The following is a 72,089-nucleotide window of genomic DNA, read 5'->3' on the forward strand; positions in this document are numbered from 1 at the left end:
GTTCTCTGTTCTCCTTTTATAGCCTGACTGTGTTAGGCTTATTTGCAACTAGTGTTCACTGCACCTTTAAAAATGTGATTACACTTAATGTGTCCAACAGACCATCATCAAAATATGTTGGATTTAGGTCTACATCAGCCCCTCCATCTGCAGCCTCAGGAAGACCTCCAGTTCAGGGCTCAACAAGTAGGCTCCACACAGGTAAACAGCACAGATGAAAACATGACATGTAAAGAAAACATACAGTGGTCAAGACTTTGGAATATCATGTACTGATTCTGTTTCTTACTGTTCTTCTCACTATTTCTCATATACAAAGACAATGGAAAGACCAAAAAAGAAATTCTGCAATAATGGAGCCAAAAGCCAGACCTTGCCAGCCATACCACCATTTCCACCATCAACACCAGAGACAGTCCCAGATCTAAGACAAGATGGTACATGAAACTATTCCAAATATTTTATAATAGTCTACTTAGTAATTACCTTTTTAGTCTATAAAAGGGATTGGAAACTCTTCAACAACTTCTTAATAATTAGCCTTAATATCTAATGTGCTTTGATTTACAACCACAATTTAGATAATAAAAAAAAGACCTTGGAACATCATGTAAAATGCAAAATAAAAACAGAATGTAATAATTTTCAAATTGAGTATGCAAAACAGTAGACACATGTTATATAAAGTTATATACTTTGTCTGTTTCAGAAAGAGTCCGACTCCGACTCTTTCAGATTCTAGAGGAGATAAAAGGCCAAGTCAGACACAATTCTCTTCTGCTTCAGGCAATTTTGAGAAGAGAGAGTGTCACTGAAGTCAGCAGTTTTCCAGATTTTGAGTTTTTTCTACAAAATATTAATGATATAAAAAAAAATGGAGGACCGGCTTTCTGACAAGGAAACACGGCGCTCTCTGGTAAGTTCTGTTGATGTTGTGTATGTAAACCTACTCTAGTTATTAGTAGTTCTCATAATCAATAAATACCATAAATAAGCCATTGAATAAATACATGAACTAGATGTACCGCATAGCGGTATAAAATATGACCGCCGCTCAGTCTTGTACATCCGTTCCGCAAAAATAAATCACACTTCAATTTGTCTCCATCTTTTACTCCATCCCCCACTCTTGAAACTTTTGTGTATGCTTGTTTGGCATGCCCGAGTGTGTGTGTGCGGCTGCACAGAAAGTAGCCTACTGGTGCTGAAAAGGTAAATAGATTGTAGAATAGCCAAAGAAGATGTAGCATTGTTATAAAACTTTTAAAATCTCTAAACAATCACAAGTAGGGCAGTTCATCACAGTTCATCCATTGCAACTGGATTGATGAAAGGTCACTTACACCTGTAGGCTACATTGTATTTGGGAAAAGCAAAAGGTATCAGCATAATGTTATTGCTTAACCAACTTTATTATAAGGGTCCCCCATACTGATAGTTATATAGGCCTATTACTAATATATTAATTAAGCTTAACCAACTTTATTATAAGGGGCTCCACACTGATAGCTATATACTACTAATATATTAATTAAGCTTAACCAACTTTATTATAAGGGTCCCCCATACTGATAGCTATATATTACTAATATATTAATTAAAAGCAACCAACTTTATTATTAGGGGCCCCAAACTTATAGCTATATACTACTAATATATTAATTAAGCAAACCAACTTTATTGCAAGCGGTTGAGGCCGACAACAGTGGCAGCATGTCAAGGTAGCTCCGTGTTTTTTCTTGAATTTCCCCTTGGGGATCAATAAAGTATCTATTTATCTATCTATCTATCTATTGTAAGGGTCCTATGGAGAGCGGTTCATATTGGGATAGGCAGAAGCACAGTTTAATAACAATTAGTTAAATAATAATAAGTAATTAACTTTTCTATTAACATATAGTTTGCAAATAAACATTTAACATTTAAATAATGCAAGAAATAACTGTTAATTAGTGCCAAAAAGACATTTAGTTAACTATTAACATATATTAATACAATATCAGTTAATAGATTTGCTAAAACATTAACATACAGATTTTATGCAAACAACTAATATTTAATTAATGATTAAAAAACGATTCACTTGTGCCAAATAGATATGTTAGTAACAATTAACAAATATTAACAAAGGGTTAGGTAATTACTAGTTTACTATTTATTATGGCACCTTATTGGAGTGGAGTGTTACCGAATATTACAAGCTGTTTTATTGGCAAAGGGAGGCTTAAGAAGGTATTACAAGCAGAGGTGCCAATAATTATGAGCGACGTGTTTTTGTTAAACATATTTAGATTTTCCTTTCTCTCAAAATAGATTTGCTTCCCTTTAAGGTTGGATTTTTCCAATTGTTTTCATTGTGAGATTACAATAAATTACCAACAGATCATTTTTTTATATCTGTTTTTAGTCAACTTTCTTTAGCAGAGGTGCCAATAATTCTGGAGGATACTGTATGTGTATGTGTGTTTGTGTGTTTGAGTTAATTTCAATGAGACATTTCAAATACATTCATCATGAATCAAATTATATGCTGTCCATTGAATCAGTTATGTGTGTGTGTGTGTTTTTTGGGGAGGGGGGGTGTACTCCTCTCTTGTCGCAGGTCTGTGCAGTCTCTCCTCCTCTGTGCCACGTCAGTTCCATGTGGTGAAGAAAGAGAAGAACTGGGCAGAAGCTCAGCAGTACTGCAGAGAGGAGTTCACTGACCTCGCCACCATAGACGACATAACAGAGAATGAGAAGGTGAAGAGCTTGATGCACGATGCAGGGGTCAGTCAAACGTGGATTGGGCTGAAGAGGGGACAGGCCTAAATGGCAATGCTCTCTGGCTGATAGGGATTTCTACAGAGAGAATGAAGCAGAGTTTCGGTACTGGGCTCTAGGCCAACCAGATGGAGATGGACAATGTGCGGATCAGACCTTGGGAGGAAATTGGTATGCTGACAACTGCAGTAAGATCATGCCCTTCGTCTGCTATGATGGTGTTGAAAACTATTCATTCACTCAGCAATACATGCAGGCAATCTTTGCAGGTCAATAAATCAGTTAGTGAGGACTTCAGGTACACTCACATTAGTTCAGTTCAGACTCACTCACTTATGGATACAGGCAGCCAAACTGTGTGTTTGTTACACTGACACTAGTTCAGACTGTAAAGCTGCACTGATTCTCAGCTAATCATGATGACCCATGTATTACCACAAGACTCAACGGAACACAAGTCAGTCTTTCAGATGTTTGTGGGTATTACTAAATACCAGATGTGTTTTGAATAGTCCTGACTATCCCGTCCCGAACAAATCCGGATGTGACTCAGCGGAAGTATCCAATCGTGTCTCGAAAATGTAGTCAGATTGTAGTTTCTAAGAAGACTGCAAAACGGACTCCGACTTGGCTTTGTTGCTGCTGAAATTGTAAGTAGCCTACCCTTAGGTGAAATTTGTTTTTGTAATGTGGTTTGATGGTCTCTTGAACAATGTGTTTGCTCGACCATTTTATTGTGAGCCCTGTATGTGTTTAGCTTGGTTTCTTGATGGCTCGCTTGCTAGCTAGTGGGGGTTTAGCGTAGCAGTCACTTGCTACCGAAGCTGCAGGGGGAGTTATGTCGTGAAAAATGCGAGCCCAAATCAGGCGTGTCGTGACTTTTATTGACATATATCCTTTAGTTTATATATCTTTTATGTAGTATCTTCATTCTGTGTAATATCACTGTTTTGTGAAACTGAACTCTGTAGTATGTTCAGTGTGGGGGAAAGGAAGACTGGTTTAAGGGAAAGAGCAGATGGCTGACAGGGTCATCAATAAGGTTTGGCGCCAGGAAATGTGATCAAAACCTAAAGAATGTAGGAATAACAGGATGAGAGGGCAAAGGTGAAGTACCATTACTTGGTCAGTTGTCTGTAAACATAGAGGGTCTTGTCTGGGATGACTTGAAGGGGTATAAAGGCTGGACAACAGCCAGAGGATGTTAGCTTACTGAGCTTACTTTGCTCACTTTGCTCACTGCTCACTTTCTTACTTTGCTTAGCTTAGCTTGCTTCACTAACTAATGCTCCGGAGTGCATTAAAGCCATCATCTGCAGTATACATCCACAGTGTGCGGACTTCTTTTGATGTTGTATTATTTAATGTGGATTTGACACCACAGGCGAAACCCCAGAACCAGCGAAGGAATAACCAGACCTGCGTAGGGCTTCTTTAATACCACGAGTAAGATCATAAGCACAAACATTGGTGGATCAGTTCAACGTTCCCACATGACCGCTTTAGTTCATGCACGAGACACACGCTCATTGAGTAACTTTGCCAGTCATCAGTTAGGGGCCAACATCTACATAAAGAGACAGAGATAATGGGCACGGTGAGCTGCAGTGACTAAAGGATAGAAAGAAAGTAAAGAAAGGAGAGAAAGACAAGATCAAAAGTGAGCATGAGAAATGGCTGTGATGAACAAGAATGAGACATATCATGAAAAAGAAGAGCAGAAAAGGTACTGTACAGCGTGAAAAAACACAGAGTGAGTGTGTGAAAGACAGCGGGAGAGAGAACAGCAGACAGGGGCAGATGAGACATGTCTGAGGGGGAAGATGAGGCCGTTTCAAGAATAGTCAAGATTCATGTTTCTCAACACTGAGACTTACAGCACAGCTTGTCCTCACAGGCATTTGGGCAGTCCCCACAGGAAGGGCCAGACTTGTAGGGCATGGTCTCCTGAGAGCTCATCATACTACGGGCCAACATAAAGAATGGGATTCAATTTATACATGGAAAGCAATAGGGAATTCATATGGATGTATAAATAGATTCTGGGTAGAACATGGATATGAAGTTGTTTTTACATGTTCTTCTGATCTGACATAACATGCGTTTCAAATACAAAACATCAATGATACCAATGAGGTGAGTGCAATCATGGTGGGCAGTGCAGTGAGGCGTACTCACGGTGGGCAGTATTGGCAGACGTAGAAGTACTTGAATTTGGAATTTGGTACTGGTCTGACCTGTACGACACAACCTGAGTGATGAGAGAAGAAGGGAGGGAAGGGAGGAGAGGGAAGACTGGAAGTGAGGTGTTGCTGTGATGGTGGCCATGCTGTCTTAGAGGATGGACTGATCCTCAGGGACTGATAGCAAAAGTAGTGATAACGTACTGTAACAATCAGCCCTTTAACGTTCTTTTTAAAGAACTGTGTTACTGTAAACGCACAAGAGGTTCTTTGGAATGAAAGTAGTCATTGATAATAAGAAAACACTGCAATACTGTCACAAATACTTTTTGCCTTCTTAACTAAACATATATGCATGAGAGCAGGTGTAAGGCCGTTAATAAAGCACACAGCAACAAACAAATATCAGACGGCGCTGAACACAAACAAGAAAAGACACACCAAACAGTTCAATTGAATGACGCACGTAGCGCGGTATATTATCAATGCACCAATTATTCCGTGCACCCACACAATACTTGAATTTCCCCCCTTGTCTCAGTCCACAAAATTAAACTAAAAGTCCAAACTAAAGGAAAACTTCAAGTCCTTCCCAGGATCGCGCTACAGTCTTTGAAATCCAACCAGGAAACAGGTAGGCCGCGAGTATAATCCTCTGTCGGAACGCAACGAAAAAATATATAATCCACAACAAAAAAAGGCAAAAAGTCAAGCGCTGATTCAGTGGTATACCACACTAAAAAATACAAAAAAACGAGATAAATCTCACCAGATCCGTAGAACGTCGGGCAACGTTAACTCACGGAGTTGATGTTTGGGGTCCGGGCACGTCCTCTTGCTGGAGACGCGCGTATTACAGTCTATGCAGTTGCAAAATGTTCTCTCTTTTCCCCCATTAAAGCAGTCTCTTACGAAGTGTTGAAGCGCTATCCAACCAAAGGGACTAACTTTAACTCTAAGTAGCTGCAGCAAACAATACTGGCGCCACGTATTCAAACACACCCGCACTTGCTGAATCTCTCCACCGACCGCCCCACACACCCGACGCACCCACCTAAGTAAGCTTGGGTGCGCGGTCATATTCTTACCAAAACCAGTGGAAAATAAATATATTACACAGGTATACATATGAATATCATTCCTCATATAAACATTATATGAAATCAAGGTAATGTTCTGTGCAATAATAAATGTTAAAGGTGCGATTTGTAGGATTGTTACCGAACGTTCTGTTGGCCAAAATCAAAACACTGGTGAACGTTCTCAAGACTACCAGACGCGAGCCTCTTCTGGGTTGCCAGATGTAATGAAGACTTAGCTAACGTTAGTTGACCTGCAGCTGCTTTAACGTTTCTCCAACCATGACCCAGCTACACATTACGGAAAACAGCGAAAACAAAAATACCTCTCTACCAACGTAACATATGTAGCTGAAGTTAGCGACGAGATGAAGTTTAGCATAGGCTACCTGTTGTGGAGAAATATGGCCAGCTCTGTCAGACTTGATATTCTTCGTTTGACGAAGACGTCCACCATCTCAGGAAGCTCCTCCGATGTCCACTTAATTTGTTTCTTGTTTTAATTTTGGAAATTTGCCTGCCTCTTGTATGCGTTCATGACTACAACTGACAGCTGTTGACAGTTGGCCTTTGCTAATTTGGCAACCCAAATAGGAGGACGCGCTAGCCCATTATTAATACGCTATTCTAGAATTAATGTTCAAAACATAAACGAAAATTCCAAGAAATTCCGCCCCATAACTGATTTTTTTTCATGGGTTTTACGGGTTTCACGGGTTAGAGTAAAGTTGTCAAATAAGCCATTACTTCAATTCATCGTGTTTCCTCACTCTCTGACAACATATGGTGATCATTTTTGGAATGGTTACAGTTTATTTTCCATTATTTCCTACATACTGGACCTTTAAGGAACATTTAAATTAATGTGACCGTGTCACAGTACTGTATTAGCCTGGGTGCCATTCCGAACTTAGTCCCGCCCACAACATTTGAGGTCGGGAAGTTCGGTCTGGCATTGCTCCATTGTGGAGCAAGTATGCTCGCCCTAGATCGGGCGGACCAATCAAATCGGGCTTTACGATGATGGACAGGTGAGCAACAGCGCCTGGTCCATAACATCATCTGAGCACGCTTAGGCTTAGCCTATGTTTGAAACAAAAACGCTGTGGCTAAGGATACATGGCTTTTAAGACCCCATATGGAAAATGCATATTATTTAATGAGGTTTTATCACTGAAAACGATTATTTCTGAAAACTTTGGCCAAAGTTTTTGATGTGGGAAAACTCGTGGTTTCACTTTCATCAAGGGAAAACAGCACTGTTGCATTGCGACATGTTCCCTCGTTCGTTTGAAATCTGATTGACCACCTGTTCGAGGGATTTGCGACAGCCTTTCCCAGCTGTTTAACATGTTTGTAGCATATCAGTGTTCAACAGAATTATTTTTAAAAACGGAGGGGATATAGGCCATCAAGTTTTTTCCTAATAGCCTACCCTACTACCTATCTCTTTGATTTTGCTAATGAGTGTTGTAGGCTAGGAGTTATTGACAGCACTAACTTTTACAAAAGACCAGAAAACAATGTTAAGGCATTTGTGGAGAAGGATGGTTCGTGTGTTTTCTTCCTACACCTCACGGTAAGCTATTTCGTTTCTCCGATTGGTTAGGTCTATCCAATTGAGTGCAGAGGCATTCCCCCCCCCCCCCGTATCGGTTGAAACACGCCCCATAATTATGTCCCAATGGAGCAGTATCAGGCTAGTACTGTATGTCAATGAGGCTAGAAGTATGGGCCAATCCCAAAGTGAGCCCTGAGGACTAAGGAGTAAAGACAGACTTATTGGATCTCAGGTGCTAAGTGAGTGAGTGTGTGAGGCCACATGGGCTCAGATTGGTATAAATGGGTTTGGGACAGCACTTCACAAGATCACATGTTACATTGGTGACGTTTCATAACAAAGATGCTACTGATACTTGCTAGTTCGGGAATTTTCATTTTAAGATTGTAGCTTTTCACATGGCCAAGGCACAGGAGATGCCTGCCTGATTCCACACTTTTTCAAACTCTTGTTATACAAGCTGGTCGTGTGTCGTGCTGTTGTTTACCTTTGTAATTTCTGTCACAACGCTTTGAACTGGGGGTAATTCCCTTTGGTGAAGTCTGCCCTGATGCAGACCCACAGAAAGGGCCCGGTAAGTGTATACTCAAACCCTCAAGCCCTTTGAAATACGACATTGGGACAGCCCTAAGCCCTGAATTTCATGAGAATGTGCAGCAAAGTCTGTGAGTCCAGACTTTGGGTTTGGGCCTATGTGTGTGTACCTGGGTGTAATATCCCACGATGCCACTGTTGATGGATCCAACACCGTACTTAAAGTCATTCACCTCATCGTACCAGGACTGGACTCCAGGAGTTTCTATAGCTGGCCATGTACAGGTTCTCACCACAACCACTGGCTGTAAGCAGAGACAGAGAGGACTCAGAGATGGAGAAGGAAAAGGACAAATGACAGACGGAGCTCAAAATCATGAGGATAAAGTGGCCCATCAACAGGCTTAGCACCAAGCAATTTCCATGATAAATAGACTCCACTTGGAATTTTACTACATAGATAGTTCAGATTGGCTTTAAAGGGCTGGATCCTTCTTGAGCAAGACAGGATAAAGAAATGTCCCCATTTTTCCATTCCCACAGTGTGCAGACAAATGGTGACTTCAAGGGTATTTTTGTTTGGGTCACAACCTTACACATGAAAGTGCTTGATATTGAGTGCTGAAAATATCTATCTAATATAGTAGCTGGTCAGTGTCCCAGGACGTCCTTGAAATCTGTGTGAATGATTTCTGCTGATAGTCCTGCGCCAAATGGTGATGTGTTGGAGGAGAATGGGGGGAATGGGGGAAAGAGGTGGGAAGCTTAACCATGATGAAGTGTGTAATGTGGTAGAGCTAAGGAGGGTTTAAATCTTCCAGAAACAGAAGAGGCTATCAATCTGGGCCTGTGGATCTTTCCAAGGGCTTCTCCCAACTTTGCTTAGACAATCATAGATCTATATGTTTGAGAACAAAAATGATGTTTACTTGTGTGAATATGACTAGCACATGTATGTGTCTGTGTATATGCATGTGCCTAAGTGTGTGCACAGAAAGGGAAAAAAAATAAAAAAAATAATTGTCAACGTAACCGATGAGTAAAAAAACAAAAATGAAAAAATGAGACAAAACACAAGTATGTAAATGAACTTAAAAACAATGAAACAAGACAACTTAAATGTCATGTTGAGTGATCTTCACTGTGTGTGTGTGTGTGTGTGTGTGTGTGTGTATATACTGATGATCTGTCTCTCGCTGGGTTCGCTGTGCGTCATGGAGCAAGTGTCAGCCCACCTCTGTGCGTTGGCAGCAGCCTCATTTTTCCACCTCTGTGACAGATAAAACACTTAAGACTTTCTACCATCTTCCTAAAATGGCTTGTCAGTCTGATGGTAGTCAAGAACTGAACAGGTGGGGATAGCAACAACAGGAGCAAAAGCAGAGTGCAGGGAAAAAAAAAAAAAAGCAACAATAACAACTAGAAAATGTAATCGAGGAAATTACCAGTGCATGAAAATATAAACATACTGTATATTAACATAAAATGCCAAACAAACTTTTATTTGGAAACAGTTGGCAGGAGTCATATTAGATAACAACTGACAGTTGAAATGGCTGAACAGTTAAATAGTTGAGTAGTTTAAATAGTTAAATTATTTAATAGTGAATTATTGTAGTGAGGACATTCATTTTGAAACAGTTGTGGGCAGAGGAAATAGTAGTCTTAAGAGAGCCAGATTGTATGCTTAAAGCCTAAGACAGAGTATATCGTTTCAAAGTTGAATATAGATAGTGTAATGGATGTTGATAGATAGAAAGTGGAATGGATGTTGATAGGCAGATTGTTTAATGGATGTTGATGGATTACACCTCAATCCAGCAGATGGTGGTAATGCACTCAGTTTGCAAATTGCCAAAAAAAAAAAATAGCTCACCGAAAAAGGGTTCGCTGGCCTGTTCTTTTTCAGTGAGTTGTTTTGGCAGTTTGCAAACGGAGTGCATTGCCACCACCATCTGCTGGACTGAGGTGTAATGGCAAATGTACCCTGTAGCCTTGTTCTGGCCGCCGGGTGAATAAGGCGAATTGTTTCAGCATACGCTCGGCAAATGCTCCGCTTCTGCTGTGGGTCCAGTGGACTGGCAATTATTTATCCAACCTCACTGGTTTAAAAAGAGACAGAAAAACTACAGGCTAATGCAATAGTTGTACCATCTTAAGCATGTTGCTTGCAGTGGGGCTCACTCCTCTCCTCACAGTGTTGTTTGTTGACGATCTCGGCGACGATTGAAAGCGATCTAACCATGGAGAGCTCGTACTCTTCTGCATCTAGTCAGTCACACACACAACAATCATACCAAACAGCCTCACAAAGTAGTAGTTTGTTAGCCATGTTAACAACTTCCCCACTAGAATTCGATTGCCTTACCAGTTACTCCACCTGTTGCAGATGCCGTTGTCAGGTTTTGGAGAATTGGAGCTGCTGTTACCATATCATCTTCACTTAACCCATCTTAGTAGTTCATAAAATAATTGCATTTCAGTGGAGTGGTGGGGTTGTATGTGGAATGGTATAGGGCAGGGGTCTCAAACACCCGGCCCGCGGGCCAAATCCGGCCCGCGTCCTGCCCAATTCCGGCCCGCGACGTATGACAAAATAATAATGTAATCCGGCCCTTGAGGCTATTTAATTCGCGACAAACAACGATACTGATTAAAATAGGCGATAGATCCAGGTATGCGGTGACAAATCTCATTTGTAGGCCTACTCTGCTCCACTATGTGCAAGACATCCAGAGCTTGATTCAAACCCAAAATAAAACTGCGCAAAGTTTTCAGGAAATACTTGTATTATCTGCGAGAAACACAAAGGCGTGCATATGTAATGACGCGAAGGCGATACAGGCCATAGTGTTGCAGAAATTGAAGCAGAAATTAAGCAGAAATAGGCCTACACCTAATGTTGAAAAAACGTTCAATGTAGTGAAGTCTTAGGTAAGCTATATTATTCACCTATTCTAATTCTGAAGAATATCCTTTTGGAGATTATGATCGATCGTCTATGACAGTGATAGTCACGGTGCGTCTGTGAATGGAGGTACTTGTACAGCGGTGTCCACTAAGCATACCATGCTTGTTTCGACCCTCTGCCCAACATAGCTTGGAGGTTGCAGTGGTAATCGTGATGATAGTGTCCGTAATGGATGTGGTACAGACAGCAGGGCTAGTAAAAAATAGGGCTCTAAAGAACTACAAAGTCACCCAAGTAATATGATCTGCGAACTTCTGGGTACTGCAGATTACCCTAAGCTAGGAACTGTTTGACCAGAATACTTTGTTGTAGGCCTATATTGTAGTAATCTATTACTAAACCACAACATCTTAGGTGTTGGTATACATCTTAAGTGTTTTCCTGTTAATTTGTTATGTGGGTAATATGAAAAAAGGAAAGTAAACCTGCTTAAATATGTTCATCCAGTATTTACTGAAAGGTGCATAATTTGAGGTGCTTGCCATCCAGTGACAAATTAGATGGGTTAATTTACCCCCTTCATAAACTTTTGTTTTACTCAAAGATTTTTACATTTACAGTAGGACTTTATCTCTGACCACTTTCAAGCCATGGCCTTTTGAAATTTTGATATAAAAATCCAATGGTGTTGCTTTCTTAACCCTGATGCCTAGTTTGCCAGATTTAAAAAAGTTATGAGAGGAAACTTTTGTATTAATATTTATTTTATCATTATTATGACCGCCGCGCAGAAAAATGATTATGATGTCAATGATTCCCGGGACACTGAAAGACCGGGGTACACGAAACTTGGTGGGCATGTAACCCCACATGGATAGCATGGAACCATCGTTTTTCGTTTTGATCTGTAGCCCCCCCGCTGGACTGGACCCCCCGAAAGGAGGGTAGGGCAGACACAGTTTTCTGTGAATATCTCGAAAACCGTAGGGTTTAGGAGGAGCATTTTTTTTGTATGTTGATCTCAAGGGGCCATGTCAACCCATTCCATAACCACTCATTTCATGTATAGCGCCACCTAGTTAAACACAAAAAAGTAAAAATGAGGTGTTGTAATTGAAGGTATCTGTGACCTAACATAGTCAAAACTGCACGAAATTGGAAGTGTAGGATCATTATGACACCCTCTGTATGCACGCCAAGTTTTGTGGAATTCCGTTCATGGGGGGCCACACAATAAATTAATTTATGTTACTATACACCAACTGGCCTGTAGGTGGCGGGAGACAGTTTTCTGTGAATATCTCGAGAACCGTGGGGGCCTAGGAGGTCCACCTTTTTTTTATGTATGTTGGTCTTAAGGGGCATGTCAACCCATACCATTACCACTTATTTCATGTATAAAGCCACCTAGTTAAAAAATTAAAAGCAAAAAATTAGGTGTTTTCATCACAATATCTCTGGCTGACAAGGTCAAACTGCAATGAAATTAAAAGTGTAGGATCATTATGACACCCTCAATGCATGCCAAGTTTTGTGTGCTTTCGCTTCATGGGGGCCTTACAATAAAATAATTTATGTGTACATTTAGTGACGATACACCAACAAGGATTCCGACACTGAAAGACCGGGGTACACAAACTTGGTGGGCATGTACCCCCACATGGATAGCATGGAACCGTCATTCTTCGTTTTGATCTGTAGCCCCCTCCCCCGCTGGACTGGACCCCCGAAGGAGGGTAGGGCAGACACAGTTCTCTGTGAATATCTTGAGAACTGTAGGGCCTAGGATGACCAATTTTTTCCGTGATGTTTGCCTCCAGGGTCATGTTAACCCATTCCATGTGCACACATGTGCATAAACAGATACACACGCACACATACATTTACAGTAATCATAATTATGACACATACTCACACAGTAGACATATGTACGCATGCATGCACATGCACAAACACACATACGCAGGCAAACACACAAGCACACACATACACACACACACACACACCAACACACATAAACATAAATTTGTACACGCACACATGCACACAATTCAAGAATTTTTCCCGTCATCTACTCCCTGAATTTTTGGTCATTGATACCCGGGACACCGAACCACCGGGGTACATGAAATTTGGTGGGTATGTAGCCCCACTAGACACTCAAATTTGATGTGTATGATTGACCTGGCATTCTCTGGTGGTATGCCAAGTTTCGTAGAATTTCATCCATGGGGGGGTCTAAAAAAATTAGGTTATGTGTACATTTAGTGACTGTACACTCATTGGCCTGTAAATGGCGGTGCACACATATACACATGCACACAGGCACCCACATACTATCGGTATTAGAACGGCCGATACATAATTACAAATTCAGTAGGATTAAAAGAAAGCCAAAATAAATATTCATCATCATCATCATGGCTGTATTTTCAGTATTGGCGATAAGTAGTCGTTTGTCCACTAGATGGCACATCGTTGCAGTGAGACGTAATTTTGTTGGAAGTTAAAAGTGGGTTGGAAAAACAATGGACGCTCCTACAAGGACTGTAATTTACCGCGAGCTTAACATCTAATAAGGATAGGACGATGTTCACATGAAGTGTAATTCCCATTTCTTCTTGAAGCGAAATAAATCTGAGGATGTTTATCGGACATGCTTGGTTTTACTGCAGGTACATTAATCTTGTAATATCAATAAGGACCTAGGTAATGTTACCAAGTAAGCGTTGGTTGAGTGATGGAGGCCCATTTGATTGATTGCATTTGTAAAAACTATAAATGCGGTTATACCAAGCAAATTGATAGCAGCACTGTTTGTATCTTTCGACTGTCATTTATTGCATGTGCTACAAAATACAAAAATGGAAGATTTACCAACGCTATACCGGGTCTGATACAGTTTTGCCTATACATGCGTGAGACTGAGACGCCTGTTTATTTTTTTTTTAAGTGCGTGCAGGGTGTGAGAGGGAATCGATGTGCTTTGATTCCAGCTTGGTAGTTGTAGTCTGTGAAATTAAAAGCATGTGTGTGTGAAGTATCCAAACAATGACACCTTCATTATGGCTGCTTTAGCAACACACCTTAAGCTACTGTGTAGTGGGTCCCATTTAGAAGTGGCTACTTCATTCAGCTTTCCTTGACTCATGGAGCTGCGTGAATGTTATTACAACTTTCACCACGATATGGCAGTTTAAGTCCGGCTTGATAGCCTACTGTAAGGCGAAGCCATTGGTTTCCAAAGGAGATTTTATTTGTGTCGCCAGCATAGCCTATTGACAATTTATGTTGTAAATAGGCCTACCTTATAATCCTACCTGTAGCTTAGGGAAGCTAACAGCTTTCTATTAGGATCTAGTTTGTTAGTTACCGTTTTGTCATAACTCCCTGATGCATTTTTGCATTTAGAATAGCCAGAGCGTGTATATCTCAATCGAAAATTAAACAATATCGGGTGCCTATGGACTAGGGCTGGGTGAACCCAGCCTGATCTGCCCGCTATTTATTTTTTGATTTCTTAAAAGATTGAGCTTGGTCTGGTGAAAGCCAGACTAGCCATGGACCTCAGTTACACAATGCAAGGGAACATGAGTCAGCCTATATTTGCACGAACAATAATGGACAACAGCTCTTCAACTTTGGGCCGTTAAAATGTGTATGAACAGTCTAGCGACGCATTTCATCAAGGCCCATTTGGACATGTCAGTTATTTGCACCACTGGTTAGATGTAAAACAGCATTTTGTTTCAAACTACTGTTACTTAATTTGTGCATTAACAATAACGTTTCAGACTACTGTTACTTAATTTGTGCATTGACAATAAAGTATTACATGAACTAAAGATGACTAAAATCTTATGTAGAAGAAGAAACATCCATCCATCCAAAAATGACCTTTGTTTTTGATAGCTGTTGAAAACGGCATGGAACTGACAGAGATGTTTTTGTTTATAAATACATAAAAAATAAATAAATAAATAAATAAATAACATTATGCTGATACCTTTTGCTTTTCCCAAATACAATGTAGCCTACAGGTGTAAGTGACCTTTCATCAATCCAGTTGCAATGGATGAACTGTGATGAACTGCCCTACTTGTGATTGTTTAGAGATTTTCAAGGTTTTATAACAATGCTACATCTTCTTTGGCTATTCTACAATCTATTCACCTTTTCAGCACCAGTAGGCTACTTTCTGTGCAGCCGCTTTTACACACTCAGGCATGCCAAACAAGCATACACAAAAGTTTCAAGAGTGGGGGATGGAGTAAAATATGGAGACAAATTGAAGTGTGATTTATTTTCGCGGAACGGATGTCCAGGACTGAGCGGCGGTCATATTTTGTACCGCTATGCGGTACATCTAGTTATATAAATAATGAAGGTAAAAATAGCAATACATAGGAGTGATTAACATCAAAATCTAGACTGGAGTAACTCAACATTTGACACCTTTGATATGTTTAGTGTTCTAAAGACATCAAATAGCCTGTTATAGTAGCCAAATGCTTGTGGGTTTGAGAGAAGGAAAACTTTTAGATACTTTCTATGTGATCTCAATGGCAATGTTTGTGTGAAAGAATAGCCCTTACCAGCATTTTTAGTTTGGGCAACAGTGTCTGGTTTTGGGGATATGGAGTTGGGATGAGAACAGCATCTTCACTTGCACCATCTTTTGGTTTCCACATAAGATGACACAGGTAAATCAAGGGTTTTTTTACACAAATATAAATCATACTGACAGAAACCTAGACAAAAAAAACCCTCTTTACCAGTAACTTCAGTTTGTGCAGCAGCGGTTTTAAAAGACACAATACAACTGCGAAAAGATTAACACTACTCACCATAACTGGCACTAGCAATGAGAAGCCACACAGACACAACTTTTGCCAGTACTGCCATAATGGATCACTAAACAACAATGGAAAGGGTGATTTCAAGCAGGCATTAATATGGAGGCTTATAAAGGCATGATGCCTCATTTTCAATTCAGTGATAATTAGATGAGTCCCAGGTGTGCATGGTTTAGTGATGCACGCCAGTGTCTTCCCCCACTTGTTAGATTTTGAGCACCGCTGCAAAATCTTCTAATGATCAGTAATATGCACGGTGTAAAACGAATGTAAAAGCACAACAACCAACATCTTGAAATTGTCATCTTGAAATTGTTTTGTGAATGGCTAAGGTAATCATCAAATTAGTACATCAAATCCTCGCGGAGCCTCTCATTATTCAGGACATGTACTGTACATAGTCTTGCCAGCCCATAGAGCCCCATTGTGGAGCCAGAAATTTTGTGTACACCCAAGTATGCGTCCCCAATGCCGGATGCTAACTTGCCTATGTTGCATAATTGACATAATTAGCATTATCTCCAATATGACAATATTTCAGACACTGTTTGGCCAATTTGTACAATATTGGAGTGGTTTTAGGGGTTCATGAGGATGCTGAATCCATTTTGGCACATTTTGAAACGGATTTTGGCATTTTCATTCATTTTAAGTCAGTTATGAGAATATGTAAATGCTTAATATAGTAGACCTGACAATATTTAAAAATCAGAAGAGCTCAAAGTCACTGGTGTGAATATTGAAACACAACATTTGGTCAAATTTCTTCGGTTTCTACCGTTATATAAAGGAGGATGAAATAAAGATTTTCATGATGATTATTGTCTCAATCCATGGTGAAAATAAATCAAAAGTACATAACCATGATTTATTATTTGCATATTTCACTGTGAGGGACCAGGCAGTATGGCAACAGGGACGCAAAAATAAAGTTTAGAAATAAGGATTTATTGTTACAAAAATAATACCATATTAACGGCCACCGTATATTAATTTCATAGCTGAAGAGATTTTGCAAAGTCAATGTATAAACTGTGGCTAATAGTTGGGAAATTACGGTAACTGGCATTCTTCCACCACGAAATCCTTTACGAAAGGAAACAACCACTCACGCCAGTAGCTGGGATTCAGGCCACTAGCCACGCCACGCCGGTAACAAACAAACTTAGATCAAAAGGAATGTAAGTAACGCAACAAACACAAAAGAAACAAACTGTGTGCACTCAGCTGTAACTAATATGTGGAACGTAACAAGCATGTGAAAATCTTAAATACAGTTGGATGTGTTTGAACGAAAATAACCTTGTGTTTTCTGTTCTTTAGTATAGATATGAAGTTATTGTTAACTGAATGGAACGAACTAAGATGCAATGAATGATGGTAATGAATAGTTAGCTTTAAATGTGCATAAACAGAAAACAACTCAAATATGCATAAATAAAGATGTGCGGGTATGCGGTGAGTGTAGGCTAGGCTACTCGCCGCCGTTAGTATTTCAATGTGCGGCTGCAGAGTCGGCCGTCACATTCATTAATGGCTCATACACACAGTTGCATGCGTTGCAGTGCTGGAGACGCATCCCATTCACTTTACATGGGCTTACGTCATCCGTTGCCAAACTGAATTGTGAGACCGTTGCGTCGCGTTGCTCCCGTCACTCGCGTTGAGAAGTTGTTGCTGCACCGACGGACGGCACCGGCCAATCAAGCCAATCGACGGACGGCACCAGCCAATCAAATTACGGTTATACTTCAAGTCATTAGCGTAGCTATCGTCGGGAACACCCACTGGCATGCGTTGACAGAACGCAACTGTGTGTAGAAGCCCTTACACATCTCTCGGGGTGGTCTGCATTGACAGAATATACTCTTGAGTAAAATGTACCTATTTGGCATCTACTTTTATCACAACTATGTTTCAGTCACTTTCGGTTGTAAAAAAAAAATGTAAAATGTAAATGTAAATCAGGTTTATAGGCCAATTATACTTGCGTATACAAGGAATTTGGTCTCTGCATTTATCCCATCCGTAAATTAGTGAACACACAGAGCACACAGTGAACACAAGTGAGGTGAAGCACACACTAACCCGGAGCAGTGAGCTGCCTTGCTACAGAGGCACTCAGGGAGCAGTGAGGGGTTTGGGTACCTTGCTCAAGGGCAAAGGCTCAGAGCTACGAGCCACACCCAGCACCTGCTTCACGCATGGGGCTGGGTGTGACTCGTATAACTGCTTAATAGTGCCCAAGCGCCCGGAGTCAAAGCAGGCTTTATGTGTACACTAATTTACGGATGGGATAAATGCAGAGACCAAATTCCTATACGCAAGTATACTTGGCCTAGAAACCTGATTTACACACACACACACACACACACACACACACCCCCTCACACAAAAGTATGCATTGTGTTTTGGTGGCAATACGTTGTTGAGTGTGTTTGAATTTCCTTCCTTGTAGAATCCACAGTAGGAAGAAGTTGATCTACAACTCTGTTTCCTTATGAGCAGCATACGATGGGATAAATGCCAAATTGCCATGCCAGAGACCAAATTCCTCATACACAAGTATACTTGGCCTAGAAACCTGATTTACACACACACACACACTCTCACACACAAGTATGCATGGTATGCATTGTTGAGTGTGTTTGGATTTCCTTCCTTGTAGAATCCCCCTGTTACCTCATTAGCAGCATATGTGATGTTGTAGCTATTTTTTTCTCACATACTGGAACTTCAAAATACATAGCCTTATGATTCTCTTGTTCAGTTCTGCACTGGACTTGAATTAAGAACCTCGGGCACAGGTAACACACATATGATTTTCACCTATTGGTTATCATGTGGTTAATTGAAAGCTCTGTCAGTCACTTTGAATAAGCTAAATGACTAAATGTAAATTGAACTTTTGATGATCAAATGATCACATGAACTTTTGCATACGGTTCTATTTGGCAGGGGCCAAATTGTATATGTTTTTAGTATTTAAATAATTTATGAGTCTGTGAAAAAATAATGACAGTTTTTTTTGTTCTACTTACAATCCCTTTTCACTTAACAAAACCCATATCTATTAAGTTTTGCTAAAAAGACCACTGGTCATGGTCAGAGTCTGTTAACGCACCTTGAATAGAGACAAGGGTTTGTAAAGTAGTGAGAGGGTAATAAGTGAACCTCTGTACAACACTAGGCACTTAATTATAAAACCATACTGAAGTGAGTGACTAACAAGTTATGCACCCTTACATCAGAAGTCTTTGAAGAGATTTGAAAGAGATTTTTGAAACAATACAGTCTCACACCAACTCATTTCTAAAGACAAGTCACAGATTTTTATAGTCACAGACTTTGATTTTGCAACAACTAGGAATCTTGCAGGGTTCTGGTTCAAATTATTTACCATCATACACTAGATATCAACAGGAACTCATATGGAAGCCTACTCATATTAAAGTCATATTTTAGTGTTTTTGCAGCCTTCTTTTCATGTGTGACATCTCTATCCGATATAGTGTTGTTCCATCATGTGGAATAGCCGACTAATAATTTATAAGAAACAAAATAACAAATAATCATATAGATACAGCTGTAACCTACTTAGATAGATAGATAGATAGATAGATAGATAGATAGATGGATACTCTAGATACTTTATTGATCCCCAAGAGGAAATTCAAGCCAAGGGGAAATTCAACTTTGCCCATACCTTTCCCTAAAGGTTCCCTAATAGTTGCACAAAACTATACCTTTAGGGAACGTTCCCTGATGGTCGTATTAAGGATAATTTGTATCCATTAGGGAACGTTCCAAGTTAAAATATTATATATTTTATATAAAATAATAATATATATTATATATAATATTTTTATCCATTAGGGAACGTTCCCAGTTAAAATATTACTATTGTACGTTTCCCTCCCAAACTCAAAATGCTTCCAACGCGTTCAATGGTCTAGTATGACGTCCACTGGAGGAGCATTGCGAATATCAGAGCTGATTTCAAGAGCATTAGCATTATTCTCGGGATTTCGCAAGACTGACAGGGGTCAAAACTCAAGGTTCAACCCCAGCAGGTGATTAGTCGTGTTGACGTTGTGCTGGAGGAAAGATTTGGTTTCAGCTCAAGGTAAGAAAAATAAATATGAGTTGAGTTGCAAAAAAATATGAGTTGCCTTATTCACTGACAATTGATGCTTGTTGGTTTCTACAATTAGGGGCAATCATGTTGTGATTACTTTCCAAAGACAAGTTTTATGATTATTTTGGTTTTGTTGCACCATCACAGTATCTGTTTTTTTATTATTATATACTGGAGCCACATGGACTATCAGCAAATGTGGCTTTGTAAATGTTGTCGATCTTCAATTTAAACAAGTAAACAGGATTTGATTGTTGCTTTTTTGTTCTCAATTTTTCTATAAGAATGGATAGATGTAATTCTTCAGACGATTGTTTGCTGTAGAATCTCCCTTCCTGTTATCTGTCATTAATGCTGGAATATTAACACACACAAAGAGTAGGACATAGGAACAACTCTGTCAGCTACATTTGTTTACCCACTAATATCTTCCTGTTTTGTTTGTTTTTAAATAGGAGAAATTTTACATCATAGAAAATGGGGGATTTAGAATTCCTTTCAAAGCTGCTGAAAAAAGTCAATGACCACTCCACAGCCATTGGAAAAGTATGGATGACCGTCCTATTTTTGTTCCGAATCATGGTTCTGGGTGCCGGGGCAGAAAAAGTGTGGGAGGATGAACATTCTAGTTTAGAGTGCAACACACAGCAACCTGGTTGCGAGCAGGTGTGCTACGACTGGCAGTTCCCCATCTCCCACATTCGGTTCTGGGTGTTGCAGATCATCTTCGTCTCCACGCCAACCCTGATGTACCTCGGCCACGCCATGCACATCATCTCCAAGGAGCAGCATAGGCAGACATCAAAGTACATCAAGGGCAAAGGCCATGTGAGAATCAAGGGCCAGCTCCTGGTCAGCTACCTGGCACAACTCTTCTTCAAGATCCTCCTGGAGATCGGCTTCATTGTGGGCCAGTACTACCTCTACGGCTTCGTCATGGTGCCCATGTTCTCCTGCTCCCAGTCGCCCTGCCCCTTCACAGTGCCCTGCTACATGTCGCGACCCACCGAGAAGACCATCTTCATCATCTTCATGCTGGGCGTGGCCTGCGTGTCCCTGCTGCTCAGTGTGCTCGAGCTCTTCTACCTCATCTACTCCAAAATGCTACGCAGCAGTGGCGGTGACAGCCAGAGTCTAGGCGGCAGCCAGAACAGGGCAACAGAGGATTCGAGGCGGCTTCAATGAAACTGATGTGACCATCACAGGTCCATGTGTTTCTGTTAAATTGCCCTGAAAAGCCACATAGGAAATATTTGCAACAAGACAATATCTGGCAATTTTTACGTGTTCACTTTCAGCAGAAATGTTATTTTTTGTCTTGGGCCACATGATATTGATGAGATAGTGGGTATGAGAGTATAACTGTTGATCTTGTGTTAACAAAACCTTGTATTGTTGATTGTTGCCTGTTGTAAATCAAATTGATCATGTAAGGTAACATTTTTGTCCAGTATTTGTATATAAATCAGACAAAGTTATATGTAATACATTATTTTTAGATAGATATTGTTTACATTTAGGTAGATAGGTATAGGTACAGTTACTGTATAAATACTGTACCGGTATGGGTCAATAACGTAACATGCAGATTTCTGTGTCCGAGTCTATTACTTTGGTTTAAAATAATTTGAAATGATAACAAGCATCATTATTATGTTATAAAATATAACATAATAATAATATTGGAATAATGCTCAAAGGAAAAGTGTACTGTACATCATCTGAATGATTTCCCTTTGAGAAATAAAAAGATATTAAAAAAATTAGATATATTTCATATTTTGTCATCTCAAGCCCTGAAAATGTCGCAACCGTCTGAGCAAATTAGCAATATGTGAAAAGTATTCATGCAGAATTTAAAAGGTAAGGAAATAAAACATAAATATGGGGTCAACTTTTGGTAACGCTTTAGAATAACATGTGCTTATTAGGTATTAAAAGTGCATAATAAGCAGTTAACAATTCATTACTAACAGATAGTTAACTGTTGTTATCCTGTAATAACATTAACTAACTGTTAACATGCAGCTTGTAAGTGTTAATAAGCAGCCTTTTAAGTTACTTACAAGCATATTTGTTAACAGTTGTAAGTGTTAACAAGCAGCTTGTTAATGCTTGTTAATGGTGTATAAGACAAAGAGGTGTATAACTAATACGCTTATAAGACCTTTCTTACCTATTTGTAGTACATTTTGCAGCCCCCCAATCTAAAGCGAGGACCATGTAGTCTATAGTTCCAACAAGCCCAACCTTCTATCTCTCTATATACGGTATCTCTCCATCTAGCTTGGTTTAGCTGTGAGAAAAACACCTTCAAAATAATAATGTGTTAAGCACTGTAGACACTCTCAGGTATACTTACCAAAAAATAAAGAAGTGTGTTTTTTTTTAGAAACTTTTGGTTGTACCGAACTTCTATAAATGTTACTCAACCGTTAAGACTTGTTTAAACACAGTCTTCCAACTTAAAAAAAAAAATGCATTTTGTCCATTTGTAAAGATCAGTGGCGTAACTATAGTAGGTGCAGCAAGTGCAGTCGCACCAGGGCCCGTGACCTCCCGGGGCCCGTGGCTACCCCCGCCCTGCCTCCTTTTTTTTTTTTAGAACTTTAGAATGTTGCACGGAGAGTGAAGCGTTGACGATCTATTTGACGATCTATCGGAAGATGAGCGCTTAACCGATGCAGAGAGATACTTCAAACTGCAGGTATTTAATGCAACATATGGACATCATAATCAGTCAGCTCTCCCAAAGATTTGCAAGTATGCGGGAAACTTGTCATGTGTTTGAGTCTTTACGTCCTATGACCCTTCAACTCGCAGGTGATGATGAACTGCTTGAAAAGGCAAGACGTTTGTCAGACCATTATAGCAGGGACATTGCACCGACATTCCCAACACAACTCCTTTCATTCAGGTCTTGCTTTAAAGCAGAGATTTCACAGAAGTCATCTATTTTTCAACTTGCCAAAATGCTGGTGGTAGATTATGACAGTGTTACATCCAAATTCGGGGAAATGTGTACTCATGTTGTTTCTGACATTGCCTGTGACTGTGGCAACAGCTAAGCGATCTTTTTCCAAACTCAAACTTATTAAGACCTATACCTAAGGAGCAGCATAGGGCAGGAGAGGCTCCGTTGGTTAGCTGTCCTGTCCATTGAAAATACGAGAGCCAGAGCATTAAATATTGGGAACATCGTTGACGATTTTGCACAACGAAAGGCTCGTAAGATGGCCTTCTTCTAATGGCCTAATTCACGCATATTGGGGATTGTATGCATATGAATGATTTTATTTGGTTTCTGGACGGTTAAATAAGTTAGGCTACATTAAGTTTTGTTTCTGCGCAGTGCGAGTTTATAAGCAAGCAATCTACGCTTGCAGTTTCAGCAGAGGGTTGAGAGGTGTGTTTTTTATTTGAAATTGTAATCTGTAACTACTAAACTACTTCGGTGCCTCAGGCCCTTTGCATAAACAATTGAAGTCACCCTTAATGTGTATTGCATGTATCAGAGCTAATTCATCCTGGGCCAAAGTTCGCCGGTGGGGGGCCCCCGTGTTGCGCTCTCGCACCTGGGCCCACCATTGGTTTGTTACGCCACTGGTAAAGATGACCCATATTAGGCAGTTTATTCCAATTATTGTATGAACATTCAGAAATGATCCTCATGCTGAACTGTGTAAGGTTGTATGTCTTGTGGATCTTTGAAAAATATTTCAAATTTGAGCTCCGTTGTGAAGCCTGGTCACCAATCCGCCTAAACATTCTTAAATAAATCAAAACCTCCAAGTGAATCAGTATTGTATATATAGAAAATATACACAATTTCCTAGCGTCATTGATACCAGACCCTTCTCAATTGAGATTATTATTATTATTATTATTATTATTATTATTATATTTTATTTTTAATTTCTGTGAGTAATCATGATTAGGTACCAGGAAGTACGTAAGGGAAAAACAACATCAATGAAAAAAGGAACAATTTCAGAATTTTATCAAAACAGAATTTCATCTCTTAAAATAACTGACAAAATGATGATACAGATGGCAAAGAAGTAAGTTTCACTAGAGAACATTTGTTTTCATACATGGCATTAAAATACAAAGCTTTGCATGAAATTGCTGAAACATTGCAGAAGCATTCAAGTTTTCGTCTAAAACCTTGCAAGCATTAACAACGGTTACTAATTGGCACTGATTGATGCTTGCTGAACAGTTAACTGTTGTCTGTTGGTAATATCTGTGATGTTGTGCTATGATGGCTTTTCTTACATTATTTGTTTGCTGGGTGTTTGTTGTAGGGCTTTCACAATATTAAGAATATGATTATAATGACAAAATATATCACAATATATGATACATGATTTATTTATATTTTACTCTGCTGTTGTAAAAAGCAAACTTCTTGTGACTTGTCCCCCCTGTACATTTTTGTTGAGAAGCTGAAGGATTAACAACTATCTCCAAACAGCTATACTGTATCTACTGATAAGGTGATGTTTCACTATTCTCGCGAGATTTGTCTGGCCACCGTTCTTGAAGTTGCATGGCTGGTTTGGTAGCGACTCGCTGCTGTAGCTATGCTGGCTGAACGATTCGCCTTTCGTTTCGTTTACCATCAAATTGGCTTTGTAAAGGTTAAATGAAGGTGAAAATCTTGCATAGTGTACCTTTAAAGTAAATATCAATTTTATTCTACAATTTATCTCTCTTCAAAACATATAATTTTTCAGTACAACTTCTAGTCAGCCAGATGAGCCAGATGTCTATTTTGGGCTGATCGGTGCTAACTGAGGGCATCAAACTTTATTGTTATTTTCTGATAGCTATGTGTGTCTAAATCAAAAATGTATGATGGACATCTAAGACTCACAGCTGAAGCTTAGTAGAGCAACTCAATATTGAGTTAATGTATGACAAAAAAAACCTAAAATGTATGCCCAATGTATTATGCATGGGCAGAAAAGTTATGATGAGGGTGGGAAATGTCAAAACCCATGTTAGTTCACATCTTGAGGGTATATGCTTTCAGACAATATACTGTATGATTTAGGTGGTTGAATAATTTTTTCCTAAATGGCACAGCCCAAAAGGTATTACACCCAATTTACCTATACCGAATGTATTATTCATGGGCAGCATACTAAGGATATGGGACATGTCTCATGTAATGTTCGATCCCATCCTTTGGGTATAAGCTTTCAGAAAATATATGGTTTATATGGATGAATCATCAAATCTTCAGCTGTGAGTTTGGAAAGAGAACGTTTTTGTCATGTGGGGGCATAGACAAACAAAATAAAACAGGTTTGGCTTGGTGCCCTCTCGTGGCACCGACTTCTGATAGATACTTTAGATAGATACTTTATTGATCCCAAATTCAAGGTCTCAGTAGCATACAGACATCACACACAACATGCACTGGCTCTGCGCTGGCTCACGGACTGTCCCACTTTGTTTGTCTATATGTGTGTGTGTGCTAGCCTGGCTAACGTCAGACCTCATCTCATTGAGATTGGGTCTGGGAAATAGACATTCATTTTCTTGTATTTGAAACCTGGTTTACGAATGCCCAGAGCCGTTGATTGGGCGCTACGAATGTCTATCAAATGCGTCTGTACATACTGTAGCTCATAACGGCTTCGATGTGTCGTTATCGTCTTGCTGCCCTCCCTCCGTTCTGTGTTTGGTTCCTTCGTTGAGGTGAAAACGAAGTCCATAGAATTCAGGCTGCCTAGCAGCGTGAATAAAATCGCGCGTAAGGCAGCATGGGAAAACCCAGGCTATGTGTGTGCAGTGGTTAAAGTGGTATTTGGCAGGTGGGGGAACCCTGAAATCCAGTGTCTGCAATGGGGGAAAATGACTCACCATTGGGCAACATATTGAGTATTGTGGTGTATCAATACTATCGTGGTGTATCAATACATGCTCCCCTATACGGAAATTCTGTATATTTTAACATTTAAATGTATCAATCTGGTGCACTTTAAAAAAATTAATTCAGAGGATATATTTGCTATTTTTTATCTATGGATGGAAATATTTGTGCTGTAGCCAAAACTGTTTTGCACACACAGGTGGAATAAGTATGATGATGATAGCCTACAGCAATGAGTTTACAATTACAAATCATATTTGCAGAGTTTCACAGTTCAGAAATGGTCAAAAGCAGGGCTTTGAACCAGAATTATTTCCCAATTGGTTCGTTCTGAACAGTATTTTAACGTTTTCGGTTAAACCCTAAAATTGACGTTCCTGAACCGGTTTGAACAAAAAATAAAGTTCCCGAACCGGTTAATAACGTTCCATGTCAGCTGCAGGACATACAAATAAGTAGGCATTAGGACATGCCTACATTTTTTTCAGTATTATAGCCTACATGAATTAAGACAAGGAAAATTTCTGCCATGTTGTTTATTGGCAAACACCTGAACACGTACCCATTATACTTTTTACATAGCTCAATTGGTGCAAATGACCAATCACCAAGCATTACAGAAGCATCACTGTAGTTCCGGGTGTAAGTGGCAAACACGCTTGCCTTTATTGGCCTACAGGCTATTGCTTGTGCTAACACACAAAGATTATATTTACCTATTGCGTCTGCCAGTGCCTATTTATCTAATCACACACTTAAGTCGCCGACATTTGCTAGGTCATTAGGTGTTAACTGTAGGCTAGGCTATATTTTGTAAAAGGTTTAATGACAATAATGTCCTAATGTAATGTTAAGACAACTTTTCATTAATGGTTCATCAAGCTTACTCATAAACACTCGTTGCGTCTAGGCAACAGGTAGAGATATTCTAATGACATGTATGACCATACAACCAGTCAAGCATTTGTTGTAAAATATTGAAATTATGGGAAGTTTACATAGCTTAGGCTGAACTGTATGTTTCTTTTGTCCCCCATGCCTGTTTTATTCGTCCCAATCAGGAGGGATAAATCAAACATTGCGCACGTTCCACTTTTGCCAATAATTCCTGAACGCAGGGCTGGACTGGCCATCTGGCATACTTTTTTTTTCTTTCGTTTTTGGCCGAGCCGGTCTTTCTAAAGTTAATTTTTCATAGTAGCGTGTGACAACAAAATCATGCCTGTGTTCTGTTCCCAGAGCTTTCTCTCTCTATGATTTGCAGCGTTTCTCAAATTATGAGCCTCCTCGACAAGTAGATTGCTGGTCTACAGAGCCATGTATTTAAAATACAAAATAGTATGTTGTCATTTGTATTTTATTTAGTTGGAAAAAAATTGGCATCATATTTTGTATCAAAATACCTTATAGGTTTGTAGTTTAAAAATACTGCCAAATATATTTTTGGTAAAACCAATAACCCTATTTGGTGATATGATTATAAAAGTGCAAAACAATGAATGCAGCACTGGTGCTGACTTGAAATTTGCCCAGAGTTGTTGTGAATATTGAGATCCAGGCAGATAAGTAACATGTAGGTTGCTCACACACACAATACACTCCCTCATACCAAACTCAAGTTTCTTGAGAACTTAAGTCAATTAATTCGAACACATGGAACCATGTGGTTGCCCTGCAACAAGTTGCCTCATGTATTGCCTAAAGCAAAATGTTGAACTTTTATTTAATTAATAATTTGCCCAGATTTGCTCACACACACAATACACTCCTTCATACCAGCCTCAAGTTTCTTGAAAATTTAATGATCAGTTTCTTGAGAACTTTAATCATTCAATCGGAACACATGGAACTAGTTATGTGGTTGCTCTGCAACAATGTTCAATCTGGGCATGCATTGACGATGTCAGAGACTTGTCTCCACTTTGTATCGCTTGACAAGTTCAGTTGTGACTTTTTGAGTGCATCTCTGTTTAGGCTATAAGATGTAACAGGCAGGTCAGCATAGTTGATCTGTTGACTGTTTGCAGGTTATGGCATGTCTCGTAGGCAGAGAAAAACCGAAAAACTCAAACACTGTCCACTTAATTAACAGAGTTAGTGTACTGATGAAGGAATAGATTAGATAGATATGGAAGGTTTGCAAAGTGATATCATGCTCCTTTTAAAGAGTATTTTTAGTATTTTCCAAATAGAAAAATATAGTTGATTTTGATACATGGTGTGGCTATGCATTTTATAGTTTAGGGATATTTTATTTTAAAATACATTGATGTGTTTTTGCTCATCCCTGCCAACAGCTAGAGAAGCCAGGCAGCTACAGTGCTACACTCTGTTGGCTGCAGTGCTACCTAGGGCTTGCCCTGATGCAGGGTACTGTCAAGTAGTGAAGTGATATGCAGGTAGCCAATGTTTAAGTCACCTAGCTGAGTTAGACAGAAGGCGAGCCCTGCTTGCTCTGTTAAGGTATTTCTGTGTCTCCCAAACTGCGTTAAAATGGTATGTTTAACAGCACCCCTGGACCCTCATAGGCCAATATGATCCTCAATATTAATCAAAATAGTAATAATAACAATAATATCAATAGAATGATAAATAATAAAGAAATAAACAAATATACAAAAAAAGCAGGTCAAATTATTTTAACAGCTACAAAAATAGATGGCCATAGATAGTATAAGTTATTGTGGGGGAAAATGTCTTGGATGAGTATATTTGCAATATACATAAGACAGAGAGAGAGAGAGAGAGAGAGAGGCAATTAAATTATGACAGATAATGTAAAAATGAAATTTGCATTTATATTGTGGAACTGTTAACCAACATACAATTGTACCAACATACAAAAAACAAGTAGGCCTAACCTACAAACATGGGGCAATGCACAAAAAAAATCAACCATGAAATATTATATCATTACCATCAATGAATTACTTAAACTAAGGCTTGAAAAAAAACTGTCAGTGGTACCCAGGTCAGCCTAAAATGTGCAACTCCCGAACTCATGAAACATTGTAGCCTAGAGTTTGGCGCGCACGCACACAGCCACATCATGATACATTGTTAACACACAGCCCTAGCCTAGTGTAAGGGTCCTGTCATGTTTTGTTTTCCCTGTTTAGTGTTTTCCTTCATGTCTTCATCTCTTGTTTATTTCCTGTGTCCTGTTCCATGTGTTTGTTTGTTTTGCCATGTGTTTCTGTTCCCTGTGCCCGTGTCTCCGCCCCTCACCTGATCCGCATTAGTCTGTTAATTATGGTTTCCACCTGTCTTGTTTTACCTTGTTCCTTGTCCACCTGTGCCCTGTTACCCCTGTGTATTTAAACAAAAACTCTCCAGTCCCAGCTCCCCAACGCCCTGGGCCTGCAGTTCTTCCGGTAGCTCCAGTCACGATTCCAGCTCCCTCTCTAGCCCCGAGTCGTACTCCTGTGCCGGCTCCCGCTCCAGTCCCTATTCCCGCTCCAGTCCCTATTCCGGCTCCAGTCCCGAGTGAGGCTCCTGCTCTGACTCCTACACCGGCTCAAGCTCCAGTCGCGAGTTCGACTCCGGCTCCTGCTCCCGCTCCGGATCAGACTCGGGCTCCAGATCCAGCTCCGACACGGGCTCCCGATCCAGCTCCGACTCAGGCTTCGGCTCTGACCGGTCATCCATCAGGCTGTCCGCCTGACCCGCCGTCTCTGACCGGCCGTCCGCCTGACCCGCAGTCTCTGATCGGCCGCCCAACGGGTCGTCCACCTGATCCTCCGTCCCTGGCCAACTGTCCGCCTGACCCTCCGTCTCTGATCGGCCGCCCGCCTGACCCCCTGTCTCTGACCGGCCGTCCACCCGGCCGTCCGCCTGACCCTCTGTCCCTGTCCGGCCGTCCACCCGGCCGCCCGCCTGACCAGACAGGCCTGACCGGGCGTCCACCGGGTCGTCCACCTGATCCTCCGTCCCTGGTCAACCATCCGCCTGACCCTCCGTCTCTAACCGGCCGTCTGCCTGACCCTCTGTCCCTGTCCGGCCGTTCCACTCGGCCGCCCGCCTGACCCTCCTGCCGTTAGCCCCCTCCGCCCACCCTGTTTGGACCTTTTTTTGTTTGGGCCGTCTGGAATCCGGCCCTTTGAGGGGGGTTAATGTAAGGGTCCTGTCGTGTTTTGTTTTCCCTGTTTGTTTTCCTTCATGTCTTCATCTCTTGTTCATTTCCTGTGTCCTGTTCCATGTGTTTCTTTGTTTGTTTTGCCATGTGTTTCTGTTCCCTGTGCCCGTGTCTCCGCCCCTCACCTGATCCGCATTAGTCTGTTAATTATGGTTTCTGTCTGTCTTGTTTTACCTTGTTCCTTGTCCACCTGTTACCCCTGTGTATTTAAACCCTCTGTCTCCCCTCAGTCTTCGTCGGTTATTAGTCTATGTTTAAAATAAAGATTCTTGCAACTCTGAAGATTGCCTTGCCGTACTTTGCCCTACGTTTGGGTCAAGCCCTTGAAACTGTGACGCCTAACCTGGCCTTGGCCTGTCTACGTACTTCCGGTCGATTTCTTTTCCCTACAGTACTCTGTCTGGAATAGGTTGATTCACGCTCGTTTACTTCGGCAGTTGGGCAGCCGACCAACCAGCGAACAGTGGGCGTCCCTGAGAGCGATTACGTAGCCTACCCAGGCATGGTGTTTCAATTACTACGTCCCCGCCCCTGAAGCAGATTGCTTGGAATACATCAACGTAGGGAGCGAAAATGACTTATACTTATGAAATCTTTGAGCAAATGTAAATAATAGTTTAGCCTATTAACAGGAGTCACGAACAAAGTCACAGTGGAGTAGGATGTTATTTCGTCAGCTAAACTTTACTCATAGATTTTGTCACTAAAGGCTGCGAACGTACCCGAGTCAAACTGTAGTTTAGTAGGCTACATGGTCGGGTCAAAATCGCTATTTTTCAAACACTAAGAAGGCTCGACATAACTTGAAACTTTGATCAAAGCATCATCAGTGTCTCTGCATATGAACTTGAGCATTAAGAACATTGTTCGTGTACACATAGTTTACTAAAAAGAAAGATTTTGGACAACTCACTCCTTGCAAGATGGCAGCGAGCAGAAAAAACAAGGTGAGTTGTTCAAAACCTCTTTTAGTAAACTTTGTGTACACCAACAATGTTCTCAATGCTCGAGTTGATACTTCGATCAAAGTCTCATGTTGTGTCGAGCCTTCATAGTATTTGAAAAATAGCGATTTTGACGCGATTGTATCAACAAAGTAGTAGCCCTATAGGAATTCCATTCAAAAGGTCATTTCACCCGAAAACGACAACGCATACAAGCTTAACAGTGGCGCTTTGGACGTACTTATGCATTTATATGAAAGTTTGACTTGGGTACATTCACAAAACACTATATGATGCATTTTGGCGAGAGTTACGCAGATGAAACGTGTGATTGTTTGCTGATAAGATGCACCCGTGCTTGTTATGGGCGTGCTGCAGAGAAACTTCTCTGTATGACGAAACGCCGGTTGTTAGTGATTGGTTTAAAGCGGTTCAAAGGAACTCCAATGATTTTAAACCTGTGCCCTCCCACCCGGAAATAAACGAACGCCTATGGATCTAGGCCAGACTCTCTGCAAAGTCATCCTCGTTTTGAAAAAAGTGGACAAGGCGTCTGCAGGAATGAATGCGATGGTACACACACACACACACCTAACTTTCAACGCTTTGATAATATTTGTCCCGGTTAGGTTCCTGCATTGGTCAGTTAAAAAGTAGTCTACATAGTAGGCTAATGACATCCACATGCAATATCTTTAGAACAACAACGCCTAACAACGACCTATTTATTTGGACAACTTGTATAGCCCTATAAAGGCTAAAGTTACCTTTAGTTTTGTTCTAGCGAAGGCCACGCTCACATATGGCTTTAAACAGCGGTAATGCTAGCCATTTTGACAAGCACAATAATCTTGCCTACCTTGTGCTTGCGGCTTGCCCATTTGAAATAACTCCTCTCGCTTTGCTGTCTCCATCCTTTCTGTTTTCGTTGTTTAAAAAACGTGTTATATCCATGATGAGTCTCGAGTTAATGAATTAGCTCATAACATTGTGTGCTGATAACCAGCATAGATAGTAATAGAAAACAACAAGCTAGCCGACAACTTTTGTAGCATGCGTATTAGTAGGCTCTCCTGCTCAAACAAAAAGGTCTTGTGGCGTGCATAGTTCTGCATTAAGTTGATTTTGATAACGTGTTTACAAACTTACTTTACAGAAAATTGTAAATAGCCTACTGTCATGCAGTTAATGGAATACTGTGCAGAGTTGGGAAGTTATGGTAGCCTAGGCCTATTTGGTGTGAACACACACACACGGGCAATTCTCTCTCGAGTAGCCTGATGATAGCCTCACGTACAGTGCGTGCCCAGATGCGGCCGTGGTTTTGGCGCCTTACTGAGAACGTCTGGCTGCCGCTGTCTCTTTTTTCGAGCTCCGCTTTCATATTTCCTAATTGTCTCATGCGAAGCCATTGTTGTCTGTGATGGCATGCATTGATAAGGGGAAAGACAGGTGATGACAAGACATTTGTTTTCTTTTTTAAATGTCCCGCGCCGGGGCCCCCTAGTGGCCGGGGCCCGGGGCAGCAGCCCCTTTGCCCAATGCACAAACGCGGCCCTGAGTACAGCATAGCCCAGTGACAGACAACTTAGATAATTAACTTTAATATGTTTGGTTATTTGTATTTGCATTTTATTCAAATACAAAGAAATTTTATGTGAGAGTAAGGTATCTGTGTTTTTTGTCCTTCAATTGATGAGTATGGTGTTTGGTGCCTGGTTTCCCTAATGCATTTGTGCTAATTTCACATCTTGAGCCTGTTTATCTGGATGTTTTGCCTCATGCCACCCTTGAATTAATCAGTGCCTCACTAGTGCCACCCTTGTTAAAAATGTCAATCGCCACTGCACAAAAGAAACTTTTAATGATGGGTAAAAGAGCTCTAACAAGACCCTCACCCTAAATTGCTGCACATCGTCTGTGCTGTTCTATCTATAGAACATCTATTTATCTATAGAACATCTATTATCTATTTATAGAACATCTATTTCCATGTAATAACATGGCCTGATACTACATAGGCCAGTCGTTACTTCTATAATCATTGGGCAATGCTTTGGGCGAATGTTTTGTAGTTCACTAACGAAACAGGCATGAGAGGGGAGATTTCAACGTTTCAACAATGAAACAGAGTTTGCCATCATTGCGAGAAGTCTCCAAATTTGTCGCTAGTCGCTTGATGCCATTTTCTGTCGCAAGGGATGGCCAAAAGTCGCTAAATTGGCAACACTTTCCCAGTCCTCTTGTCACTGTGTGTTTATCTTTTGCGCCATGTACCGTTACGGACTAGTCCATTTCATTGTGAAAGTAAGGGGTTTATGTTTAGGGAAAGATAACCATGAACTAGACATTTTAACTACTACTTCAACGTTTCAACGTATTTCTTAAGAATATTAATGCATGCTTTTGAAGCGTTCATGATGATTTATGAAGGGGCTTTTTCTTTTTTTTTGAGTTTGGTTGGGGCCCCCCCTACTACAACCGCTGGTAGGGGGCCCCAAGCAGCCGCCTACCTATGCCTCTATGTTAAGACCGCCACTGTTAGAGACAGTAGGCTACAACCAATCCTACTAATCCAACTATTCCAGGGCATTTTGGCACATGGGGTCAAAATGAGAAGCCGTCAGAACTATGTTGTCAAACCTTGGCCTCCTCCACATATCTTTATGATAGTATATATTAAAGCTATTGCCTGCAGTTACTTCCCAACTTTCTCAAGACAATATTTGTCTGTTTTACAGACAACATGGGACAATTGGGATTCCTGTCTTCCTTGCTGGAAAAGGTGCAAACCCACTCCACTGTCATCGGGAAGGTGTGGTTGACTGTTCTGTTCCTTTTTCGGATCATGGTGCTGGGAGCCGGCATTGAGAAAGTTTGGGGCGATGAGCAGTCCAAGATGATCTGTAACACCAAACAGCCGGGTTGCAAAAACGTGTGCTACGACAGGGCCTTCCCCATCTCCCACCTTCGTCTCTGGGTGATGCAAATTATCTTCATCTCCACGCCAACCCTGATATACCTGGGTCACGTCATCCACGTCACACAGAAGGAGAAAAAGCTCAGGGAGAAACAGCAGAACAATGCAGAGAAGCAAGGGCTGAAGATGCCAAAGTACACAGACAACAAGGGCAAGGTCCACATCAAGGGCAGCCTCCTGGGCAGCTACATGACCAGCCTGGTGTTCAAGATGATCCTGGAGGTTGCGTTCATCGTGGGCCAGTACTACCTCTATGGCTTTGTGTTTGTACCCAAGATAGAGTGTGAAGGGGACCCGTGCCCCTACAAGGTGGAGTGCTTCATGTCGCGGCCCACAGAGAAGACCATCTTCATCATCTTTATGCTGGCGGTGTCCTGCGTGTCCCTGCTGCTGACCGTGGTGGAGATCGTCTACCTGATGTGCAAGTGTGTCAAGAAAAGCCCGCTAGAACCCCCAATCGAAACCCCACTAGTTCGATTACAGTGCAGGGAAAATTTAACACTCAACTTCAGTGGTCAAACAAGAAAACACAGACAGACAGACACACTAGTCACATACTGAGAAGACAGTGATTTATGTTGACTGTGATTTATGGTCTTGCTGCACTTAGCCGCTATCTCACAGGCAGACTTGACTCTACACCTTTTTCTGAGTTTTTATTGTACCTATGGGATCCTGTTTTTCTCTTAATTATGCTTGTTTGTATATGGACTTGTGGGAGAAAGATTTCATACTAAGATAATCCTTTAATTGTCTCCCAAAGGAGAAATTTGCAAACTACATACTAATGCAATCCTTTCTATGAGTGTATTAAGTGGTATGGACGCTATGTATTGCTGATTTTTGATGGTTCTGAAGCTCAACTGTTGGATTGTATGTCAATGCCATTAATCCTAATATAACATTGCCAATAGATTACCAACAGAATAGAATACTACATTTTCTAGACATGACAATTTATAAGGACTTGAATAGGCAGCTACATACTACCTTATTTAGAAAGATTGCCTCTCGCAATACCATCCCATGGCCTCTATTTTCCGACATGGCGCAAAGTGGGTTATTGTTTTACGCAAGAGAGAAAAAATGTGTGGCACTTGTCTGTCCCCTGTGGTTTCAAAATAAAAGTCTCTTAAACTATGGTCACTTACAATATGTAATATCACATACGTTATTCATGCATAATGTATTTTTGTGCATCATTGTATTTGTGTATCATTAGTACACATGTAATAAGAAGTACTTGTTACAATAGCCTACTTTGCCAAAGTGACCTCTCTCTTTGGGAAGGAAAAAGTGGCTATGGGGTGAAGTTTGGTACTCTTGACCAGACGTGGACTAAGTAGTTCAGTTAAAGTTATGTGTACATTCAGTGACTACGCTTATTGGCCTGTATATGGTGGTGTTGAGCGAAGGGTTGCTGGAAGGGGATATTGTCTCACACATACTCTTTCTTACAAAACGCACATACATACATCAACACACACATGCACACACACTCACATCCACAGGCACAGACACACGTATCCACATACAGTGGGCAGTGCTTCGACTTGGCCAGCTTCCCTCGCGGTCCGCGCGGTATCACGCAACTTTAATTTGTATTTTTCCAGTGACGCTGCAACGGCGCTGCAACAACCCAAACAACCGGCAGATGTCTCAAGTGAGCAGGGTGTCTCATAAAAAGAAATGGAGCCTGGAAACCCCTACACAGACTTAACTATGGACCCTTTCAAGAGAGTTCCATTATCAGCATCATAGTTGGCCCCACAAGACTTCCTTTTTAACATTCCATATGTCATCTTAATGCAGAGGAAGTAGATTGGGGCCCAAATAGAACGTTCAAGCATTGTTTTTGTTTTTATTGATGAAAGGGTCTATAGACTTTAGCAGACTGGTTTAGAAATAATTTAATAGCCAGAAATATTAATAAAGAAATACCCTAATAAAGAAATATTTGGTTAACTGCGAGTGAATCCCGTTTGCAGCCGTAGAAGAAACGCAGGACAAATTAAACATTCTGGTTTTCTCCGAGTGCAACTATGATAGACAGACATCATTTGGACAAAATATAGAGCATGTTAACCTCCGTTGCTCAGCCAAATGCCTTCCTGTAACGTCCTGTTATCACAGAGTTACAGGCGATAAATGATTTTTGATGGTCACAAGTTTACTTCATTAGCGGTTTATATTTTTGATTATTAAAGAGTGTTTTTCACTTAAAGGTTTGACTTTGTGCTTATTCAGTAGTGCATTTAGTGCTCTCCCCAATCCCTGACGTTCACATTGCATGTTTGTTTGTAATGGAGGCAACCGCGAGATACGAGTTTGACGGCAATGAGTTGTTAACAGACATGAACCAAGAAATATAGCCCAGCAGCAATCTAGGGACTGTTTGTTATTTATTGAAGGGGCAACCAGAGGAATTTTGAGTGCTTCAGTCAAAAGTTGCATGACCCTCCCTTGCCTGCTAGAAATTGTACAATGACCCTCCGACAGAATTGTCAAAAAAGACATGACCCTCCGCTGCCAATTGTCGCTGTCTTCCGCCCGCGCTGCTTTGCGCCACGAAGACACACTGTGATAACGTTCTTAAATCAATCTTTCCCGGGAGCTTGCATGCTACCAGTCCTTCCTTTTCAAATGTGTTGCACCTGTTTGCACAATTTCACAAATAATCATATGTGGTTAATAATATGACAAATAATGCCAACTTTTTCACATATTTTAATTTTCCCCCGCTGTCTTGCCGTTTTAATGTTTTCCCGTAGAACGTTAGCCCTGCCATCGGGCCTGTCTCTGTGTTGCCCTGTTGCTACCCCCGTGCCCTTCCAACGAAACAGATGTCTTCAAATCATTGTTTTCCTTGCTTGAAGGCGAACTTAGAGTGATGTTAACCTATTTAAGTTTAACGGCGTGATTGTCGTGAGAGCACGATTCATTGGCGTGCGCGCGTTTGTATGGTTATATTGCTTGACAGGGGGGGATCCCAAGCAGCTTTTAGCCATAAGGCTACTTTGAGAACATTTCCTAATTCACCCGACACTAATATTCAAAATGTTGAAAACTATTTCGGCATAGCCTATAAGCAGTTTAATAAAATGTAATGTTAGTTGTAAACAAACAGGCTACTTGGTGAGGCTTGGCCTCACAGATGCGCTCGTGCCTTAGATGGCAAGAAAGATCTTCACGATATAGGCCTATATACTGACCACCCGATTCACGTTGGCAGGGGGGCCATCAGACATTTTTGCCCAGTTAATCCGGCCCTGCCCCCAACAAATCACACCTTCCCACCAGCTGTGACAGCTTAAAAGAAGTCAGGAGGACTCCTAACTCACAGACCTATTCACAAACCGGTTTTGTGGCATTTCGCCTGTTTTGAAATCCTATGCGGCTACAGGAGCTTCCAATCGTGAGGAAGCAATTTTGCATTGAATTAGCATAACTAACATGCAATAACGCCACCAACAACAACCAAAACTAGGCTACTCATTGTCAACATGTAAATTAATGTAACATTATTGTGAATCAAATTAAAATGTTCTCTTTTGCAAACGTAGGCATAGGCATAGTAACAGATTAATTTAATAATGTTACAAAGATCCTACATCAATCCGTATGTTTCATTAGGCTACTATAGGGTATTTGTTTTGCCTTACTCTTGATTCATTTAGGCTAGGCCTTTTTATTCAGTTATTCATCATCTTCCGTCCTTGTGTAGCGCACACATTCTCAGACCTGTCACCTGCTACTCATCGTAAGGGAGGTGTTTGGAATCATTCCCGCATTACAATCATCAGCCAATCAAGGTGGTCACTTCAGTCAAGCTCGTGCATGAGTAATAACGTCATCCTTAGTAGGCCTGTCAAACTCGATTCCTTTTAAGGATCCAGGTTATTCTGAGTCACTCACTAAACTGATCCGGGTTGAACAAGTCACTTGAGTCAGTATTACTAAATCGCAAGGAAAATTCAGTCCTACTTCAAGCAGTGCAGTGGGGTGCTTCATTTTTAAGTGCCTTCTCATGTTGGATGTGGATCCTTCATGATTTGAAATCAGGTTTTTGCAGTACTTGCATTTAGCCTTTAGAGTTTTGCTCTCCTGGTCGAAGTGCATCCACACATTGTTCATCTTTCTGATGCTCATGTTCAGAATCTTCTTGAAATTAACCTCCAAATTGTCTTGACACCAGACACACTTTTCTTGTCACTTCTCTTTGAGGTGTTTTTGGACTTGGGGGTTGGGGATAATAGGTGAGGGATGGGGACTACCCCCTTACCTCCCAATCAGATAAGCCTGTTACTGGGGTAAGGGGTCAAGGGGGCCGGTCAGGTACATTACCGCGGCAACTTCACTCATGTAGCTTTCCGTGCAGCCACAGGGCAGAGGGTCAAACAGCCAGATAGATTACAAAAGAAAAGGGGGGAAGGGCTTTATGACACTACCTGAAAACATGTTGTCAAGTAAGTCTAATAGTCTAGTCGTGATCCCCATAGGCCCAATAGTAAACCCAGAAATGTTGAGTACCCTAAAGTTTTATTGCAGAAATGTCATCTATAGGCCTAGTGGGTGGAATTCAACTTGGTTGCCTAAAGTTGAGTGAGTTGGTGAAAACCTTTAAGAAACTTGGTAAGGAGGCAGTGTTGACCTATGGACAGACAGATTAAGAAATTAAGTGTGCCATGCAAAACTAGAAAAGCACTCCGAGAGTGCAGACCTCCAGCAAGCGAAAACATAACCGCCTCCTGGATACAGACGGTGATCCGGATCATTCCCAAACTTTTTGAGTTATCTTGCGAACAACCAGATGAACAGACACACAGACAAACAAACAAACAAACAGACAAACAAACCCCGATGAAAACATAACCTCCTTGGCGGAGGTAATAACTATATAACAGCATGCACACACACAAACCCACAAGAACTATATACAATATGCAAAATAACTATATCCAGCATGCACACGTACTCAAATGCACAATAACTATATACAAGAACTATATAGAATATGCAACACGCGCGCGCGCGCGCACGCACACACACACACACACACACACACTGTAAACTATATAACTATATACAGTATGCACACACACACACACACACACACACACACACATATTTAACAACAACCACACAATCCCACTCAATAGCCTTCACCATTTGTGAATGGGTTGCAGCAGCGGACCTCACCCCTTTCACACTGGCAATAGTCAGTGCAACTGAGACTTGCAGCATGGAAGCTGCAGTTTCCTTTGCTGCAGGCTTTCAATGTGCTGCAGCTACAGCTGGTGACATCAAGCAAATTTACTGGAGCCACTGCCTGAATGGCAAGAGCGGGCATGACAGCCCCTTCACTAGCAACCTCCCACCCAAACTGTGTGATGTCTCTGGCCTCTGCAGGAGGCTCTCTCTGACCTGCAGCCTTCCACAACATGACAAGGACAACATGTTGTACTCCTAGGAAATACCACCTGGTCTCAATACAGTGCTTGGAGAACCTGATGCCACTCATAGTGACCTAAAAGATACTGGGGCCGAGTTCTTTGTTGCACTGTATGGGCAGAAGAAGGCCAAGTCGATGAACAACACTCACGTGATAATTAGCCAAAGAAATCATTGTTCACGACACGTTATGGTTAAATTATCGAAATGAGTGCGATGGTGATACAATCTGCTTTTCAATTAGTTGACATGGTATTTGACATGAAATTATAAGCAGGTCAGTTTTACGTAATAAGCAATTTGTTTCTTTGGGTCTGGGTAATTCATGTGACAAATTCTGTTATAGGCTACTACCGTTTTTCTGAAAAACAAAGCAGTACAACAACGTTTCGATCTCCAAAATAGCGCATTTCTGCAGTGTACTACGTAGTGCAATGCAGCTTTGTCCAAAGTAGCCTATACTGTATTTTCCTGCATAAGAACTACAAATACTCCTCCAAATTTCTACAGTGTTGACACTTGAAGTTGTGGAGTTATAGTTTAGTAGCCTATTCCAGTATTTGAATAAATACCCACACCAGTGTTAAGCTTGTCTCACCTATATACAATATATGTCCATGAATTGCAGTAGTGATAAAATGAGAAAGGAAGGATAAAGGAAGTGTTGTTTAGCAGTGTTGGGAGTAATGCATTAAAAAAGTAATGTAATTACAGTAATGCGTTGCTTTTTGCTGTAATGCAGTAACGTAAGACATTACCAATACAATTTCAGTAATATTTTACTCGGTACAATTCTCAGTAACTAAAGTTACTTTGCTTTTTAATCCAAAATTGAGAAATGCTCAATTGGCACCAGAGAAGATTATTCAAGAATTAAAAAAGTAATCTATGCTGGTCCTGCAATTGCCTTGTTTAGATGACTGTAGAAAGGGAATTTGAGTTATCTCTGCCATTCATGCAACAGATCTAACATGGTTAGGCTATACTTCTCATTTCAAGCAGTGAGAATAACTAAAATGTTGCTTTTACAGACAAAGATCGTAGCCATTATTCTCAAACTATTTGCATTAAGTCTACACCACTGTAAGTGGAAGGAAAGGCAACCAGCAATGATGAGAACCATTTAAAATCAACATACAATTTCACTATGGCTATATTTTACTATATTAAGTTGTGAGTGACCTTTGGCCTTTGGGGCCAACATTGTCCCATGAGCCATCCTGCAACCATTATATTGTTCTTTTGTTAGCCTTAAGCCTAGCTCAGTCATTATTCCATACCACATCACCTCCTGCCGTGTAATGAGCTGCATTGAACACATGAAGATCTATTGAGAACACCAAATCCATATTTTCTGTTATTTTGGTGAAAGTGATGTAAACATAGTGTAATGCCTTACAATTAAAAGACAGTAATATTGTAATGTAACAAATTACTGACAGTAACAAGTAATAAATAATGCATTACGCTTTTGAAGTAACTTGTCCAACGCTGTTGTTTAGGGATGGTCATGTAATGTTTTCTTGACATATCTTTATGTCTTTTTTTTTTCTCCTCTCTACTATGTTTTCACAGATCCTTGCTCCTGATATCCTGATGTATGGGTTGCATTTCATTATATGACTCCAACAGAACACTCACAGAAAGGAGAATGGTGTCAAACTACAAGGCAGCCAGCATGTAAACAAGGCCTTGTTTGTCCTTGTTTGGCTACTCATTTGTTTACTTCCTGAAGAGGCTGAAGCATGCTGGCCTTGACACCTCAGTCCTTGCTTCCATTAACAGGTGTGTTACGGAGCGCATCCTCACATCATGATCTACTGCAGCGGTGGAAACAGAGGACAATTGGCAGGTATTTTAAGTCATTTTTACATTACTTTTACTGCGATTTTGCTATGGTAGATTTGGTTGTTGCTGTGCTAAATATAGACCCATATTGTAGATTGTACAACTCATACATTTTGGCCTATACTATTAAGGGACAGCTGAATTGACCACCTACACCATATATTTCTGAAAGCCTATAGCCTCTAGATGTCAATTAATATCAATTAAGACATGTCCCACTTTCCTACTTACTCTGGCATATCATAAGGAATACATAGGCCCATACTGTAGAGCGAGAAACAAATTGTTCAGCTGATACATTTTGGCCTACACTATTAAGGGACAGCTGATTCAACCACCTAAACCAATCCATTAACATTAATTAGGCCGTGTTCCACCTCCTGAAATACTTTGGCGCACTATATTAAAGGCATAGGCCTGTGTTGTATAGGTGAACTTTAGTCATCAGTATGTTTTAACATGTCTTTCTATGTACACGTTTATTTCTAATTTCCCGGTTGTCAGCTGTTGTCAGGCTCATCACTAAAGCAGAAAGACATAGTGAGACCAGACATGCCAGGAAGGAGCAAGGCACAGGCCAGGAAGGAGCAAGACAAAGCCCAGGAATTTTTCTGCAGCTGTTCCCGCCAGCTATAGAAGGACTGCTCCTGAGAATAGATGGGTGTCTACATTGTTTTGCAAAATGGGTCTTCTACACATGATGCTTGTCAAGCACTGCTCATTGACTGGCCAGGGGTCCTCTGTATTGTGGCCACTGGTCAAAGGCGCCACATGACTGTCTCAGAGTCCTCTACATCATTCCGGTGACGGGACTTCTGGCCTAGTCTGACAGGATGGGTCTTGTGTTACTGTGACCAGATGGCTCAACAATGCATCATTCTCATCCATGCCCTCATCGCCTCAAGACTGGAGTACTACAACAGCATTCTCTATGGTCTTGAAAAATATTATTGTCTTTATTATTATTATTATTATTATTATTATTATTATTATTATTATAAGTACAGGTCTCTCTGCACCCGACCTGCAGGTTCAGAGGAAGCTTCTTTTCTGTAGCTGTCGTCCGACTGGACTGTAGCTCTGTATCCCGGTGACAACCCATCAACTAAGCCCCCAATACCCTATCCCACCCATAGTGTTATTTATTTACAAATGCACATACTGTAATTATAATTATACATAACCATATTCTACTGCTCTTCATATTATCCATCCTGAACATACACTTCTTACTACTCTTATAATGTTACTGTAGCTGTACGTACTATACATATCTGTGTATATGGTTCATATCTGAATATCATATTTATTCTGTTTCTCAAATGTTCTGTTAATATACTGCCCATATTTATATCTAATTTATATGACAAAGTATAGACAGACACCATCTGTCTATACTTTGTATATCACATTGCACTTTTGCTTTGTACAGGGTTCCCACGGGTCATAGAATTTCTGGAATATCATGGAATTTTAGAAAGTCTATTCCAGACATGGAAAGTCAGGGAATTTTGTTGTAGTAGTTTATGATCTACTAGCCAAAATGCATAACATATTTCCACACAGAATTGGTGTATATCTGGTTATTATCTTTGCAGCTTGCTTGAGTAGCCCAACTGTGTTAATTCAATGCCTATTTATTCATCTCCCGCTCTAAAAAAGTAAAAGACTCTTGACTGCTATGCGAGTGCTCTGAAATCATCGGTCGGTATATTGTACTACTCATTATATAGTAAGTAATGGAAATTCAGGTGTTTTGTCAGGGAAGAGTCATAGAATTTTACATTTGACTTACAGTGGGAACCCTGTTTGTACTTTTACTCTGCACAATGACAATAAAGTTGAATCTGATCTGATGTAAATTATTATTTAGTGCCTGTAGTGCTGCTTTGTATTAGCATACCTTTGCTGTTTGTTTTATGTGTATTGGACAACCCCCTGTTTAAAGGGGAACTTGGCAACTATTTCAACGTAATAAACCCGTTTAGAAATCATTTGGATGGTAAAATGACCTGTTCCGTTGAAAATGGTGACTTTCCCCGCTGCGCCTAGCGTCTACAGGCGGAAAACCAACCTTGCAACATTGAGACCACCGCCCCGGAAAGAGAAGTGAGAAACAAGAAACTCATTTTAAATTGTGTTTCTTACCTTGTAACATCCACATAGTTCTGCCAAATAACCGTTAGCATAACCATAGTTATGCTAACGGTTCGCTAGCTTGTAAACAAATCCATGTGCTTTATCGTTACCTTTTCCCACAGTTTGAAATAGCATAATGCACAATTTCAACAGCAGAGGGGGAAATCCTGCTAAAGTTTCCCTTTAAAGCAATCACAAACTTACATATTTTGATTGATCTTGATACACAGATGTGTGTTGTGCTGAATTAAACTGAATTTCACTTATCTTAGGTGCTGTGGGAATTTTGATACACAAGAAATCTTCAGAAATGGCCGTTCAGAGAGCATTTGTTTGACAGATGTTGACCAACAAAAGTTCTTAAATCATACAAACCATTAAAACGTCCATATTTTGATTGATTATGATACACAGAGGTGTGCTGTGCTGAAATAAACCCAATTTCACAGATCTTACCTGCCATGGCAAGTTTGATGCAGCGGACATACTCAGAAACTACATTTGAGACATATGGCCAGACAGGCCTAGATAAGTGTAACACCCATTATTTCATGAAATGTCATCATCACCTGGTATGGGAACTCCACAGTTAGAGATTGTAGTACTCTGCAGAGAGTAGTGCGCTCAGCTGAACGTACTATAAGAACTCAACTCCCTGCTCTACAAGATATCTATTCCAGAAGAGTACTCCTAAGAGCCCAAAAGATTCTGAAGGACTCTTCTCATCCTAACAATGGATTATTCCTACCGCTGAAATCAAGAAGACGCCTATGTATGGCGTATAATGTTTTTTCTAACATTATCAATAGAAGTTCAAATAACACTCTATTTTCAACTGTTGATAAATTAACAAACCCCCCCTCACAATTAGCGCCTGAACTTCTCTCAACTAATAAATGCAATGAGTTTTCATCTTTTTTTAAAGGTAAAATTGACAAAATCAGACTCAACATATCTGCTCAATTACAAATTCAACAACCTGAACTTCCAGCAACAAACAGAGGGAAACTAAACTTGATGTCAGAGTTCAGCTTGATAGACTACGAAACACTTGAAAAAACGGTACAGAATCTCAGCTCTTCCACATGTGTCTTAGACACTCAATTGGCCTACCAATTTCTTCAAAACTGTTTTTCATCTCATAGCGGCGGATGTCCTTCAAATTGTAAATGTATCACTGCTGTCTGGCACTTTTCCTAAGTCACTGAAAACAGCTGTTGTAAAGCCACTTCTCAAGAAGAATAACCTGGATGCCTCCATGCTAAACAATTACAGGCCCATATCCAATCTACCTTTTATTGGCAAAATTATTGAAAAAGTAGTCTTTAATCAATTAACCACCTTCCTAACATCAAATGGGTATTTTGATTACTTTCAGTCTGGCTTTCGGGCAAATCACAGCACTGAAACAGCTCTCATTAAAGTTTCCAATGACATACGCCTAAACACAGATTCAGGTAAAACATCAGTCCTAGTGCTACTGGACCTTAGTGCATCATTTGACACTGTTGATCACAATATTTTACTACACAGACTAGAACACTGGGTTGGATTTACAGGCATAGTTATCAGCTGGCTAAAATAATATCTACAAGAAAGGAGCTTCTTTGTTGCCATCAGAAACTGTACCTCAACACCAACGTCCTTGACCTGTTGTGTTCCCCAGGGGTCGATCTTAGGGCCACTATTATTCAACCTCTATATGCTCCCACTTGGACAAATCATCCAAAATAACTTGATTTCATATCATAGCTATGCAGATAACACAAATTTACTTAGCTCTGTCACCAAACGAAGTAATTATATTTGGTAAAAAGGAGGAAAGACTTAGGGTTGCCACTCTCCTTGACACAAAAGGGTTGAAGGCAAAGGATACAGTTAAAAATCTTGGTGTATTAATTGACAGTGATCTAAATTTCAACAGCCACATGAAAGCGACAACTAAATCAGCTTTTTACCACCTCAAAGATATTGCCAGACTCAGAGGGCTGATGTCAAAATATGACTTAGAAAAACTCATTCATGCATTTATCTCCAGCAGGGTTGATTACTGCAATGGACTGTTCACAGGCCTTCCTAAAAAGACTATTAAACAGCTTCAGATGATACAAAATGCAGCAGCTAGGATTCTAACAAAAACTAAAAGAACTGACCACATTACTCCAAGTCCTTGCACTGGCTTCCAGTAATTCACAGAATTGACTATTGCTTGTTTATAAATCAGTAAATGGAGCAGGACCTAAATACCTGTCAGACGTGCTTCAGCAGTACACACCTTCTCGTCCTCTCAGGTCCCAGGTGAAAAACCTGCTAGTAAAACCTACTGTTAGAACTAAACATGGTGAAGCAGCTTTTAGCTGCTATGCGGCTCAGCTGTGGAATCAACTTTCAGATGACATCAAAAAGGCCCCAACTGTAGCCAGTTTTAAATCTAGACTTAAGACCAAACTGTTCTCAGATGCTTTCTGCTAACTGTGCCGAGTTACAAATTCTGAATCTGCCTTGATAATTATTCTACTTTATCTTTTATTACTTTTTTTACTACTTTTGCCTTTGTTTTTTGCTTACTAATTATCCTTTATTTTTAAATTATTTTACCTTGTGTTTTATGTTTTCTTTTTATGATGATCTTTACCTTTTAACTATTCTTTGACTATATTGCCTTTCTATGCTTTTTATTTGTTATTATTGTTTGGTTTTGTTTATGTAAAGCACATTGAATGACCTCTGTGTATGAAATGCGCTATATAAATAAACTTGACTTGACTTGACAAAGCCAGAACTGAGAGACTCAGGAGAAGTTTTTATCACCAGGCCATCCGAACTCTGAACTCACACTATACTGACTTTGCACACATTCACTCCTCAGCACTCTCAAACATTTCCCAACTCTGAACTCACACTAGACTGACTTTGCACTCATTCACTCCTCAGCACTCATGACCCCCCCCCCCACACACACCTACATGACTTTTAGCACTTTTACATCCCTCTCCCTATGCTACAGACCTTTTATTTATTTTCTTATTTCATTACACGTCAAAACACACACACACACACATATCTGACTTTCTCCAACTTTTGCACATCTCCATAGAACTTTTTATTTATTATTTTTGTTTTCTCCTCCATCTATCTACCCATGTCCTATTGCCTAGCCTTTCTGCCCGCCCACCCCCACCACACACACACACAAAAAACACACACTTACATCATCACCTCACATACATACAGCACACTGCTTGCTACAGTAAGCCTCCTCTACATACTTGCTGCACACTGCCACCCCCCTCCCTACATACACAGCACATTGTTTCATCAGGAAGCTTCTCCAACACACATCCCCAACATACTTACAGCACACTGCCCCCCCCCCCATACACAGCACATTGTCGCATGAGGAAGCTCCTCCAACACACATATTGCACACTGCCCTCTCCCCACATATACAGCACACTATCCCATCTCCCTTGTCATCCCCCCCAACACACACACCAAAAGCCCTGCTGTTGGGTTAGCCCCTTGAGCCGTGGATCTGCCCAAGGTTTCTTTCTTGGTAAGGAGTTTTTCCTTGCCCCTGTTGATCTTGGGTGCTCCTTGTTGATGCCCCCCCCCCCCCCAATCCCAATCCTCCCCCACCTTTCTTATGCAGCCCTTGCCACTTAATCTATTAAACCCCTCTTCTACTGCACTTTTTTTACCCCATTAATGCACAAATAGGCTGACACCAGACATAATTTCACTGCATTTCTTACTTCCAGTAACTATATGCATGTGACAATAAACTTCCTTGTATCCTTGTATCCTTGTAACAGGTAGGATTTAAAGTGTGACGTCTGTGCTTGGAGGCTTGCAAATATTCATGTTAACAGACTAGCGTTTGCTAAGCATATGCCGATTGAAACATAGCTTATTCCATTCAGATAGCTAGGTGGCTACCATGTTCATACTGCATTTTTAATGGCAAACAAAAATGTCACGCTAGCAACAACTCATTACATGTTTCCATATCCCAACAATGAAGGCTCCTTGTAATAACTTACTATTGTGTTGTCAATGTGGCACAAGCAAACAAGGCTAGAGTTGGATCAGACTTATGTTTGTGAGTAACAGCTGGCAAAAGGACGTTATGAGAACTGTTAAGACTCTCTTAAAGTGACAATGCACCATTTATCAATACTTCATCAAGTTAAACATCAAATTGGCAGCATTTCTTTAAAAATATTTATATTTAATAAACACTAATACACACTAATAGTGTAAATTATTGGCCTTTAGTTTACTTGTTGCCAAGTTGTGCCTAGTTGTTGGTGTTTGTGGGGTTTTTTTTTGGTGGGGGGCGCCAATATTGTTGTTGCATACCCCTCAAAAATGGGTAGCTGCGCCCCCGGCCTTTATTTTGGGCAAGCCTGCATTCGAGGCAGGCCTTCTGTTGAAGAATTTTATATAAAGCTTGCGCTAACAGTAATCCTCCTGCCCCCGATACCACAGCTGTGGATAGTGTGGAATGTTCAAGTAATAACACAATCCAATGTGTGTCTCAATTGTCCCCCGCTGACCACCTCACACATTTCTCTAGATTTTGCCACGACCTTACATGACACAATGCCATAAAATGCCAGTTTTTAGGACACATAATAATGTTTGTAATGATACCAGTTAGGCCTACGTTCAACAGTAACATAAGTGTAATGAGCTATTCATTGTCGAAGGTGCATGGTGAAGTGAAATTCTTACTTTGGAAAACAAACATTTGCCGATATTATTGGATAGGGGATATGCGTAGGCCACTTGTTTATTTTTTACGTAGCCTACAATGGCCAGTTCAGACAAAGCTGAAATTACTCATTTTGAAACATTTGTATGGTTATATAGCTTGACTTAAAGGAACCATATGTAAGAAATGTATTTCAATCAATCATAAAATGGCCCTGATATGTCACTAGACATTAAGAAATCATATTCATTTCAAATACTTATGTCTATGACAACAGTAGTCCGGACAGGATATTGTCATTTAAAAAGTGAAGTTGCAGCCCTCAACTAATGTTGATGTTGTCATGTTGTGTTTTGGCCTGATGTGCCACCCTCCACCTATCTACTAATCACAAAGTCAGTAGTGTTTTGCCAGCTCTGCCAGTCAGAGGGGAGGGGGAGGGGATACACTGCTCTACAGTAGTTTGAAAGTGATTGTAGTACCAGTTTTGGCCACAATCTTACATACGGTTCCTTTAAATCCCAGAGAGTAGGCTACCGCACCCCACAGTGATGGCCTGGTCTTACGCGTTCAGTGTGAGGTATAAACAAGCTGAGAATTTAGTGGTGTCACGTCTGCCTGTCACAGACGTGGGGAGCTGAAGCTTGGGATACAGTTTCTACAGTAACAGTATTTTATTTTACTTCTTATGGAACATTTTTTTTTTCACTTTTATAAAGGCTTTGTTTGAATGCTGTTGGAACAAATAGTAGTTGATTATCAAGGCAACTTTCTGTTGCAATATTCTGTGTGTTCTGGACTGCAGGTAACTTGTTAAGCCAGTGGTTCTCAAACTTTTTCTTTCATTCCCCACTTTGATCAAGGGGGCATTGACTGATGATAGTGGAGATAACGTGTTATCCCGAGGCCTTTGCAAGTCAGCATCTCCGACGGTAGTCTACCCTATTAAAAATATACGTTTTCGATGTCCCAAACGGAGAGGCATACTTTATTGTTTTAACGATCTCTATGCTACTCACCAAAATGTAGGTGTGACCTACAGCTAAGAATTACCAAAGCACGCAGGAAACGAGTTGAGACTGATACAAAAATATATTTATTTTCCAAATTGTCAAGTGTCACCAGCAGTCTCTAGAACAAGACTAATAAAAACATTCAAAATGTATTAATTCAATATCCTAAAAGTTCTGTATACATATAAGTCTTTAAAAAAACAATGATGACAGTTTGGTAGGGCACTCAACATAGGCTTCAAGTTTACAAAGAGCCTCCACAAAGATCAACCAGGACGGGGTCTCCTCACAATAAATAGTGGCACACAGGACACAAAAGAAAACAAAAGAAAGGGAAATGTATGATTTACAGCACAGCAAAATGGCCTGAGCCAAGGTAAGGTGCACTACAAGCTGAGCAAACAAGGTGACCACAGCAAACACTTGAGGAGCCCTGCTTAAGATTATTACCTTCTGGGGATTAATGTAGTACTTAAAGCTTAGGTCTGAGGGTATCACAGATACTGTAAGAGTCTGCTAAATGTTCACAGTGTAAGTGTACTAAGTACAGAGTTTTAGCAAATCTAATTCAACCTATACAACGAGTCATAGAACCCTATGGCTCAGGAGTACCAGTTTCCAGTATGGATGCGCTAAGTCAATGGGTAAACCCGTTAGTAAATCTATGAACTAATACCGCCGGGAGCATATAGACCCTATGCCCCCGGAGTAACAGTCTCCCGTATGGAAATACCGTGTGAATAGAATGCACGAAGCAGCCGTCAGTGACTCTATGACCTAATACAGCCGGAAGCCTAGACACTATGCCCCGGAGTAACAGTCTCCCGTATACTTATGGTAGTATGGTACTTATCTGTGATTTCAAGGTTTAGTTTCAACATAGGCTACAGCGCAATCCCTTGCAACGGGCCAAACATAGGCCTTCAAACACCAGTATGGACAAAATCAGTGTGGCACTCAGTAAAAGAAACAAACAGAACGAAAATAAACCAAGACAAAACAGTAGCTATTATCACTACCAACACAGTCGTTCCTAAAACAGATACAACCATAGTTAGTAAACTACAACCATGCACTATGAATGCAGTAGGTGTAAACTTCAAATGTTTGTACCTGCTCCGTCATGGCAACGCTGTTGACATAAACTCCCGAACCACTGCGTAAAGCAGTCCAACCTCCGTGTGGATGCAGCTCACACTGTAACAGTTCTTAAAAAGTAGCCGTTGTTACGACTGAACTGATGTTAGTTAGTGCACTTAGAACAAAACGGGAGGTCATACCTAATAATGGACACAGCAAGGGTACGGAACCTCCAGTGTTCGTTTGGCTTATCCCTTGTCCATCAACATTACTATGCGCCCAGTCTAAAAGATAGATAGATAGATAGATAGATACTTTATTGATCCCCAGGGGAAATTCAAGGTCTCAGCAGCAGCATACATACAAAACAAACACATTCTTTAACAGCAGAAAGAGTCATTAAAGTATATAATATAAAAACACAACTAAGCAGTAAGGACAGTAGAAGATAAAGAATATGCTAAATATACTAAAATACAAATTATACTAACACTTAATACAATATATAAAAATATACTAAAATACAAATGACAAAAATACAAATTATACTAACACTTAATCTAAATCAATTCTAAAAACAGTCTCCACATAGTGGTGATTAATAAATCAGAGGCGCTTGCAATAACTGAGGCAGGGACTGAGCCTGTGATTCTCTGTGCATAGTAAGGTATGGTAAGGTGCTCTAAGGCAGTGTTTCTCAAACTTTTTCAGACCAAGGACCACTTAACCAGTAAAAAAAACATCACGGACCACCTAGCTAATAGACACAATAGGCCTACTCACTGAACCACCTTGCTAATTGTCTTTGCACCTTGCTTATTGTGTCAGAGGATTCATGATTTAAATTGGCATATACATAGGCAGTGTTGCAGAACTGTTTGGATTCACATACAAGTTGGTTCAATATTGCAAACAACTCATCTCTATTATGTTTTACCACATCTGCTTACGGACCACTTGGGATAGCTTGCGGACCACCAGTGGTCCCCGGACCACACTTTGAGAAACACTGCTCTAAGGTGCTCTGTGTGAATGAGTGTCATGGTGGTAGTGCAATGGTGATAGTGGTCATGGTGATAGTGCAAATGAGTAAGTCAACAGTGCAACAATGCAGAAATAAAGTAAAGTCTATATATCTATATATTTAACTATTTGAGAAAATGTATAAGTGTGGCCACAGTTCGGCTGTGGCATGGAGGGGGGGTATGCATATGTGCTAATGTGCTAATATAGCACGCAAACACAGTGGACAGACAGTACTAAACATGGAGGGGGTGAAGAGGCAGACAGACTATGCAGAGAAGTCTATCTCTCCTCTTCCCTTAAGTGAGGCATTGAACAGTTCAATGGCCCTGGGGACAAATGACTTTCTCAGTCTGTCAGTTGTGCAAGGCAGTGAGCGAAGTCTCCAGCTGATCAGGCTCTTCTGCTTAACAATAGTGCTGTGGAGTGGGTGACACTCATTGTCCAAGATGTTGATCAGTTTGTTCAGTGTCCTTTTGTCAGATAGTGAAGTGATGCACTCCAGTTCAGCTCCCACCACAGAGCCAGCTTTCCTTACCAGCCTGTCAATTCGCCCCACATCCTTCTTCCTTGTGCTTCCTCCCCAGCATACTACTGCATAGAAGAGGACGCTGGCAACAACAGACTGGTAGAACATCCTGAGGAGCTTACTGCACACATTGGAGGACCGCAGCCTCCTCAGGAAGTACAGCCTGCTCTGCCCTTTCTTGTAGAGTGCATCAGTGTTGGCTGACCAGTCCAGTTTATTGTCCAGGTGGAGACCCAGATACTTGTAGGTGCTAACCACCTCCACATTGACCCCATCAATGTGGACTGGTAGCAGAGTGGGCTTAGACCTGCGGAAATCCACCACCATCTCCTTGGTCTTTGAAGTGTTAAGTTGAAGATGATTGAGTTTGCACCATTGCACAAAGTCCTCCACCAGGCTCCTGTACTCCTCCTCCTGCCCGCCCCTGATACACCCCACAATTGCAGTATCATCAGAAAACTTCTGCATGTGGCATGACTTGGTGTTGTAGCAGAAGTCAGATGTGTACAGGGTGAACAGGACTGGAGAGAGCACAGTTCCCTGTGGCGCTCCGGTGCTGCAGATCACAGTGTCAGAGAGACAGTTCTTCAGTCTGACGAACTGTGGTCGCTCGGTCAGGTAATCTGTAATCCAGGTTACCAGGTGAGCGTCCACACCCATCTGCAAGAGCTTGTCTCCCAGTCTGAGGGGCTGGATGGTGTTAAAAGCACTTGAGAAAAAAGCATTCGTTAGGTTAAAGACACTTGACTACCACAGCTACAATACATTTCTATGTCTGCTCAAACATAAATAGCATACCTGTGTGAAAGCTCTAAACCCCCACAGTAGTCGTCCTAAACGAGATGCTTTGTTCGTTGCTGAACTGAGGACAAGTATTCTACCAGCGACGACTCGGCAAAAGCACAGGTGTTGTTAATATGTTAATAATGTATGTTAATAAATTGACAGGGTCGGTCGGGTTACGGCAAAAGGCAAACGGCAAAAGGATGGCCTGGCAGTGTTTTTTTGCGCGTCTGCAGAAGTCAGCCAAATATGAATGTAATTCTGTGGCATAAAGCAGATGTATTTGTATATTGTACAGAAAAATAAAAATGACATGCCAAGCAGTCAATTGACTACATTGCAGTCAAGAAAGGGCAAATTAATTTACGAAACCAAAACGTGGGTCATAGTTGTCTAAGCCTCTATTGTGTAGCCTGTTAAAAACGTCGACAGATAGTATTAAATCGGCAACAACATTGTTTTCTGCAGAAGCCTACCCAAGGCTACAGATTAATTCTGAACAGTTATTTCTCTACTGACTCAATTATCACACAAGACACTGTTTTGATTTGCGTAGTTGCGTTACCCCCAACACTGACTATAATGTAGAAAGCAAATTTCGATTTCGATTTTCGTTACCACCGTGTAGTCAAGCCTTAAGCCATACCCAAGTAGCCTAAATCGAGGTAATGTTTAATTATGCATGATTTATTTTGTTATTGAGTTCGTAGGCTGGGATTACTCTCAGCAACAATTATGTTTAATAGTAGCCTCCTTATTTTTCAGAAGGGGCGGCAGGCAGAGCGATGTACAGTGGAGCGACGCACAGTGGCTGAAAGTGGTACTAAAGCTTCACGCAGCTTCACGCATGGTAATGCGCGACTGAAGTGGTCATTTGAAAGCGATGCCCACTGTACACAGACACACACAAACACACACACACACATGTACGCACGCACACATACAGTACACACACAGACAGAAACACACACATGCACACACACACATCAACATACACACAGACACGCACACACACAAACACACACGCACACACATATACAGTATACGCACACACACACACACACACACACACACACACAGGCACGCACATACTATCGCTATCAGCAATTAGAACGGCCGATACATAATTACAAATGTTCATCATCATTTGGCTGCATTTCCAGTATTGGCATTACGTAGTAGTTTGTCCACCAGATGGCACATCGTTGCAGCAGACGCAGACGGCTCTGGCGAGACGTAACTTTGTTGGAAGTTAATAAGTGGGTTGGAAAGACAATAGACGCTTTCTACAAGGACAACAGTGTAGTTTACCGCAGAGAATGTCTAATAAGGGTAGGATGATTTCCACATGAAATGTAATTCCCATTTCTTCTTGAAGCCAAAATAAATCTGAGAATGTTTATCGGACATTGTTTTTTACTGCAGGTAGGCTACGCTAATCTTATACAAGTTATATCACTAGCCTGGGACCTAGGTAAAATAATGTTACCATTAGCCTTGGTTGAATGATGGAGGCCAATTTGATTAGTGTATTTGTAGAAAACAATAAATGCGGTTACCAAGCAAATTGACAACAGTGCTGTAATTTTATCTTTCGACCAAAGATTCTCGAACAGAACTCTGTTCTAGAATCTTTGCTTTCGACTGTCATCTCATTCTTTTCTGACCATAGTAACAGGAGTTAGTGAGTTAGCCACAACGCGTTTGCTAATGCGATGGTTTTCTAATGGGAAATATACCTGAAAGATAAACTATGAAGCATCCTAAACAGGCTGGGACATTTCTGCTTGCTAAATAGGTTTTTCTCCTGTTGATTCGCTCACAGTCCTTGGTGGCCCTGTCAGTGCTTTGTAAAATGTTGCATTAAGACCACAAGTCTCAAAAAGCATCTGCTAACGTTCATTCCCAAACACCCACTAGCTACTTTAATCCTCTATTTTCAAAGGTGTTTCAAGTAAGGAAGAGCATGGTTCAAAGTAAAGTAGGCTAACCAGGACTGAGACGACGTAATTGACTGCATAAATTCGGCAAAGTGAATCATTTGAGTCAACTCATCACAATGTAGATTTATTAACGCACCCGTGATGATCTACATCTCCATTTAAACCAAATGTTTTAGAGCGCACTTTGAGAGATGTATCCAGGGCAGGGCTGTACCTGTTGCAGATGCTACAAAAATCATTCCGTGCGATGGATGATTTACCAACGTTACTGTATGTCTGATACAGTTTTGCCTATGGCTATACATGCGTGAGACTGAGACGCTTGTTCGTTTGTTCGAAGTTCGTGTTTTGGGTGTGAGAGGGGAATCGATGTGCTTGATTCCAGCTTGGTAGTTGTAGTCTATGCGATTAAAAGGCATGTGCGTGTGAAGTGTCCAAACAATGATAACACTTTATGGCTGCTTTGACCTTCACAGACCTTCAGCTACTGTAGAGTGGGTCCCATTTAGAAGTGGCCACTTCATTTGCGCTTTCTGTGATTCACACAGCTGCGTGAAATGTATTACAACTTTTCGCCAAGAGGTGGCAGCTTAAGTCTGCTTGATACTAACCGCAGTCCGCGGCCCACACTGCTGGTGGTCCCTGACCATGGATTCAGTCGTTGCAATGTGGGAATCAGTATGTTTTATTCAGTGGTGGTCCTGGCGTTACGTAATTAGTCAGAATGGTGGTCCCTGGTTCACAATCAGTTGAAAACCCCTGCTGTAAGCCATTGGTTCCCAAAGGAGACTTTATTTGGGTCGCCAGCATAGCCTAGTGACAATTTATGTTGCGTAATAGGCCCATCTTATAGGGCTTAGGAGAGCTAACAGCTTTCTAGGATCTAGTTTGTTAACAGTCACTGTTTTGCCATAACTTCCTCTATACATTTTTGCATTTAAAATAGCTCTGAAACAGGGTGGCGAACATATCGCAGAGGGGATGCCAGAGCGTGGATATCTCAATCACAAAATTAAACAATATTTCTATTGGGCGCCTACGTTGCCATGAACAATAACGCAGCTCTCAACTTGGCCCGTTAAAATGTGAACAGTCTAGCAACGCATTTCATGAAGGCCCTTTTGGACATGTGAGTTATTTGTACCACTGGCAAGATGTAAAACTGCATTTCGTTCGTGGTATTTAATTTGTGCACTGACAATAAAAAAAGTTGAATATCATATGAACTAAAACTTAAAAGTTGAATATCATATGAACTAAAGATAAAATCTTGCATATGTAGAAGAAGAAACATTCACAAAAATCCATGGCATGACCTCTCTTCTTGATAGCTGTTGAAAACTGCATGGAAATGACAGGGATTGTTTTGTTTATTAATAAATAGAATATAGAATAGAATAGAATATCTTAAATTGTCATTGTCACAGGTACAACGAAATTAAGTGCATTCCTTGTTCAGTGTAAAAGTAGCAATAAATAAGTAAAAAAGTCACTATGGACATAAAAGGACATAAAAAGTGCATAAAAACTTTACACCCCACACATATGTAAATGTAAAACATAAAGCTATGCTTTGGTAGCACCGTTCAGTGAGACTATGGCTGTTGGGCAGAAACGGTTTCTTAGTCTATTTGTCCTGGTTTTTATGAATCTGATTTTGTATCTCCTGCCTGATGGCAATAGTTCAAACAGTTTGTGACCGGGGTGTGATGAGTCTTTCAGGATGGAATTGGCCTTTTTGAGGCAGCGGGAACAGTGCAGTTCATCCAGAGAGGGAAGAGGGCAGCCAATGATGTTCTGCGCTGCCTTAATGACCCCCTGGAGCCTCTCCCTCTGTGCCACAGTGCAGCTTGTAAACCAAACACAGAGGCAATATGTCAAAATACTCTCAATTGAGCAGCGATAGAATGACACCAGCAGCTTTTGAGGGATGTTGTCCTTCCTGAGAACTCTCAGGAAGTAAAGTCTCTGCTGGGCCTTCTTCACTACCCCAGTGGTGTTGATGCCCCAGGTCAGGTCCTCCATGATGTTGACTCCCAAGAAGCGGAAGTCTGTGACCCTCTCCACACAGTCCCCCTTTATCACCAGTGGCTGGATGTCTGTCTTTTTCTTCCTGTAATCCACAATGAGCTCCTTGGTCTTAGCTGTATTAAGGATTGCAAGTTGTTGGCCTCACACCACCCCACCAAACGCTCCACCTCGTCTCTGTAGGCGGACTCATCTCGGTGTCATCTGCAAATTTGACCAAGGTGTTGCTGAGGTGAGCGGGGGTGCAGTCGTAGGTATAGAGGGTGTAGAGCAGGGGGCTCAGCACACAGCCCTGGGGGGAGCCAGTGCTGAGGCTAAGGGTGGTGGAGGTGTGGTGGCCTACTCGTACTCTCTGAGTGCGGTCTGTCAGAAAGTCCTTAATCCAAAGGCAGGTGGAGTGTGGTAGTCTGAGGCCTGATAGCTTGTCCACCAGTCTGTGGGGCAGGATGGTGTTAAAAGCCGAGCTAAAATCTATGAAGAGCAGCCGAGCATAGCTCCCCTGCTGCTCCAGGTGGGACAAAGCAGCATGGAGGGCTGTGGCTATGGCGTCCTCAGTAGACCTATTAGCCCTGTACGCAAACTGGTGTGAGTTAAAGGTGGGGGGGATGAATGACGTATGATGTATGACGTATGATGACCAGTTTTTCAAAGCACAGGGGTGAGTGCTACTGGCCAGTAGTCATTGAGGGTGGAGATATTTGTTTTTTTGGGCAGAGGGACTATGGTGGAGGTCCGTGGACTGGGAGAGTGACCGGTTGAAGATCTTGGTAAAGACCCCCGCCAGCTGGTCAGCACAGTCCTTAATAACTCGCCCAGAGATGCCGTCGGGACCAGCTGCCTTCCGCGGGTTGACAGCCTGCAGCATACGCTTCACCTCATGCTCCTCCACAATGAAGACGATGTCATTGTTGGCTGCAGGATGTGGCATTGCTGCCTTTGGTGGTTTTACCTCGAAGCGGGCAAAGAAGTGGTTCAGCTCCTCTGCCAGTGAAAAATCCCCTTCAGCAGCCCCAGCGTTGGTCTTGTTTGTGATGTGCTGGATTCCCTGCCACACCTGCCTGCTGTTATTGCTGTCTAGGTTGTATTCAATCCTCCTCCTGTAGTCCGACTTGGCCTTAGGGATACCCCTCTTGAGTTTGGAGCGTGCTGCACTCTACAGAGCCTCCTCGCCTGATCTGAAGGCAGTGTTCCTCTCCTTCAGCAGCTGCTGGACCTCCTTTGTCATCCACGGCTTCTGGTTAGGATAGACCCGGATGCGTTTATCCGCCGTGACAGTGTCTATACAGAATTTAATATAACATAAAACCCTGTGTGTAAACACCTCCAGGTCTGGGTGTTCGAATATTTCCCAGCAGGTCCTGTCGAAACAGTCCTGCAGTAGCTGAGAGGCTCCGTCAGGCCATGTTTTGACAGTCCTTATGATGTTAGAGGCAGTTTTCCTGAGGGAAGTGTATGCCGGTGTTATACGGTAACCGGCTTTCATGTTAACTGGCTGGGCTGTTTACTTTGCCTCTGGAGTTAACGTAACCGTCCCCTTCTTTTGCAGATGTGTTGAACTGATGATTTAGCCTCCAATAACTGGTCGCAGATTTGTCTGTTTAACTCAAGTTCAAATAGAAATGTTTGTGATGCTCCACTTTGTTGTTTAATAAAGCTTTACAACACGATGTGTTGGCGTTGGAAGTGTCAGGTTGTCTGTAGTAGGCTAGGCTACATGCACTGGACCATGAATATGCCACCAAATAAATAAAACGAAATAAACTCCATGTGGGTCTCAAACCACTACCAAATTAAACTGCTTGTATGATAACCTGACATCAACCTCCTTGCGCCACTAGCCAGCTGACACTTTGCAGTGAAATTGGCCATACTTATCTAGTAGGCCTACAACTAAAAGAGGTCACCTAGAATGTTATTGTGTTTGTAGCAGGTTAACTCAGTGGATCATGGTATCTGGCAACTGTGTTATCTTGCAACGTTTCCCAAGCCATTTAGATCTTCAAAGTATAGGCTTGGCTTAATGGGTTTTACGTTTCACTGACTGCTGCCCGCGGCCACCTAGTCTATCTTCAGCTTAAATTGAGGAAGCATTGCTGGTCTAAAAATGTATACATTTCAAAAAAAATGTGAATGGAGGATTGAACCCGTACTAGCGTAAAAGTAGCTTTAACAACGCATTAACCTGTTGCGCCACATGCAACTGTGATGAACTGCCATACTTGTGATTATTTAGAGATTTGAAAGGTTCTATAACAATGATACAAATCTATTCACCATCGCAGCGCCAGTAGGCTACTTTCTGTGCAGCCCGCACACACACATACAGGCATGCCAAACAACAGTTTCAAGAGTGGAGGGTGGAGTAGAAGATGGACACAAATTGATTAGTGTGATTTATGTTTGCGGAACGGATGTACAGGGCTGAGCGGCGGTCATATTTTGTACCGCTATACGGTACATCTAGTTGTTATTTAATTAAACAAGGTGAACTTCTCCCCACTGTGGAATGCAGAAATGGATGCTACAAGGAAGGGAATTCAAACGCCCTCAACACCTTACCATTTATTGATGTCATTGTGGTTCATTGAGATATCTGTCATTTTTTCTGTTAAAGATTGGCATGGAGACAATAGGACACGGTTGCCTTTGTCGGTGTCCTTATGTGAACTTGCACAGGTAAACCTGCACACCTTTACTTGCGTACGACTTCATACCAGTGCTTCAGACCAGAGCTGATGCTTCAGCAATAGCCGTCACTGAAAAGCTGTGAGTGTCGTTGAACACAGCTGTTCTCACATTAGCTGATTGCGATACCTACATACACCATTGTTGCCTAATTACCAATTATTCATTACACCTGTAGTATTTACTTTTTTTTAAGTGTTTTTCACATATAGTATTTTTTGCAGTATTTTTAAAATACAAAAATACACACAAATAAAGTATTTTGATACAATACAGAGCCATTTCCTTCAACTCAATAAAATACAAACGTCAAAATACTTTTTTGTATTTGAAATACATATGACATGTTTCAGAAATACTACCCAAATAATAATAAAAGAAATAATACTAACAGGCAGATTACATCTTTATAGTTGGCCATATGATGACATACTTAGGTTAATACTGTATTTCACCGGTTAGGGCACCAAAATGGCCAGGAGCGGCACTGTGTAGCCTATCTTGGTTTCAAGTCATCAAGTTTTGGGTTACAGGTAGTGGGCTCTCTGTTGATTTTAATGAGTAGGCCTTAGCCTAAAGTTACAGCATTTCTATCACAATTGACCAGACTTCGACCTTTTGTCTGCTTTTGACAAAATTCTGACTATTGTTCCTTGTGTTGCATCATGAGCCATCACTGTGCCTACAGTATTGCATTCTACTGTTAGCCTTAAGCCTAGCTCAGTCATGTCCTGTAGGTGTCTGTGCTTGCCTCTGGCCAGGTGCAGCGGGTTAATCAGGCACTTAGCTGCCTTTTTAAAGCTAAACAGGACAAACCTCAGGCAGACTGGCTTGAGCTTCTGTGACAACCCTCTCTATTGCAGGTGTCAGTTGTGATGAAGCGCAAATGCTTAAAATATTGAAATGCAAAGCAGAACTGAAAATACAATTGCAGTCGCAATGTCTCATGTTTTAAACTCATGTGAATCGGTACGACATATGAAAACCTTTTAAACATGTAAAAACCAGTGTATAAAAAAATATAGATTACAATAACATGGTAATATCATAATTTTGAATGAATTCACTTTATTTAAGGAAGGTTATTTTCAACTCTGTTACACTTCAGAAGAATGGAGACCAGACGTCAAAGCAAGTCTCAGGGTAAGGGCTTACGGCCACCCTTTTCACAAGTAACCTGTTTGCCTGTTGTGGAACGTTGAACCTTATGATTTTGTTGTAGTGGAACGTAGCTGAAGTGATTGTGCTGCTGGAAGATATGACGGCTGGAACAGGAAAGAGGTTTCACTGCAACCTCTGCATCTGACTGCTTTGTTCCAATTGGTTGACCCACTATTCTGTCTAGCATGGCTGGGCGGCCACAGTGTTTAAAGTCATGTTAACTCACAACTAGAGGGTATAGGCTTTTAGAAAATAGTTTAGTTGGTTAAATTACCGAGGACACAATGTATCCTTGGTTCACTGATACAATATAGGAGTATGTATTGTGCATGGTAAGGAGGAACTTGAGTGTCATGTTGAGTGACATGTTTGAATTCCCTTCCTTGCAGGCTGGGCGGCCACAGTGTTTAAAGTCATGTTAACTCACAACTAGAGGGTATAGGCTTTTAGAAAATAGTTTAGTTGGTTAAATTACCGAGGACACAATGTATCCTTGGTTCACTGATACAATATAGGAGTATGTATTGTGCATGGTAAGGAGGAACTTGAGTGTCATGTTGAGTGACATGTTTGAATTCCCTTCCTTGCAGAATCCCCTTCTTCAATCCAACAATTCTACATCCTCATTAGCTGCACACTTGGTTGAAGATAGCTTTATATCAAATATGTCAAATATGTGACATCACATCATTATATTGTTCCAATACTCAGGAATGTTGCCCAGCAACCAGCCTTGTGTATCATCAGCTCTAAAGCAGGTTTTGCCAAAGACAAAGTTATTCTGATTCAAAGCAACAACTGAGCTACAGAAAGCTGATTAAAAACTAGATTGATGTCAAGTAAGGTTGCTGTTCACACAGTTACATTGTGTATATGTTTTCTTTTATAAATCATGATATTGAATTCTGCAGTGCAAGAGGCCTCATTACAGTAAGACAGTAGACAAACGCAGAAAAAAAGCCACTGAAGGCTGGCAGCTGGGCCCATGCAGCTGACAGTCGCTTGATTTGACCATTATATTGTTTGTGTAACGGGTGCCAGCTAGCTTAGCTGTGCTTGTGGAACATAGGTAAACCACACTCCCCGACGCCTCAAGAGTGCTGCTGACATGCAAGCCAGTAGCCTGGGCCAGAGCCATATAAAGGTCGAGTTGCGACAACTCCATTGACGCTAATGTTCCATTTTTTTACAATATTGCAGCTAATGGAAGCCTCAAATAGTTCCCGGAAGTTAACAATTAATAATAGCAGCAGTGCAGTTACAGCAGTATAGACTGTTTGTAGCCAACATTTCAGACTCACATGTACATTCCTTTGCCTCATCCGAATAATAATAACAGTAAAAGTAGTAATAGTAATAGTAATAGTAACACTGACTTTGTGATTAGTAGATAAGTGGAGGGTGGCGCATCAGGCCAAAACACAACATGACATGACAAAACACAACATCAACATCAGTTGAGGGCTGCAACTTCACTTTAAAAATGACAATATTCTGGCCGGACTACTGTTGTCAGTGATATAAGTATTTGAAATGAACATGATTTCTTAATGTCTAGTGACATATCAGGGCCATTTTTTTATTAATTTAATTTCATTTGTTACATACGGTACGTTTTTGCATTTAGTAGGCCTACAACTTTTATGACGTGACGTTTCTTGGGCATTTAGCTTCACCATCACGTCAAGTTGTAACGTATGCGCAATGCTCATGTAGGCTATGGATTTAAGTGGCTTAAAGGCAGCAAAAGTAGGATATAGTGCAACTGCTTCCCCAAAACAATTCCTCCATAACTCTGTATTTAATCGTTTGATATGTGGATAACTTTCAGTGGACTAAACAAAAGGTAAAGATTTTGTTATCACAAGGCTGGTTCGTTATATGGCGAAGCATATAGCCAAGCAGAAGTGAAGCTGAGTTTGTTGTTAACATTGTTGGTAACTGTCAGGGAATTTAACCCCAACATATAGATACAAGAACCACATCACGTAGTATGGCTTTGCCCACAAACTCTGGTACCAAGCCTGCTAAAGTAAGGAAGAATTCCTCACACCACAGTCTCTGACTCTGCAGCCCAAAAGCTGTGTCTTTTATTGTAGGGTAGACTGAGTACAGTTGAGACATGTGTACAGTTGAGACACCTTAAATATCTTGCTTGCACAGCAAGCCCAAGTTGTGATTTTTGCTATGCACAATTTTCCATATAAGAATTTCACTTCACCATGCACCTTCGACAATGAATAGCTCATTACACTTATGTTACTGTTAAACATAACTGGTATCATTACAAACATTATTCTGTGTTCTAAAAACTGGCATATTCTATGGCATTGTGTCATGTAAGGTCGTTGCAAAATCTAGAGAAATGTGTGAGGTGGTCAGCGGGGTACAATTGAGACACACATTGGATTGTGTTATTACTTGAACATTCCATTTGTAGGCTACTGTTCGCCATATCTGTTCCCGTGTCACATTTTGTTCATGATGTATTCCTTTTAACCAACGCTAATTTAAATGAAATGAATGAATTTTAACTACAAACACTTTGCAATTGCTATGTTTTTATTTATTCAACTTTCCAACTATCGGTTAGTTAATTATACATAATTAAAGATGGGTGTCTCAACTGTACCAGGTAGGTGTCTCAACTGTAGTCTATCTATAGGGTACAGTTGAGACACGGTTGAGACACGGTCAAGACAAAAAATGCACCTTATGTTTATGAGCTAATTGTGGAAAATATAAACTACTTATGGGTATTATTGATTGATAATATTTTAGTTTACAAGCTAAGGAAATGGCATGTGGAATGTTATGTGGAAAATCACTTATTTTCAGTATCTACTTTTTGTTTGATTTTGTGTGGGCAAAAAGTGTCTCAACTGTACTCAGTCTACCCTACAGATGCACACAGAAAATAGGAAGCAAGACATAGCGACTTCATTGTGACATACTCTTATCTCACCCACCCACACGACAGGGTGCAGTTCCTGTCTGTCTGGGTGCACACTTCTTAGAACTCAGCACAACAACATTTAACTTGAACTCTCTGTTCTTAGAACTCAGCACAACAATATTTCTGCTTACACAAACGGTTAGACACGTCAGTTTGTTTTTAGAAGTGGTGGGGACAATAACCATAAGCTTGAGTGTGGTTTGAAAAGTGCGGGGTACCCTTATGTAAGCTATTCATCCATTCAACACTGCATTACAATATGCTCAACAGTAGTGTTGCGCCGGTTAAGGTTTTTTAACATCCGCACCCACCCGACCCATCAGGAGAGTCGATCTGCACCCACTCGACCCTCAAAAATATGCACTGATTAACTACCCGAACCTGACCCGAACCGACAAAAAAAAAAAACAATGTGCCTATAGCCTAGGCTATCCTTTGTAAACTGTGCGTAGCCTACAATTTATTCATGAAATCATTCAATATTAGCCTACAACAATAAAAATAGCTTGTGTGCTGTCTTAATTGAAACATGCTTCACGCACAAATGATAGCCTAGGGCAAAGAGAATGGACATCTCAACATAAGGATACATTAGAAGATGATGATTGGTGTAAACTTTGTCACATGACGTGATAAGCAGTTCTGGCGCTTAAAAACGCAACGTTCCATTCAGTCATAAATCATTCAAACTTAGGCCTAGTGCTCGTCATGAAAAGAAAACAGCAGCTTAATATTTTTTCAGGGGTTTAACAGTAGGCCTAGGCGCACTGTTAGCAGTTATGCTGTAGGCAGTGAGATTATTAGGCATTGCATCCTGTCACTCTGTTTGGAACATCGCAGTTCGGGTTGATAAGATTCAGTTAATGCGAGTATGGGTCGTCTCAAAGTTTGGGACAACCAAACAGCAGAGTAGGCAAAGCAAATCCTAATTGTTAGGTTATCAATAGCTGTCTTTTCTCTAGGCCTAGGCCTATCGGAAATCGCAACATAAGCTCATTGGTTTCTTTTTTCTTTTCTGTCTTGTTCGCGTGTTGGGTAGTGAAGCGATAATGCATTTAAATCAATGTAGGCTACATAAGAGCCGATATGGCCAGATCTGCTGCTCTGTAAAGGTATTTCTGCCCCACCCAAATTTGCTGAACTACTTGCGAAGTAGCCTATTCATTACATGTATCACACGAAAGAGTTTTTTCTCAGCTTTTAAACGATGTTGGTGGTTAGTTGTTGTGGTAAACGGTTCAAACCATATATCAGAATAAACAGCAGACCTTACCGAACACAAAGGTGTAATTAAAGTTTAAAGTTTTAATTAAAGTTTAAAGCACTCCCCTGTACAGTTCCAGAGTAATCCATGGCATGCCAGCCATTCCAGAGTAATCCGGATTTAAATTTGCAGCAATGTCTATGCATGTCTCCAACTTTGGGGTTCACAATGTGTTTCAATTGTTCAATAGGCCAACATGATTTTATAACAGGCCAAATACAAAATAAATGTTAATATCACCTAGATATCTGTAAACATTACAATCAGAGGATATAGCCTACATATAGGGCAGACCGACATTCATGAGTTCATGCTTTGTTTTATCGCTGGGTTGCAACCGATTGCATTCCGAGCTACAGTCAACTCTAGCAGGCATTAAATGACTGGAGGGTTGGGTGGGTGCGGATCGACGCTCCTGACGGGTCGGGTGGGTGCAGATGTTTAAAAACCTTAACCGCGCAACACTACTCCACACATATCCAGGCAGGTGTGCATGCTGTGAGGATGTGATTGTGCGCACCTATCGCATGGTTTAGACTCGATGATTTCGGTATGTGGGGATTTTTTCGGTCGCAATTGGTTTGGACATTTTTAGAAGTGGTGGGGACAAAATTCAAATTCTAAATAGTGGTGGGGACATATCCCCCGTCCCCCGTAATCTACGCGTATGGTTATACAATGATAATTACCTTACAGTAACGTAAACGTTTCTTCAGTTAGGAGCAGTAGCCTACTGTTTTTTTTTTATGTTGCATTCATTTTCATTGGCAAAAGCTAGCCTAATATGCATGAGGGAGCTGCAGATTTGAGGGAGCTGCAGCTGTTAGCATCAGCACGGTCATATTAACACAGCAGGCACTAGCCCAGTGAAGGATCGTGTAAACCCCATCCCCAGAAACCAGTTTCAAACCAAGCTTGCGCTGATATGATGCATGATCACTGATCAAATTGCTATTTTCTGACAGGATGAGCACAACCATGCAGGTTCTCTGAATCTCAAGCTCTTCAGCCTAGCGTCTTAATGCTGTATTCACAGCACGGTGAATGACAAACGGTGACAAAATGCTGTTGTTTATGAGTTCATAGCCTGGTTATTTATCAAAGACTACATCACGTTTTATGTTATTATCACTCGCATCGCATTAGGGTACAACCGGGACGATTGAAACGGGGGACGAATGAAACATTATGGTTTTCTCCGAGTGCAACGATGATAGACAGACATCATTTGGACAAAACATAGAGCATATTAACCTCCGTTGCTCAGCAAAATGCCATCCTGTTAAGTCCCGTTATCACGGAGTTACAGGCGATAAACGATTTTTGATGGTCACAAGTTTACTTCATTAGCGGTTTATTATTATTTTTTGATTATTAAAGTGTGTTTTTCATTTAAAGGTTTGACTTCATGCTTATTCGGTAGATCATTTAGTGCTCTCCCCAATCCCAGATGTTCACATTGCATGTTTGTTTGTATTGGATGCAAAACAGCCTATAATGCTATGTCTATGGGGGGACGATTGAAACACCTGTTTCATTGTCCGACCAGGCAGTAAACCCCATTTATTCTAAGTCAATGCACACATATCTGTGTTTATACTATATTTTATGCAGTTGAGACATGGAAAAGCAGTTTTAGAGAGATGCAAATATATCTGAGGCTATCAGGTAGGGGGTTGAGTTTTGCCATAGGCTATATGGACACTGACGGCCTGTGAGTCATGAAGGGCAGTTATTTGGATGTGTGTGGCTTTAACCACATAAAAACAGAGTGAAATAACATTTTGTACTATAGAAACATTATATAATTCGAAACATGCATTATTCTAGCTATATTAATGGCATAGTGCATGCTATTTCCATAACCGCTGAAATACGCCAAGATCACCGTGGACGGCAATGAGTTGTTAACAGACATGAACCAAGACATATAGCCCAGCAGCAATCTATCTAAAATAACACATACTTGAAGTACCATTCATGGTATGTTGTCAAATACTGAAGTTGTGGGAAGTTTACGTAATTTAAGCTGCATTCGTCCCCCATGCTGTTTCATTTGTCCCAGCAAGGAGGGACGAATGAAACAAAACGCACGTTCGACTTCTCCTTAAATAACTCTTGAACGGTTTTGTTCAGAGCTGTAAATGCAACTGTATTTGACAGAGGACAGCAGATGTAAGTTGCTAGTGACAAAATATTAACTTTCAGTGTTTTACGATGTCTTTGTAAATTACGTTTAATAAAAAAAATGTTTCATTTGTCCCGGTTTTCCACCATGGGATTACTGTGTAGGTAATGCTACGGTTAACTTAACATGCCCACCCTTACACTGGAGAGATGTTAAAAAACTTTTAAACTTTTTTTATTATTATTCTCCCGAGACGCTAGCTACTTAACTCATTGAGTGCCAAAAACGTAATATTATGTTTTTAGCTTTTTTTTTTAATTACGAAACTAGACACTCTAGCACACCTTATATGTGATTTTGGGAACTCTGTGATGAATGTAAATGAAATATATGACGATCGTGAAACTCATGAAAACGCACAATCTGGACATTTTATCTGGACATTTTAGGCCTATCATAAATCTCGTTGCCGATTTGGGTCGAATCAGTGACGCGTGCACGTAAGGTCAAAACCAGGCCATTTTCGTGGGTCTATCACTAGGTGGCAGTCTCGCCAGGTCTCGTTGATCACTTCCCGGAAGGTTTACACAAGTCAGTAACAGGCAACACTTCATATTTCATGAAAGACGCTATATCTCCATTTCTAGAAAAAAAAAACAGCGATTTTGATGAAAACTAGCCACTGTTTAGCTTGGGATTTCTCAGGAACAGAGGTGTGTAGAAATACACGGTTTGCACCCACCGAGAGTCTCACCTTTTAATCGAGCTATTGTATGTGTTCATAGCTATAATACAGAATATGCTGTGGCTGTACAAACATCATCAACAATGGTCTAGATTGCTGGCACTCTAGGACAAAGCTCCCGAAAACAGCTTGGCATTCAATGAGTTAAGGTAGTTCGCTAATTATCTCAGATCAGTGAAGAACTACCAGAGAAAACGTTGGGGAGGAAACTCAAACAAGTTAATGTTAGACTTACTAGCTGTGTTACAGTTTCTCATTGCAAAATAAAAATCTCCATGCACTTTTGTAGGCTACACGCAGTCTCTAAAACACGGTTTACAGCTCTTGAGTCACGTACTAGGTCTTTTTTTTTTTTTTTTATAACGATAATTTAGATAGGCCTAGGCTACAATTATGGGGTGGGTGCTATTACGTTTTCTAAAGAATCTCCTGTCTTGGTTTTGTACAGAAATTAATATTAAGTGACGCATACGTAAAAGGGAGAAAAAAAGGTCACCTTCCGATATTTAGCAGGCTGGTCTGGAATTTAATTTAATATTGTTGTAATGGTAGGATAACTACACAGTTTACACAATAATTACACTGTGTTATAAATATTGTATATCAATGCATTTATTGTCTGTCAATTACCCAAAATTGTGGCTCTGCCTCTGAACAGTAGCTTATTTAATGCATTCTAATCCATTGTCAATCACTTCCGGGAACTTTTTAAAGTTTACATGAACCACGTGACCTTAATGAATTTTGAACACCCATTGTCGCAACTCTACCTTTATATGGCTCTGGCCTGGGCTATTTGGGCTCAATTGTTAGCACGCTTGACTTCCGATTTGAGGTGCTGCTGTTCGCGGGTTGAAGTCCGGGCGTGTGCAGGGCTGAATCTCGCTGGTTCAACACAACGCATATATACATTTGTTTCTTTTTCTTTGCGTAAGACTAAATATCTGCTCCTATATTTGTACCTATCCATAATCAAACAATTTTAAAAGAAAGTGCAAACATGAAAGAGCATATGATTTCATTTAATAAAAGAGTCAATGTAGCATGTTGATATCTATCTATAAAGAAAGAAGCGTCTGTGTGTCTGTGGCACGCATATCTCGCTGACCGTTTGTCAGACTGATTTCAAACTTGGCAGGTGTCTTGCTACGGGCACGAGTAAGTGCAGTGCCAAATTTGACGTTGTTTGAATAACAAATGCAAAAGATATCATTAAATATATCGGTAAAAGAAGCACATTGGCTTTCGCCACTAGCCACTCCCCCTCCCACACAGCACTGTACTGTAAACTACCAGTGAGGATAGAAGCAGGGCTTTTAGTAGAACTGGATCAGTGTAGGTTACACGGGTAAAAACTTAAGCGAGTGCAAGACAGCTCCGCGGATTTTGCAACAACACGCCAACATACCAACACACACAGGTAGGCTATGCAGTGGCTCTTCAAAATTACATAAAAAATGATGTGCAATAAACGGACACTTTGAATAGCCCAGGCTAGCCTGACGAGCCAGACCCACATTAAAATGTAGGGTCTGGGCACTCACCGTTCGCAGTGCTCAGTCCGGGGGCGGATAATCAGTTGTCTTTCAAATTCCCTCTGCACGCAATAGGACAGCGGCAGCTTATGACTCCCATGCGTTTCCACCAGCGAGCTAGTTGACTAGTTCAAACGTTTGCCAACTTAATAAAAGCTTAACTCGCGGTCACACTGTTCTCCAACAGCAACATCCATCTTATTTGTTTTCAAGTAGCAGGGAATTCAAGCCAAACCTTTGCAACTCTGCCATCAATCATTATGTTAAGCCCGCCCTAATCCACTCTATACACGATTTGATTGGCCTGATAGAAGTTTAATTTTTCGAGCTCAAAAGCCAACGGAGAGTTGCTAGACTAGCCCTGGAAGCAAATGTAATTTGCTGCCGCTAGGGTGCGTCTAGATTTCTAGGCTATACCACTACCACTCATTTAGTCAATCACTTCTCCTCTTGGACTCATCTGAAAAGGATCATGGCTTGGATCCTCAGGTTTAAGAATCTGATCATCTAAGAATGTCCCTCAGCCAGAAAAGGAGGCAGCTGAACTTGATTAAACAACAGCACCTTTCCTCAGAGCATAAACCTGAGGTGATCAAAGGCCAGGCCTGTAGTGGTTTGCTCACAGTGGAAGAACTAATGAAGGCAGAATTGGAAATTATCAAGTTTTGCCAGGGAAAGTGGTTTTCTGATGAGCTTATCAGCCTGCAGAGTGGCATGAGTGTTCAGCTCCATTTACAAGCTTTCGCCAGTGTTGGAGGATGGCGTTTTGAGAGTTGGTGGAAGATTAAGTAGGGCAGCTATGCCTGAAGAAAGTAGGCATCCCATCATATTAGCCAAAGATTTCCACATCTCAAACATTCTTCTCAAACATATTCATGAAGATGTGGGCCATGGTGGACGCAATTATGTGTTGTCAAGATTACGTCATTGGATCCCAGGTGCTACTACAGCTATAAGAAGAATCCTGTCCAAGTGTGTTGTCTGTCGTAGGCTGCAAGCCGCTCCAGAGTGCCAACAGATGGCAGATCTGCCTGTTGACAGAGTCTGTCCAGAAGAAGCTCTATTCACCAGGGAAAGATTGATAAGATCTGTACGTAAAGTTCTCAATTCTACCTTTAAGGTACAGGATCTTGATGAGGGCGGATTTCATACCATTCTCTGTGAAATAGAGTCCATCATTAATGGTCGTCCACTCACCAACTCTTCTCGTCGTCGCTGGAAGCAAGTCCAGTACATGACCAATCTGTTCTGGAAGCGATGGGTCCAGGAGTACTTACCACAGCTCCAGGAACACCAGAAGTGGACTGGTGTGAAGCGCAACTTTGTGATAGGAGATATAGTGCTTATTGTGGACGAGACAGCACCTCGTAATTCCTGGGTCACAGGAAAGGTCATTCAAAATTTTCCAGACAGAAAAGGACTAGTATGAAGGCTACTCATCAAGACCAAGACCAATTGTTTAGATAGGTCAATAACCAAAGTCTATCTGCTACTGGAAGCAGAGGTCTGAAGAAACAATTAGTTTTGACTGACTTACCTATTCACATGACAAAAGGTGGTGGTCAAGATCACCTTGACAGGCTATGTGCTTGAACCTCTGGCCTAGACTCGCCTTGTGTGTGAAAGAAGATGACTATATGCCCTTACTGGAATATTAAGCATGGACATTTGTTTGATTGTATGTTTTGTGGTGTTTTTTGTAATTATTACAGTGTTATAATTAGGGGCTGGGATATACCGGCTGTATGCCACTTTCTGTGTGTGTGTGTGTGTGTGTGTTTGTTTGTGTTGTATTGGTACTTTTATTTTGACATGTAATTGGCATCAAAGTGATGTGGGCAGGGGTGTAGTAGTGAATGAATGAATATATGCACCTGGGCATAGGTACAGTATGGCTGTATGGAGAGGGGGTGAGTCGGGAGAAGATATTTTTTGTTGACCGTATCGTATCATAGAAACAACGCACTTTATTGCATCTTTGCACATTGCACTTTGTCTCCCCTTGCCTGCCTGGCTGCTTGGATGTTTTTATCTGGATGTTTGGACAATAAAAGGAATCAACATCATTGAGGAATCTGCGTCTGTTTTGGAACAAGTCTGCACAGTGTTATCTCCCGTACTTAGCCTCTCGTGAGTCTACCTGTTTGTAGTCACCACACCACTCTTTCAACTGGCTTTGAATAGCTGACAAAGAGGTACTTTTCACAAATGGAGAAACATCACTATTTGACAGCCCAAAAAGAAACTGAATAACAACATACCAACACACACAGGTAGGCTATGCAGGCTATGTTGAATAACAACATACCAACACACACAGGTAGGCTATGCAGGCTATGTTGAAACATCACTATTTGACAGCCCAAAAAGAAACTGAATAACACAATCTCTCCAATTTGCAAAACATTATTCTTTTCATATGCAGTGGACTTAATAACTAATATCTTTCGTTTCCAACAAGCCCCCTCCTCATCATCTATCTGGAGCAGCAAAGAACTCCTGGAAGCTCAGGTGCATGAAACTGTGCATGGTTTCTCGGTAGACCTTCCTCTTCATCAGGAATTTTACAGATAGAGCTATTACTCTCTATACCCTCTATACACTCTTAAAACACATGTGTTGGACACAGAGATGTGTTAAAAAAACAACACAAGTTGGGTTATATTCAACACACATTGTGTAACAAATGAAAAAAAAAAAAAAAAAAAAAACACAAACTGTTTTGTCCCTATCTGGACACAGAGATGTTTGAAAAATGAGAGTTACAAATACTACATAACCATCAACACATCGGATCGGATCGGATCATCGGATGTGGAAAAAAGGTGAAATTTGCAAAGCATGATTATTGCAGTACTTGAACAGGATTATTCATGTTATTCTTTCACCTTTTCAATTAACATTATTCATAATTATTACTTACATTATTATTAGAAATTGACATGAAACTAAAATGAAATGGCACAACACAGAAAATTATTATTTACAATTAATTGAAAAGTATAGCTTAATCATGGGCGTATAGCTTAATCATAGGTTTAGCTCACCTGTGAGCTAAACTACAGTATTACTATATAGAATCGGCAAGTCAAA

The 72,089-nt window shown here is 40.9% G+C and overlaps 3 protein-coding genes across 5 annotated transcripts; 2 read left to right on the forward strand and 1 right to left on the reverse strand.

Annotated features, from left to right (window-relative positions):
- Positions 1–4,533: 4,533 nt before the first annotated feature.
- LOC125299583 (cysteine-rich venom protein ENH2-like) lies at positions 4,534–10,324 on the reverse strand. The gene is made up of 4 exons (XM_048250913.1): positions 10,272–10,324; positions 8,291–8,425; positions 4,942–5,014; positions 4,534–4,726 (listed from the first exon to the last, which is right to left on the reverse strand). Exons 1-4 carry the CDS (start codon positions 10,281–10,283, stop codon positions 4,722–4,724), a joined length of 225 nt encoding a protein of 74 aa, XP_048106870.1. The 5' UTR covers positions 10,284–10,324; the 3' UTR covers positions 4,534–4,721.
- Positions 10,325–18,677: 8,353 nt separating this feature from the next.
- LOC125299733 (gap junction Cx32.2 protein-like) lies at positions 18,678–35,121 on the forward strand. Of its 3 annotated transcripts, none has more exons than XM_048251143.1 (2): positions 18,678–18,694; positions 33,730–35,121. In XM_048251143.1, the coding sequence occupies exon 2, from the start codon at positions 33,735–33,737 to the stop codon at positions 34,527–34,529; it is 795 nt and encodes a 264-aa protein (XP_048107100.1). In that variant the 5' UTR covers positions 18,678–18,694; positions 33,730–33,734; the 3' UTR covers positions 34,530–35,121. The 3 variants fall into 3 exon arrangements, with proteins under 3 accessions (XP_048107100.1, XP_048107099.1, XP_048107101.1); XM_048251142.1 differs by lacking the exon at positions 18,678–18,694 and adding an exon at positions 30,640–30,991; XM_048251144.1 differs by lacking the exon at positions 18,678–18,694 and adding an exon at positions 31,464–31,561.
- Positions 20,503–21,457, forward strand: LOC125299735 (gap junction Cx32.2 protein-like). Its single transcript, XM_048251145.1, has one exon. The coding sequence runs from the start codon at positions 20,503–20,505 to the stop codon at positions 21,208–21,210; it is 708 nt and encodes a 235-aa protein (XP_048107102.1). The 3' UTR covers positions 21,211–21,457.
- Positions 35,122–72,089: the final 36,968 nt, after the last annotated feature.

Source organism: Alosa alosa, chromosome 8 (genome assembly GCF_017589495.1).
Source record: "Alosa alosa isolate M-15738 ecotype Scorff River chromosome 8, AALO_Geno_1.1, whole genome shotgun sequence".
Classification (NCBI taxonomy): Eukaryota; Metazoa; Chordata; class Actinopteri; order Clupeiformes; family Clupeidae; genus Alosa; species Alosa alosa.

Excerpts from the sequence above, each read along its gene's own strand:
- LOC125299583 (XM_048250913.1), bottom strand. Across the intron at positions 5,015-8,290 it reads TCGTGGGATATTACACCCAG|GTTGTGTCGTACAGGTCAGA; the intron begins GTACACACACAT and ends CTCATCACTCAG.
- LOC125299735 (XM_048251145.1), top strand. The coding sequence starts at position 20,503 with ATGGGGGATTTAGAATTCCTTTCAAAGCTGCTGAAAAAAGTCAATGAC.
- LOC125299733 (XM_048251143.1), top strand. The coding sequence starts at position 33,735 with ATGGGACAATTGGGATTCCTGTCTTCCTTGCTGGAAAAGGTGCAAACC.